Raw genomic sequence first — 72089 nt, 5'->3', positions numbered from 1 at the left:
AAATCCAAGAGGGATTATGAACCTGGCGGCTCTGATACCACTTAAATGTCACGCCCCGAGTCCGAAGCGTCGGTGAAATCCGGCATTGTTTAACAGTTTCTTGAAAACAATTAAGCCTCGTATGGAAATGCCAAAAACCAGTCTTTTTCATAAATTAAACATTGTCTTTACATTGACAATAGAAATAAAAATACATCAGAGTAGCAATTGCGAAAACTAAACAAAAGAGAAATAAAGTCTTGATTTCTTGTATACTGCTCGTCAACTACCATCCCCAGAAGGCTTCTTGTTCCTCCTCATTCAGCTGTTCTTCATTTTTATCTGAAATTTGTAAGGGGTGAGTGTTTTGGGAAATACTCAGCAAGTGGGGGTCGATCGATTCCAAAGATACATATAGAACTTAGCTTTCTTAAAACGTTCTTTTAACAGACTTTCAAAACTTAATATTCTTAACTTATCAGGACAGAGACAAATCGAATAAATGACAGAATTCATCAGATGATTCAGAACAATTCAGAAACCGATTAACTCAATTCAGAACAGAACATATCAGAACAGACAGAACAGTGTTACTCATCTCATTTCCATGGTCAAATTGTCCCCAATATGTTAGTCCTCTAAGGGGCCAGAACAGAACATGGTTTTATACCCACCAATGGGGACCAGAACAGAACATGGTTTTATACCCACCAATGGGGGCCAGACAAAATAAAAATTCTCGTCCCATTTCAAATCAATTCGTAACAGTGCAAACAGAATACAGAAGTAACAGACAGAACTTTTCAGATATTCAGATTTCAGAGTTTTCATTCTGGCACAGCAGAATCAAGAAATTCGAAGCACAGACGAGAACACATAATCGATCGAAGTTTTAAAATAAAACATGCTGATTTTTCGAAAATAAGGACACACCAACATGTATGTCATGTTATTGATATCAAGGTTTAAAAATACAAACGAAGTACATAACAAAAGCCCACTTACACTTGATTTTTATACAAAGTTCTTTCTTGAAATTTCGGCAGCACTACGGCACAACTCCAACAAATACTGTCTTCAGTTGGGCAGCACTTTGACACGGGTAGCAACTCTGGACTGCACGAAATCTTTCCTTCCTTTTCTTCCTTTACTTCGGCCGTGCCTTGTGAGGGTGAGGGGAAACCGAAATTTTTGGAGAGTGAGGGCAAAGGGAAAAAAACCGAAATTTCTCAAGGCTTTTTGGTACACTTTTCTATCATCCTTGAGTTGGTATTTATAGAAGAAAAAAGACCTTCCACCTAGCTCCTCTTGGCCGAAATCTTGCCCTCCAAGAATGGGTTAAATGTGATCATGATGTAGGTACAAAGTTTCATGCATGAAAATCCAAAATCCCATGCATTCTTCAAGTTCTAGATTAGTCATGAATGTGGCTCAAAATCTCATGCACTCCTTAAATGTGACCTTGATTTTCTAAAGAGTCATTTCCTGCATCATCAATATGTCCTCACCCTTAGCTTCTCCCGCAGCTCCTTCATGGGTTAACGCAAAGGTTATTTCTTGCATACTTAATTTGTCCAAGCCTTTAGCTCATCTTTTAGCTCCCTTTTTGGTCTTGTTAGGAAAAACTTGGTTGAGCTGCTTTGAGCTGAAAGATCGAGTCCTTGAGCTGAGGTTTTACTCCTCTTGTGACAATACTTCGATGGATGTAGTTACTTGCAGCTCGGCTTCCGGTTGAGCTCATTCCCGAGCTTTGAAGTTACTTCCACGAGTTACTAGTTGAAAATCTAAATTCATATTTAAGTTTTATAATTAGAATGAAAGTATTTTGATCTTAGATTAAGCTAAGTTTTAAGCTCGTATATTTCTTACCTTATTTACTTGGGATCGTAAAATCTCGGATTCTCACACCTTTCATTTCTTCCGCACTATATGTTTATGAGTCATGGATGAACAATGTTTGCTTTATACATTTTCACCATTTACTACGTTGATGTTTTAGCAGGATTTTGAAGGTTACGCTTTAATTCTTTTAAAAAACAATCTAGGGTTTTGAGGATGTTAAATTGTTTTTAACTGCAGTATTTTACCTAATAGTCGTTTACATTTTTATAATGCACGATTGACAGTTGTTTTTGCATGCATGCATTTAAATATATTTTCTAACATGGTTAAAAAAAATAAATTTCTGGTAGTATTTTAGTTGCACGAGACGTTTCAACTGGTAAGATGTCCTTTATTCTTCGGGGAATCCGCATCTTTACGTTTTTCCTCCTTGCTAATAAAGCACTTGAATGTTCCCCACATGTATTTACCGTAGTGGAGACGGTTGCATTGCTTGCACGGTTGCCTCTACTCAGGCTTTGTGACACCTGAATTCTGCTGTGGCTTCTGCTGCCCCGGCTTCATGGATTGACCTTGGGGCCTCTGTTGCCCCGGAGCCTTGGGAGGTCCTGAAAAGTGCTTCTTATTGGCTGAGAACTCTGCTAAGTCTGTTGTCTCTTGCGCTACAACTCAAAGTGGATGTCTCTCAATGATTGCGTAGCCTGATAGTCTTAAGCAGTAGCAGCCTCGTAATACGTCGGCCTCATCAACATCACGTCCCTATGAATAGTGGGTCTTAGGCCATCAATATCAATTTATCAGCAGCATCTCTAGCAATAAGGGGCACGAAGTGGAAACCCCTATTAAACTTTTTGATGAACTCAGCAACAAATGTGTCCCCCTGTGGAGACTCATAAACTCTCTAGTCAGACGTCCCCTGACGTCTGAAGTGAAATACTTGCCATAGAACATATCCTTGAACTGATTCCAATTGAGGGTGGCTAGATTAAACCCACTCTGCTCCTTCCCACCATAGAGACGCATCGTCTCGCAGCATATACACTACGAAAAAAGGCAAAAGACAGCGGTTAAAAACCGTTGTCGTAGGTCAAATAAAACCGTTGTTAAAGCCCCTGTGGTTAAAGGGTGTGCTCAAAAACAACGGTGAAAACTGTTATCATAGACGTCAAAGAAGACGGTGAAAAACCGTTGTTGTAGGTTTTGTAAAACCGTTGTTAAAGGCCATGTGGTTAAATGGTGCGCTCAAAGACAACGGTGAAAGTCCGTTGTTGTAGACGTCTAAAGACGACGGTGAAAAACCGTTGTCGTAGCATTGAAAAATCGTTGTTAAACTAAATTTTGCGACGGTTTATTATAGCGACGGATTTTACAAAACCGTCGCTATTAGCGACTGTTTTTAATATGATATCCGTCGTAAACCAGCGACAGTTATAATTAACCGTCGCTAATTAGCGACGGCGTTTATATGCTTTCCGTCGCTAATTATCGATGGTTTTTCATATGATTTCCGTCGCTATATTTTTCCGTAAAATAAAAAAAATTACTGTTATAATTTAATAAACCTAAAAAAAAACCTTCCAATCTTACTAAATTAATTATATTTATATGCAAGGATGCAGTTATTTATAGGCAATAACCACATCGTTGCTCTCATCAAGTTACGAAGATACTGTCTGTTTTGTTGAGACTATGAATCTTGATGGGGAGAAAAATTTAAAACTCAAACAAGCATTAGAAGTTACCTCCTCTTTAAACGAGGATCATGAATTCAGCAATTTCCGGGCAGTCGTTAAATGTGAGGATCCGAATGCTAACTTGTACAGTTTTGTTGGAAGTATGGAATTCGAGAACCTACATTTTCCTCTTTCTCCTCAACAATTGCTTCTCAGAGGCTCAAAATTAAGGAACACTGGTCATGTATATGGAGCTGTTATTTTCACCAGACACGACACAAAGGTTATTCAGAACTCAACTGGCCCTCCTTCTAAGAGAAGCCGAATTCAGAAGAAAATGGACCATATTGTCTACTGTGGGAAGAAATGACTAAGGATGCGGTTATTTATAGGCAATTTACAATTAGCGACGGTTTTTGTATAAACCGTCGCTAAAAGCAACGGATATAATAAAACTGTTGCTATGAGCGAAAGTTCAGCTAAAGCCGTCGCTAATTAGATAAATAACCGTCGCAAATTTAAAATTAGCGACAGTTATTTCGTTGCTAATTTAAAATTGCGACAGTTTTATTGAAACTGTCGCAAAATGAAGCGACGAGTTTTTTTTAAAACTGAACAAATTTAACGATTCGACGGTTTTATGGACCGTCGCTAATTTAAATTTGCAATAGTTATTTCGAAAACCGTCGCTACAAATTGCGACGGTTTTTTTAAAACTGCCGCGACTGTATTTCTTAAACTGTCGCTAAATGTACCGACGGTTTAAGAAAAACCGTCGCTAATTTTTACCGATTTTTTTTAAAAAAAATTCGAAACTACGACAACATTTTTTCAAAAAACCGTTGTCGTTAACCAAATGAAACACTAAAAAACGACAACGTTTTAAAAAACCGTTGTTGTAGCCCAAAAAAACCCTAGAAAAGACAAAAAAATGCTTATAGACAACGGTTGTTAAAACCGTAGTTGTAGCCCAAAAAAAAAAGCTATTAGAAAATGTTCATAGACAACGGTTTTTAAAAACCGTTGTCTTAGACACATCAAAGAACATTTTTTTAAAAAATCGTTGTCTATCAGCGGGTTTTTTAGGCTATAACAACGGTTTTGGATAAAACCGTTGTTAAAAGTTAAAAACACAACGGTTTTAATAAAAACCATTGTCGTATGAGTGTTGTTGATTTGTATTTTTCTTATAGTGATAGGTTACACATTGGACCCTATCAGCGTCCCTCATGTTCAGATATCGAAAGTGTAGCTCGAGTGACCTAATCCAACCCTTAGCAACAAACAGATTGGTGGTGTTAGAAAACTCCTTTGGATTCAACCTCCTAAACTGCTCATGAACGTCTTGTTGCGGTCTTGGAGCCTATTGTGCTCGCTCCATCAACTGTGTTATGCCCTTAAGGACTCTGGTAGCAGTATCTCCAGGTGGTGGAGGTGGAAACCTGTTACCCTCATTATTACCCTCCTGTCTATCATCACTGGGTGCTCGTCTGGGAGGCATAATTTTTTAACACATTCAAATTCTAAACGTAACCAACATGCAATTCAATCTAGCTTTTAAACCATTTAACTTCAAGACATATAAAATGTGCTTAAACACATAAATCATGTAAATGTGCGGGTAATAATATTAAAACATTTAACTTACAGACTTGAGGCTTGACGACTGAACTTCTGAATCTTCCGGTGGCACGACCCTATACAAGAAACCTTACTCTGATACCAATTGAAACGACCCTAAACATCTACTGAAATTTTTTTTTAATCTAGCAATCGGCCGAAGCCTATACGTACGCTAATACATATTAAAATTTCGAAGCATGCCTATAAAAATAAATCCAGCTAGCGAGTAAATCACTACAATTAAAATTATAAAGAAAAAAACCACCCTACGAGTCTACTCTAAGGAAAAAAAAGCATCGAGCAAAACGCTACAATCTGGCAAACCATAGACCCATAAAAATCATAAACTGTTTAAAATGATGTTTAAACATAATCCTCATTTGCGGAAATAGAGCAAGATCCACGGGTTCTCGCGCTCCACCAGCTTTGCCAGATCAATCATTTGCTCCTTCTATCTCCTCAAACTCATCCTCACCTTCATCAATCACACCTAGTAAGTGTAAACACTCAACACACCTTAACGACGATAACAAAATATTCATATACGTAACATGCAAAAGTGAAAAGTACTGTAATTAACATAACTTTCATGATCTTTCATAAACATAAAAATTTTCATTTCCTTTCATCAAATAGATATACTTTTTCCCCTTAGATTAATTCATATCATCAATTGTGACTTTCGTATTAGGTGTTTGTCAATTGATCAATCTTACATATTACCATGGTACCATGAGGCGGGGACATCAGCAACACTCTTACCCGTTAACTGAGTCTTGGCTTTATATGTCATCATATCATTTCATAATCGTATTCGTATTAGTCACAATCAAATCACTTGCTTCAAACATTTTATCATATCCATCACTTATAAAAATCCATGCATAAAACATTTTCTAGAAACCAAGCATACTACGTGATGGATCGGTTTGGGCACCTGCAAGGGTGCTTTAAACACAATATTCTCAATGAGCTGCAATAGCTCGTGTTCTAAGAATGTATACACCGATTAATTAGATCGAATTTGGTTTCAAATGAAACAGAAAACACTCGAAGTAATCCTTCGTTAAGAAAAACTGAAAGATTTTAAAAACTAATGACTTTTCTAAACTCATCGACTGAAATACAGGGAATCAGTTTTGGCTTCTATCAGTTCAGCTATGGACATAACTGAACTGATATCAGCTGAACTGATCAATTCAGTTTAAAACACATTTAAGCAGTTAATACACAAGATATGTTTATGGATGTTCGGAGACTTCAACTGCTCTTATGTCACCCCTTCTACCACCTCGAGTAGGATCCACTAGAAGACTTCGATTTATTCAACACTTTGTACAAACCTACCCAGCTTAGGACTTACCCACTGCCTAACTAAACTCCTAGTCTAGACTGAAGGCATCACCTTCCAGCCAACACTTGTTTAATGTCTGTGTTTCGAAGACTACATTCAAAAGTTTTACGTCTTTGTGCAAGACGGTATTTGAGTGGTGGTGTGTGTGTGAGTGTGAGAACTTATCTTTGAAAACAACCCGTAAGGTGTTCTCACACACCGAGGGAAATAAGCTTCTACACTAGGATGATATAACTTTAAATGTTCCCTCAACTAGGCTAATTGTTTCTTTGTAAGCTGATATGCAATAAGAATGCCCTTTCTTTTCTCTCTTGTTTTTCCACTGCTTGTTGTTGATGGTCTTGATCTGTATTTATAGCAACAATGCGACCATACATCAAGACTCATCACATGTGGTCATTGCAGTTTGAATGCATTCCTTGAAATTTGTGTCTCGACTTTTCCGACAGCTATTCTGGAACATTTTGTCTTTAAGCTTTGCTGCAACGTCCATTATTGTTCTATTGATAGTACAACTGCTTTTCCTTAATGCACGTAGCTGGATTCCACCTTTGATAAGTTTGTCGTGTTCTGCAAACTGATTGATTCCAAACTGGTGCTCTGACTGATCATTTGAACTGGTCTTCAGTTGGGATGGTGAAATCAGTTGACTCGTTAGTTTAACTGATTTCACTCTTTCTTTTGAACTGGTCAGCTGGGCTCTTCGTCAGTTGAACTCTTCATGACTGGCCGGGCTTCTGAAGATCTTCTGCTGAACAACCTATTAGCTGGACAATCAGTGGAACTGTCTTACGATATATCAGTTGAACTGATTCAGTTTCGCGCAATCAGTTGACTTTTCAGTTATGTCTTTGATAGCTTCAGTTTAGGCCTCAGTAACTGATCATTTCGAGGCCTCGTCAGTTTCAGCTTCCTGCGCACTTAAAGAAATAATTAGTAACAAAATATCAAGTTTTGTTAACATCAAAATCAAGATTGCGAATATTAAATGTTCCAACACAACATATTCATTATACATAAAAATCCATATTCATTCAAAATAAACATTTTTAAACATAAACTTCAAGTTATAAGGACACTATCAAGACTACTAACATAATTCAGGTGTAAAATGACAATTTTTCTCTTGAAACCTTAACTTGACCATTTTACCTCTAGACCTTAGAACTTTGACCCGAGTCCATCCAAGCTTTTCGAAATACCTTAAAACACATTCTTAATAATTTCTTAGGCATAAACCCAAGCCCATTTTCTAAGTTTCATAATTCGTTTTAAAACTCAGGACGGAGCTCCGGTTTTAACCCGTATCATCCCGAAACTTAACCAAACCTTCCCAAACTTTAACCATGGCTTAATGGTACCTAACCAGACCTTAAACAACCTAAATCAGACGAATTAAGAACCCTTGAACCTCGAATCACCTTGCTGAAATATTCTGCACAAAGCAACCGAACCCTAGTTGCACCCTTCGGCTCTATCCATCGACCCTAATCCAAACCAGCCTAGACAAGAACTGAACCAGACCCACCTAGGAAAATACCGAACCCTTTTGATCAACCTAGCCCTCGCTAGCCAGCCCCTCTGTAAGGCCCGAGAATTTGATTAACGTAATCTGAAATGATTTGGTGATAATTGAGATGATTATAGACGGAAAGGATTAGACCGAAAACACGGAAGAAAACACGGAGTATGTGCGAGGGCAGAACACCTCGCGCATATGCGCGACATTGGCAGAAGACCTCGTGCATATACGCGAGAAGTGGTCGCGCATATGCGCGAGTTGTGCGGAAGCTGAATGTGATTTCCAGAGAACCTCGTGCATATGCGCGGAAGATGGGCGCGCATATGCGCGAGCTGCCGACAAGAGAAGTGCTGAGCCGAACTTCCGGCGTGAAACGTCCTGTCCTTTTTATTGCTTTAAAAGTACTAGAAATTTTTTTTTAAAAAACTCACTTAGCATTGGCCGAACCATAAAATATTTTTGACATCATTTTAAAAATAAACATCCAACTGCTATTTAAAAATCCAAAAGAAAATATTTTAAATCATAAAATTGTCAAACATTTTACCAAACCTAAAAAGCAATAATTTGAAAAGAATAGCCCATACTAAACCTCTCAAAAATCTCTCAAATGCATAAATAAATAAACTTAAAAACCTTTAACTTAAATCATAAAGCATAATGCGAAAAATGTAGCGCTGGTCCTCGGGTTGTGTGCGCCTTCAGCCCAGTCAAATCACTCATCAAGTCCTCCCTCAATACCACCTGCATCCATCACACCTAGTGAGTCTAAAGACTCAACATACCATAATCTTTATAACGAGTAATACGTAAAACAGTCAACATATAACGGTGAAAAATACTTGTACTTAAAATATCGTTTTCATGAAAATGCATAAACATAAATATTTTTGTAAACATTTTCATGATGCATAAAACTTTAAATAAAAATATCTTTATAATGATGCATCAACTTTAAACATAAACATTTTCATGACATGCATAAATAATCCTTAATCTTTTCCCTTTTTCCTCAACATGACATAAAACCTTTAACATGATCATAAACATTTTCCTTTTCATTTTCCTTTGTTGAATTCAGATCGTTAATTGTGACTTTCCTGACATGACATGACATGACGATGGATCCATCTACATAAAACCACAGTACTGGGCGGCAGGGGACACCAGCAACACTCTCACCGGTCAACTGGGCCCTGGCCTAACATGATCGAATAGAAATACGATCGTCGGGGCTCCCTCTGGGGCCTTCTCCCATAAATGGGCTCCCTCTGGGGCCTTCTCCCCTCACGATATTCCCATTCTTACCTCAAACCTCATAACCTCATATTCGTAATAATGGAAACACGATCGTCGGGCTCCCACTGGGACCATAACCCTCACGACGTCGCCACCATTAACGAATTAGTCACAATCACTTCACTTCCTTCAACATTTATATTCTCACCACTTTATAGAAATCATGCATAACATAACATTTTGTTTTTGAAACCAAGCATGCAACATGTCTTTTAAATGCCTTCCATAAATCATAAAAATCTCTTAGACATTTAAAAATCATAATTTAATCATGAACATTTCATAAACATTTAAAATGACATTTTACCCTCAAAACATGTAAAATAACATTTTTACATATTAAATCATAAACATATAGAATTCCTTAAACATTTAAAATATCATTTGACATAAAAAAAATTCCATAAACATCCATAACTATAGAAAATAATCATATTAGAACATAAAACAGCATTCAGGGCACTGCCATGACGTTTACTAATTTCTAGGTGTAAAATTACCGTTTTACCCCTGGACGTATAATTTCCCGTTTTTGACTTTTTCTTAACTTCTTTGACTCTAACATGTCCCAAATAATTATTTAAGCCTACATGAATTTTCTCATATTTTTACTTAGCTTAAATCGAGGACTTTTGATTTAATTTTTAAATAAGACGTATTAACACGTTTTAACCCCGAATTAAACCAAATCTTAATATAAAATTTTCAAATTAAAAACTTAGACTTATAATAATTATTTAAGCTTAAACCTAATTTTTCATAATTTTATAAAGCTTAAAACTAGGCGTTTCAATTAATACGTTAATTAGTGTTTTGTGCGACGATTAAATTTCGAATAATTCCAACTCGTTATTTTGATCCCAAATTTTTAACATAATCTTTTTATGATTTATTCTACCCTTCCAAGTCATGAGCCACCCTCGTGGACCCTTGGATTCATTTTTAGTTCTTTAATTTCGAAATATGACACCTAAGGGAACCACCCGAGCCATCTCTCAAAATACTCGAGCCACGCCCGAGCCACTTGGAACCAAAACCTAGCCAACCCACCTAGGGACCCTACCGTGCAAGCCCAGCCCAAAAACATGAACCTAACCCACTCAAAAAGCCTACTGAACTTGAACCAATTCTGCACTCCCCTTGAACTCACGCTAGAAGACTCCTAGTCCTCCTAGGTCACCTCCAGCCGAGCCACCCCCGAGCCCAGCCGACCCTGACTACCCCTGGACAACGTCCAGACCAAGCCCAGGCCCCTGGACCAGCGCACAAGCCAACTGAAGGAGGAAACAGCCTGTGCGTGGCTCTATGATGCAACCCTCACGGTTTCCTTGTTTTGGTCGAGCCAGCAGCGAACAAGCCGCACCAGCCCCTAGCCCGACCCCTGCCCATGACCCTTGGACCCTGATGAACCACCTAGCTTGCCCGCAGACCGAGCTGCAACTCTCTCTTCTCTCCCGAACCAATTCTACACGTGAATATGGGAGGAGTCCCACTTCGGGTGGACTCCTTCCCCAAGCCTAGAACTTGAACCCTAGCCACCCTAGGACCCAACCCAGCCCTAGACCGAGACCACCCATGACCCTGACACAACCCTGATCGAGCCCCCAAACCCCATGCAAACAATCGAGTCCCTTGAACCACACATGCACATGAACTTTTTAAAAAAAACTCACGGCTCCTACTTAACTTCCTTGCCCACGGTTCCAGCATATTTCTTTTTTCTTTGCAGCATTTTCCATGTTTTCTAAGGCCCTAGACTTGTGTAAAACTTTCCACTTAACATCCTATTTCATGGCAGCCCCTTTGACAACAATAAAACATGATTTTGGAATCAAAATTCATGGATTTCATACATGTAGGTGAAATATTCCGAAAATAATCAAAATAATTTCATGTTTTTTATGCACACGATATTTAAAACGATACTACGATGTGATAGATGAGAAAAGGAGATGTATGGCGTGCCTTTGCGTTTTAAACGCACGATTTTTCATTGACGATTGAGGAACGACGACGAGGAAACGACGGCTTGAATTTTTCTAGCAATTATCGATGCTTTCTTTGTTGTTTTCCCAAACTTTTTCTTGAATTTGAGGTGTGTGCCGTGACTTGAAGGGCTAGAAAAGAGTTTGAAGATTTGTGGGGTGTGGGGCGTGGGATTTTATGGGTTTAGGGTGGGGTTTATAACATTAAATACTTAATTAAGTTGCTAATAAGGCTTAAGCCCACTAAGTAGGTAATTTAGGCCCATTAGTGCTTAATTAAATTATTAAAAATAATTTTGATTAATAAACTTTGTGAATTTATTAGCCGGGTTGCCAAAACATTCGTATTTTTGTTGAAAAAACAACACCGATAAAAATTACGTCCCGGCGTATAAATCCATCTCAAAACCCCTTATTTTAAAAAAATAAGAAAAAGCATCACCTATATTTTAAATAATTTTAAAACAATTATTCCATAAAAATATTTTCTATTTTTTTAGCCATCGGTCTCTGTTCCTCGATCGCAACTCGAATATCCTTTAAAAATACATTTTAATGCAACCATGTAGAAAAATATAATTTAAACATATCAATATGCACCACATAATTAATTTAATGCAATTAAAACAATTAATTAAAATACAAGAGAATTTAATAAATCGTATGCATGTGGTTCGCGTGGACCTTTAAATTTTTCGGGGCGTTACAATCTTCCTCCCTTAAATTGAATTTCGTCCTCGAAATTCGTTTATCCTTAATAACTCCAAAGTTTAGACTTAATTCTAGAATCCCAAAAATTCACGCTTCTGTTGCGCTACTCTGATAAAACTTAAGTTATAAAATGTCCTTACGTCTCCCTGATCCCAATTAATTTTACCTTCTAAATCCTTATTTTCAAATAGCAACTTAAAAAACCCAAATGACTTAGTGCTATTACTATTATAACCTCGAATTTCAATTTTTCTTACAATTTCCAATATCAAAAGATGGATGACCACTTATCGTATATTACCTTCCTTATTTTATACCCAAAATATTCATCGACTTATCAAATTTCAATCTTAAAATCCCAAACGCATCCACTAACACTTAGATTTTCAAGCCTAATATTGTTTCATTCTTAAAAACCCATGATCAACATTCCTTATAATACTATAACCAAGGTATCCCAAAGTTTCAAATATTCTTAAAAGTCTAAATCCTCAAAATTCTTATCATTTAAACCATTTAATTATCGCTTATTGCTACACTAGTCCCCAAATTCCTTAATATTTGCAAAATAAATACTTAATTTCCTCAAAAATTATCTTAATTGGTCCTTATTTTCGAAAATCTTACGATTAACCCATGAGTTCTTGGTATTCTTAACTCCCTTCTACGGGTTTTTTATAACATAAATTTTGATAATTTAAACTTAATCACCCAAAAATCAATTCCTATAAACAATATTACCTTTCATCAAAACTTAAAATCCCAATTTATACATTTCTATACTTCCAAATATCATTGCAGTCTTTGAATTATTATTCCTTACGTCTAATTCCCAAAAATTAATTCAACTAATAACCACGAATCATAAGTATTTTCTTAGAAAATCTACGTGTCCCAAAATCATTCAAAATATTCAGGATTAACTTATACCTCAAAAAGTAGAACGTCAATACTAAAACCCAAAAATCAACATAGTCCAATTCCACCACGAAGCCAACATGCGTTAAAATAAAATAATTTTTCATTTCATATCGTATCACATATAAAAAAAATTCCAAAGCATATAAATCATATATCATCATGAAGCTATTAAACATGTGACGTGAACATATAATTCATGTAGTCATGCCGGTGACAACATATAAATCATATAAAGCATGTAAAAACTTACAACTTTGAGGCTTGACGATTGATCTTTCTGGCGCTGATGGTGGCACAACCCTTTACAGGACCTTTGCTCTGATACCAACTGAAACGTCCTGTCCTTTTTATTGCTTTAAAAGTACTAGAATTTTTTTTTAAACCTCACTTAACATCGGTCGAAACATAAAATATTTTTGACATCATTATAAAAATAAACATCCAACTGCTATTTAAAAATCCAAAAGAAAATATTTTAAAGCATAAAATTGTCAAACATTTTACCAAACCTAAAAAGCAATAATTTGAAAAGAATAGCCCATACTAAACCTCTCAAAAATCTCTCAAATGCATAAATAAATAACTTAAAAACCTTTAACTTAAATCATAAAGCATAATGCGAAAAATGTAGCGCTGGTCCTCGGGTTGTGTGCGCCTTCAGCCCAGTCAAATCACTCATTAAGTCCTCCCTCAATACGACCTGCATCCATCACACCTAGTGAGTCTAAAAACTCAACACACCATAATCTTTGTAACGAGTAATACGTAATACAGTCAACATATAACGGTGAAAAATACTTGTACTTAAAATATCGTTTTCATGAAAATGCATAAACATAAACATTTTTGTAAACATTTTCATTATGCATAAAACTTTAAATAAAAATATCTTTATAATGATGCATCAACTTTAAACATAAACATTTTCATGACATGCATAAATAAACCTTAATCTTTTCCCTTTTTCCTCAACATGACATAAAACTTTTAACATGATCATAAACATTTTCCTTTTCCTTTTCCTTTGTTGAATTCAGATCGTTAATTGTGACTTTCCTGACATGACATGACATGACGATGGATCCATCTACATAAAACCACAGTACTGGGCGGCGGGGGACACCAGCAACACTCTCACCAGTCAATTGGGCCTTGGCCTAACATGATCGAATAGAAATACGATCGTCGGGGCTCCCTCTGGGGCCTTCTCCCCTCACGATATTCTCATTCTTACCTCAAACCTAATAACCTCATATTCGTAATAATGGAAACACGATCGTCGGGCTCCCACTGGAACCATAACCCTCACGACGTCGCCACCATTAACGAATTAGTCACAATCACTTCACTTCCTTCAATATTTATATTCTCACCACTTTATAAAAATCATGCATAACATAACATTTTGTTTTTGAAACCAAGCATGCAACATGTCTTTTAAATGTCTTCCATAAATCATAAAAATCTCTTAGATATTTAAAAATCATAATTTAATCATGAACATTTCATAAATATTTAAAATGACATTTTACCCTCAGAACATGTAAAATAACATTTTTACATATTAAATCATTAACATATAGAATTCCTTAAACATTTAAAATATCATTTTAACATAAAAAAAATTCCATAAACATCCATAACTATAGAAAATAATCATATTAGCACATAAAACAGCATTCAGGGCACTGCCATGACGTTTACTAATTTCTAGGTGTAAAATTACCGTTTTACCCCTGGACGTATAATTTCCCGTTTTTGACTTTTTCTTAACTTTTTTGACTCTAACATGTCCCAAATAATTATTTAAGCCTACATGAATTTTCTCATATTTTTACTTAGCTTAAATCGAGGACTTTTGATTTAATTTTTAAATAAGACGTATTAACACGTTTTAATCCCGAATTAAACCAAATCTTAATATAAAATTCTCAAATTAAAAACTTAGACTTATAATAATTATTTAAGCTTAAACCTAATTTTTCATAATTTTATAAAGCATAAAACTAAGCGTTTCAATTAATACGTTAATTAGTGTTTCGTGCGACGATTAAATTTCGAATAATTCCAAAACTCGTTATTTTGATCCCAAATTTTTAACATAACCTTTTTATGATTTATTCTACCCTTCCAAGTCATGAGCCACCCTCGTGGACCCTTGGATTCATTTTTAGTTCTTTAATTTCGAAATATGACACCTAAGGGAACCACCCGAGCCATCTCCCAAAATACTCGAGCCACGCCCGAGCCACTTGGAACCAAAACCTAGCCAACCCACCTAGGGACCCTACCGTGCAAGCCCAGCCCAAAAACATGAACCTAACCCACTCAAAAAGCCTACTGAACTTGAACCAATTCTGCACTCCCCTTGAACTCACGCTAGAAGACTCCTAGTCCTCCTAGGTCACCTCCAGCCGAGCCACCCCCGAGCCCAGCCGACCCTGACTACCCCTGGACAACGTACAGACCAAGCCCAGGCCCCTGGACCAGCGCACAAGCCAGCTGAAGGAGGAAACAACCTGTGCGTGGCTCTATGATGCAACCCTCACGGTTTCCTTGTTTTGGTCGAGCCAGCAGCGAACAAGCCGCACCAGCCCCTAGCCCGACCCCTGCCCATGACCCTTGGACCCTGATGAACCACCTAGCTTGCCCCCAGACCTAGCTGCAACTCTCTCTTCTCTCCCGAACCAATTCTACACGTGAATATGGGAGGAGTCCCACTTCGGGTGGACTCCTTCCCCAAGCCTAGAACTTGAACCCTAGCCACCCTAGGACCCAACCCAGCCCTAGACCGAGACCACCCATGACCCTGACCCAGCCCTGATCGAGCCCCCAAACCCCATGCAAACAATCGAGTCCCTTGAACCACACATGCACATGAACTTTTTTAAAAAAACTCACGGCTCCTACTTAACTTCCTTGCCCACGGTTCCAGCATATTTCTTTTTTCTTTGCAGCATTTTCCATGTTTTCTAAGGCCCTAGCTTGTGTAAAACTTTCCACTTAACATCCTATTTCATGGCAGCCCCTTTGACAACAATAAAACATGATTTTGGAATCAAAATTCATGGATTTCATACATGTAGGTGAAATATTCCGAAAATAATCAAAAGAATTTCATGTTTTTTATGCACACGATATTTAAAACGATACTACGATGTGATAGATGAGAAAAGAAGATGTATGACGTGCCTTTGCGTTTTAAACGCACGATTTTTCATTGACGATTGAGGAACGACGACGAGGAAACGACGGCTTGAATTTTCCTAGCAATTATCGATGCTTTCTTTGTTGTTTTCCCAAACTTTTTCTTGAATTGGAGGTGTGTGCCGTGACTTGAAGGGATAGAAAAGAGTTTGAAGATTTGTGGGGTGTGGGGCGTGGGGCGTGGGATTTTATGGGTTTAGGGTGGGGTTTATAACATTAAATACTTAATTAAGTTGCTAATAAGGCTTAAGCCCACTAAGTAGGTAATTTAGGCCCATTAGTGCTTAATTAAATTATTAAAAATAATTTTGATTAATAAACTTTGTGAATTTATTAGCCGGGTTGCCAAAACATTCGTATTTTTGTTGAAAAAACAACACCGATAAAAATTACGTCCCGGCGTATAAATCCATCTCAAAACCCCTTATTTTAAAAAAATAAGAAAAAGCATCACCCATATTTTAAATAATTTTAAAACAATTATTCCATAAAAATATTTTCTATTTTTTTGGCCATCGGTCTCTGTTCCTCGATCGCAACTCGAATATCCTTTAAAAATATATTTTAATGCAACCATGTAGAAAAATATAATTTAAACATATCAATATGCACCACATAATTAATTTAATGCAATTAAAACAATTAATTAAAATACAAGAGAATTTAATAAATCGTATGCATGTGGTTCGCGTGGACCTTTAAATTTTTCGGGGCGTTACAATCTTCCTCCCTTAAATTGAATTTCGTCCTCGAAATTCGTTTATCCTTAATAACTCCAAAGTTTAGACTTAATTCTAGAATCCCAAAAATTCACGCTTCTGTTGCGCTACTCTGATAAAACTTAAGTTATAAAATGTCCTTACGTCTCCTTGATCCCAATTAATTTTACCTTCTAAATCCTTATTTTCAAATAGCAACTTAAAAAACCCAAATGACTTAGTGCTATTACTATTATAACCTCGAATTTCAATTTTTCTTACAATTCCCAATATCAAAAGATGGATGACCACTTATCGTATATTACCTTCCTTATTTTATACCCAAAGTATTCATCGACTTATCAAATTTCAATCTTAAAATCCCAAACGCATCCACTAACACTTAGATTTTCAAGCCTAATATTGTTTCATTCTTAAAAACCCATGATCAACATTCCTTATAATACTATAACCAAGGTATCCCAAAGTTTCAAATATTCTTAAAAGTCTAAATCCTCAAAATTCTTATCATTTAAACCATTTAATTATCGCTTATTGCTACACTAGTCCCCAAATTCCTTAATATTTGCAAAATAAATTCTTAATTTCCTCAAAAATTATCTTAATTGGTCCTTATTTTCGAAAATCTTACGATTAACCCATGAGTTCTTGGTATTCTTAACTCCCTTCTACGGGTTTTTTATAACATAAATTTTGATAATTTAAACTTAATCACCCAAAAATCAATTCCTATAAACAATATTACCTTTCATCAAAACTTAAAATCCCAATTTATACATTTCTATACTTCCAAATATCATTGCAGTCTTTGAATTATTATTCCTTACGTCTAATTCCCAAAAATTAATTCAACTAATAACCACGAATCATAAGTATTTTCTTAGAAAATCTACGTGTCCCAAAATCATTCAAAATATTCAGGATTAACTTATACCTCAAAAAGTAGAACGTCAATACTAAAACCCAGAAATCAACATAGTCCAATTCCACCACGAAGCCAACATGCGTTAAAATAAAATAATTTTTCATTTCATATCGTATCACATATAAAAAAAATTCCAAAGCATATAAATCATATATCATCATGAAGCTATTAAACATGTGACGTGAACATATAATTCATGTAGTCATGCTGGTGACAACATATAAATCATATAAAGCATGTAAAAACTTACAACTTTGAGGCTTGACGACTGATCTTTCTGGCGCTGATGGTGGCACAACCCTTTACAGGACCTTTGCTCTGATACCAACTGAAACGTCATGTCCTTTTTATTGCTTTAAAAGTACTAGAATTTTTTTTTTAAACCTCACTTAACATCGGTCGAAACATAAAATATTTTTGACATCATTATAAAAATAAACATCCAACTGCTATTTAAAAATCCAAAAGAAAATATTTTAAAGCATAAAATTGTCAAACATTTTACCAAACCTAAAAAGCAATAATTTGAAAAGAATAGCCCATACTAAACCTCTCAAAAATCTCTCAAATGCATAAATAAATAAACTTAAAAACCTTTAACTTAAATCATAAAGCATAATGCGAAAAATGTAGCGCTGGTCCTCGGGTTGTGTGCGCCTTCAACCCAGTCAAATCACTCATCAAGTCCTCCCTCAATACCACCTGCATCCATCACACCTAGTGAGTCTAAAGACTCAACACACCATAATCTTTATAACGAGTAATACGTAATACAGTCAACATATAACGGTGAAAAATACTTGTACTTAAAATATCGTTTTCATGAAAATGCATAAACATAAACATTTTTGTAAACATTTTCATTATGCATAAAACTTTAAATAAAAATATCTTTATAATGATGCATCAACTTTAAACATAAACATTTTCATGACATGCATAAATAAACCTTAATCTTTTCCCTTTTTCCTCAACATGACATAAAACTTTTAACATGATCATAAACATTTTCCTTTTCCTTTTCCTTTGTTGAATTCAGATCGTTAATTGTGACTTTCCTGACATGACATGACATGACGATGGATCCATCTACATAAAACCACAGTACTGGGCGGCGGGGGACACCAGCAACACTCTCACCGGTCAACTAGGCCCTGGCCTAACATGATCGAATAGAAATACGATCGTCGGGGCTCCCTCTGGGGCCTTCTCCCCTCACGATATTCTCATTCTTACCTCAAACCTAATAACCTCATATTCGTAATAATGGAAACACGATCGTCGGGCTCCCACTGGGACCATAACCCTCAAGACGTCGCCACCATTAACGAATTAGTCACAATCACTTCACTTCCTTCAATATTTATATTATCACCACTTTATAGAAATCATGCATAACATAACATTTTGTTTTTGAAACCAAGCATGCAACATGTCTTTTAAATGTCTTACATAAATCATAAAAATCTCTTAGATATTTAAAAATCATAATTTAATCATGAACATTTCATAAACACTTAAAATGACATTTTACCCTCAAAACATGTAAAATAACATTTTTACATATTAAATCATAAACATATAGAATTCCTTAAACATTTAAAATATCATTTTAACATAAAAAAAATTCCATAAACATCCATAACTATAGAAAATAATCATATTAGCACATAAAACAGCATTCAGGGCACTGCCATGACGTTTACTAATTTCTAGGTGTAAAATTACCGTTTTACCCCTGGACGTATAATTTCCCATTTTTGACTTTTTCTTAACTTCTTTGACTCTAACATGTCCCAAATAATTATTTAAGCCTACATGAATTTTCTCATATTTTTACTTAGCTTAAATCGAGGACTTTTGATTTAATTTTTAAATAAGACGTATTAACACGTTTTAATCCCGAATTAAACCAAATCTTAATATAAAATTCTCAAATTAAAAACTTAGACTTATAATAATTATTTAAGCTTAAACCTAATTTTTCATAATTTTATAAAGCATAAAACTAGGCGTTTCAATTAATACGTTAATTAGTGTTTCGTGCGACGATTAAATTTCGAATAATTCCAAAACTCGTTATTTTGATCCCAAATTTTTAACATAACCTTTTTATGATTTATTCTACCCTTCCAAGTCATGAGCCACCCTCGTGGACCCATGGATTCATTTTTAGTTCTTTAATTTCGAAATATGACACCTAAGGGAACCACCCGAGCCATCTCCCAAAATACTCGAGCCACGCCCGAGCCACCTCGAACCAAAACCTAGCAAACCCACCTAGGGACCCTACCGTGCAAGCCCAGCCCAAAAACATGAACCTAACCCACTCAAAAAGCCTACTGAACTTGAACCAATTCTGCACTCCCCTTGAACTCACGCTAGAAGACTCCTAGTCCTCCTAGGTCACCTCCAGCCGAGCCACCCCCGAGCCCAGCCGACCCTGACTACCCCTGGACAACGTCCAGACCAAGCCCAGGCCCCTGGACCAGCGCACAAGCCAGCTGAAGGAGGAAATAGCCTGTGCGTGGCTCTATGATGCAACCCTCACGGTTTCCTTGTTTTGGTCGAGCCAGCAGCGAACAAGCCGCACCAGCCCCTAGCCCGACCCCTGCCCATGACCCTTGGACCCTGATGAACCACCTAGCTTGCCCCCAGACCGAGCTGCAACTCTCTCTTCTCTCCCGAACCAATTCTACACGTGAATATGGGAGGAGTCCCACTTCGGGTGGACTCCTTCCCCAAGCCTAGAACTTGAACCCTAGCCACCCTAGGACCCAACCCAGCCCTAGACCGAGACCACCCATGACCCTGACCCAGCCCTGATCGAGCCCCCAAACCCCATGCAAACAATCGAGTCCCTTGAACCACACATGCACATGAACTTTTTAAAAAAAACTCACGGCTCCTACTTAACTTCCTTGCCCACGGTTCCAGCATATTTCTTTTTTCTTTGCAGCATTTTCCATGTTTTCTAAGGCCCTAGACTTGTGTAAAACTTTCCACTTAACATCCTATTTCATGGCAGCCCCTTTGACAACAATAAAACATGATTTTGGAATCAAAATTCATGGATTTCATACATGTAGGTGAAATATTCCGAAAATAATCAAAAGAATTTCATGTTTTTCATGCACACGATATTTAAAACTATACTAAGATGTGATAGACTAGAAAAGGAGATGTATGGCGTGCCTTTGCGTTTTAAACGCACGATTTTTCATTGACGATTGAGGAACGACGACGAGAAAACGACGGCTTGAATTTTCCTAGCAATTATCGATGCTTTCTTTGTTGTTTTCCCAAACTTTTTCTTGAATTGGAGGTGTGTGCCGTGACTTGAAGGGATAGAAAAGAGTTTGAAGATTTGTGGGGTGTGGGGCGTGGGATTTTATGGGTTTAGGGTGGGGTTTTTAACTTTAAATACTTAATTAAGTTGCTAATAAGGCTTAAGCCCACTAAGTAGGTAATTTAGGCCCATTAGTTCTTAATTAAATTATTAAAAATAATTTTGATTAATAAACTTTGTGAATTTATTAGCCGGGTTGCCAAAACGTTCGTATTTTTGTTGAAAAAACAACCCCGATAAAAATTACGTCCCGGCGTATAAATCCATCTCAAAACCCCTTATTTTAAAAAAATAAGAAAAAGCATCACCCATATTTTAAATAATTTTAAAACAATTATTCCATAAAAATATTTTCTATTTTTTTAGCCATCGGTCTCTGTTCCTCGATCGCAACTCGAATATCCTTTAAAAATACATTTTAATGCCACCATGTAGAAAAATATAATTTAAACATATCAATATGCACCACATAATTAATTTAATGCAATTAAAACAATTAATTAAAATACAAGAGAATTTAATAAATCGTATGCATATGGTTCGCGTGGACCTTTAAATTTTTCGGGGCGTTACACGGCGCATATGTGCGGATCATGGGCGCGCATATGCGCGCGGCATGCAGAACGAAAATGAACCACTGTCGTCAGTTTGTGAGTTGCTATATAAATGTACAAACCTCCTCAAACATTTAGCAAAACCAACCGAAAGAAATCACCTATGGAATCCTCAATTTCTTCAAGAGTTTGATTTGTGATTTTAAGAGATACAGCAATCCGATTTCTAATCAGAACACAATTTTGAGATCCTCTGGACACAGGCTTCACAAGGACGTAAGTTTTGTTACGTTTTGATATGATTTGAAATTATGATATTGGGGGAATTATGATTTGACTGATATTATGTGTTCTGGGTATACTGATCAGTATATAATTGAAGTCAGATCAAAGAACAGACTTGTTATATAATTGTTATGATTTTCTGAAGCGATATGATTGAGAATGTGCAGATTTGATATTATGACCTGTTATTATTGAAGATTATGATTCGTATTGATATCGATTATGAGTTGTGATATTATATCTGTGATTTTGAGATTGACGGTGTTATCAAGTGAAAGGGGATCGGTTACGGTGACCGAAAGCGCAACGAAAGTTTAAAATTTTTAATTTTCATCAAGAAATTTCGGCCACCTAGTGAAAGTGTGTAGTAAATACAATAAAACACCAAATAATGTCATACATATTGTGTTAAGAAATGTACCTATCAATCACAAGGATTGCTATTTTGGCTCCAACCAAGTTGTATACAACTTGGCTCTTGAATGGTAGAAACTATCTTCAAGCTTTCCAAGTTCTTGAATCTTTCCTTCAAATTAGGCCCACCACCAACTAGGTAGATCCCATTTTATTTTGCACTAGAAAAATAAAAGGATTTTTCAAAGAGAAGAATATTTCATCCTCAACCATTGAAGAAGAAAATGGAGAAAAACTTGGAGAGAAAGTTTTGAGGGAAATTTCGGCCATGCTTGTGGGGAGGGAAGAGTGAATGAGTTGTATTGGTTTATGAAAAAGTAGAGACCAACTTTTGCATGCCAAGCCTTGGTAACCCAAAAAGTAGTCTCCAACTCTTCACCTCCCATGCATGCATATATTATATGGTTTTTAACAAATTAAAAACCCATGGACTTAATTTAATTATCTCAAACATTTTTGAGATTAATTAAAAAATTACTTGAATTTACTCAAGTCCACTAGTTAAATAATTTATTTAAATTGAGCTCTACAAGACTCAATATGATTTAATTAATTCAACACTTGAATTAATTTAATTATTTGGACTCTACTAGGTCCACTAGTGTTTAATTAATTCAACACTTGAATTAATTTAATTTAGTCCATAATAATGTTTATGAAAATCACAATTTTCAAATACATTATTCACTTGGCCAACTTTTAATTTAGGAACACTTCCATAAATTATAATTTACATTTCTCTCATAGAAGTCATACTTTTATTTTTCTTTACGCTTATAAACTCATTTATAAGCCATTCAACACATTGAACTAATTTCTCCTTTATAGAAGTCATACTTCTAATTTTCCTTACGCTTATAAACTCCTTTATAAGCCGTTCAACACATTGAACTATTTTTACTTCTCAACGGGATCTAGAAAGCTAGTACTTGTGTGGCCCTCAATGGTTCATTGATACAACTAGCCATGGGTTCACATCTCCATGTGATTCGGACTAAACATGTCCTTATATGAGCATACCCCAATTGCTCCATTCTTACTTATCAACACCTTGATAACAAGAACGTCAGAACTCAAGTCTGATAGTACCCAACCAATCATGTTAAACGCCTAGCAGCATCGCTTACATGGTTCCCTAGGTATCAAATGATAGTGCCTGCAAGAACCATTCAATTATGGTTAGCGTACAGTATGGTCCCTTCAACTCATATATCCCGACCGATTCGACAACCATTGGTTTATCGAGAGTTGTCAATGAATCGATACTATGTGTCATGTCGTAGTTGCATCGATGGTGTAATCTATGAAACCCCTTTCATAATTACCACCATACTCTGATCGGAGATTTCAACCTACATACACATGAGAACACATAGGATATCCATACCCGAAGGTAAGCGGTGAATCTCCGACTACAATGCATCGACTCCTATATGTTTCGACAGAACACCCAACCTTGCCACCTGATGACCCCATGAGAGTCGGTAAACAAGTCAAAGTGTAATTCTAGCACATAGAGTCTCAATGTTGTCCCGGGTCATAAGGACAAATGGTGTACAACCATAAACCAGGACTTTTCCACTCGATAAGTGAGAACCACTTGGAAAGTCCTTTATGGAGGGTTGTTCAGTGCACTCTACCAGGAGCACCTATCTGCATGCTCGGACATCACAATGTCCCCTACCAATGAAACATGGTACTCACATCGCAGATACTAGTCTCGAACTCTAGCGGCCTATATCCTTCTTAGCGGCGGCTGAATCGACTAGGAACTGTTTAGAATATACAGTATTCCAAATATGAGTTTCATGATACTCATCATATGAGCATCTCATATTCTTTCTACTATTTGTATATATATTCAAGGGCTTTATCTATGCAACTAGCATGGATATACAGATAAAGATGTGTCAAAACAATAATTTCAAATAATATTAAAATAAAGATTATTTATACATAGAGTTTCATTGTGAACACTCGGCCAACACTTGGCTCGACGGGCACCTACTCTAACAATCTCCCACTTGCACTAGAGCCAACTACCCATATGCTTCAAACCCATTGATTCGCGATGTATCTCGAATAATGGTCCAGGTAAAGGCTTAGTTAGTGGATCAACAACATTATCTGCGGAGCCGACTATGTCAAAAGACACTTCTCAACTTTCCACAATCTCTCCGAGGATGTGGTACTTTCTCAATACATGTTTGGACTTCTGATGAGACCTTGGCTCCTTTGCTTGAGCTAAAGCTCCGTGTTGTCACACAACACCGGGAGAGGAGCAACTCCATTAGGAATGACGTCCAACTCTTAGACGAAATTCCTTATCCAAACCGCCTCCCTTGCTGCATCTGATGCAGCAATGTATTCGGCCTCTGTGCTGGAATCCGCAGTATTGTCTTGCTTGGAACTCTTCCAAGAGACAGCAGCACCATTGAGCATGAATACAAACCCAGAGGTTGACTTCGAGTCATCGATATCGCTTTGGAAGCTAGAGTCGGTATAGCCTTCCAATTTCAGTTCTCCACCCCAGACCAAGAACAATTTATTGGTCCTTCTCAACTACATGAGGATGTCTTTCACAGCTTTCCAGTGTGGAAGACCAGGGTTCGATTGATATCTACTCACTACACTTAGTGCGAAAGCCACGTCAGGACGTGTAGATATCATCTCATACATGATGCTACCAATCGCATATGCATAAGGAATGCTTGTCATCGGCACTATCTCTGCATCAGTCTTGGGAGACATAGACTTGGATAGGGACACGCCATGACACATTGGTAGATGTCCTCTCTTGGACTCATCAATCGAGAACCGATTCACGATGGTATCAATGTATGTGGACTGGGTGAGACCAAGCAATCTTCTTGATCTATCTCTATAGATCTGTATTCCCAATACAAAAGATGCTTCACCCAAGTCCTGTATTGAGAACTTATTTGCTAACCATATTTTAGTTGATTGCAACATTCCTACATCATTCCCAATGATTAGAATGTCATCAACATAAAACACCAGGAATGTCACAACACTCCCACTGACCTTCTTATACACACAGGGTTCCTCAGGATTCTTAGCAAAACCAAACTCTTTGATTGTACTGTCGAATCTGAGGTTCCAACTCCTAGATGCCTGCTTTAGACCATAAATAGATCTTTGAAGTTTGCTGTAGAACCCGTAAGTCAGTAGACGTATAAGCCGTGCATAATTCTAGATTTTTAAATTTAATTGACTTCATTGCATGATTATTTTAAATGCATTTATTTGAAGTTAATTATTTTATTATTTCAGTTCAGTAGTTTGATTTTTAGCATTTCAGTTATTTCAGTGAGGCCGAACCGGAGTTGGAGTTTTGAGATAGAATTTAAGATTCGAGAAATATTTCCAGAAGTTAATTTAGCTAGCAACCAAGTTCATTTAAGTTAGAAAGGGAGGTTTGAGGATTTAATTTAATTATTTGAGGTGATTAAGAAATGAACTCATTTAAGTTATTAAATTAAGGGGTTAGCTCACTAAAATTATTTAAAGGATTAGTAAGGCTTTCAAGGATTATTAGTTGACTAGACAACCAACATTTCCCCTTTATTTTATTATGCATTTTTCGGCCACCCTTAGTTGCTAGAAGATTCATTTTCCAACTCATCAACTTTGACCAATTCTTTGCATGTAATTAGTAGGATAATTCAAGGATTTTTGGGAGCACAATTTAATTAATTAATGGACATATCCTAGACTAGAAAACAAGCTAATATTCGGCCACCTCATCCCCAAGTAGACTTGATATCAAACAACAATTCAAATTTCAAAGGAGAGTGGACTTAGTCTTGATTCATTCCTTATATCTTGCACCCTTTCTCCTCACCTTCCTAACCATTTTTCCCCCTCTCTTTTCTTTCGAAATATGAGTGAAATTTTAAGCTGAGAACCGTGGGAATCCAGTAGGAAAATAGGGAGAGAAATCGAGAGCAAGAAAGGTAGACAAGAAGCGCTCCACCTCCTCCGTGCCGCGTCGTCGTCGTTTCGTTCGTTTTCTTTCGAAACGAAACCAGGCATGTCTAGATCTCTTTCAAACCTCAATCAAGTCATATTATTAATTATTTTTCAGTACATGATCAGATTTTATCATTTCAAAAACCGAAATTTTCAGCAAAACAAGAAAGAAAATTCTGCACAGATTTTTATCGACTTCCATGCTTCACGATTGGTATGTTTTGTTTCGATTTCAGGGATGGATCGTTCCAGGGGCTCGAGGCTTCATATAGACATGTACTAGGACATGTTAGGGCCATGATAGATCGTGAGTTTCAGTTCCATACATGCTGGAACGAGCACATGACAGCAACCTCCCCATTAGTGCAGAATGTTGTTCGAAAAATTCAGTTTCTTGTCATGGAGGAAGGATCTGATCTTGGCTGCCCCAAGGGCCTATAGCTATGGTTGGATCACTTCCCTAGCATGTCTAAGACGTGACTAAGTTGCCCTTTTAGTGGCTTGGTCCATGGTTCATCGGTTTTTAATAAAAACGTCAAAACGGACCCTATACCCCTTCGGCTTCTTCATTTTTTCAGCTTTTGGTTCGTTCTTTTGTTTCTTGGTATGGATCTTGGTTGGCCTATGGCCCTTAGCCACGGTTCATATCATGCTCCTAGATGTCTAGATCGTGCCATGTACCGCGTCGTCGTCGTTTCGTTCTTTTTCTTTCGAAACGAAACCAGGCATGTCTAGATCTCTTTCAAACCTCAATCAAGTCATATTATTAATTATTTTTCAGTACATGATCAGATTTTATCATTTCAAAAACCGAAATTTTCCGCAAAACAAGAAAGAAAATTCTGCACAGATTTTTATCGACTTCCATGCTTCACGATTGGTATGTTTTGTTTCGATTTCAGGGATGGATCGTTCCAGGGGCTCGAGGCTTCATATAGACATGTACTAGGACATGTTAGGGCCATGATAGATCGTGAGTTTCAGTTCCATACATGCTGGAACGAGCACATGACAGCAACCTCCCCATTAGTGCAGAATGTTGTTCGAAAAATTCAGTTTCTTGTCATGGAGGAAGGATCTGATCTTGGCTGCCCCAAGGGCCTATAGCCATGGTTGGATCACTTCCCTAGCATGTCTAAGACGTGACTAAGTTGCCCTTTTGGTGGCTTGGTCCATGGTTCATCGGTTTTTAATAAAAACGTCAAAACGGACCCTATACCCCTTCGGCTTCTTCATTTGTTCAGCTTTTGGTTCGTTCTTTTGTTTCTTGGTATGGATCTTGGTTGGCCTATGGCCCTTAGCCACGGTTCATATCATGCTCCTAGATGTCTAGATCGTGCCATGGTCAATCAAATGGCCACTGGAATGACGCAAGACATCGATCGTAGCATAAACACTACACACGCATTCAAGATGCTCTCGGTTGGACCCTTCGGTTGAGTTTTGGCGTGATGCGGATTGTGGCTGGCCTAGGGCCCTTAGCCATGGTTCAAATCATTCCTTGGGATGTTGGTAAGAGTCTCTGGTCGGTGGTTCACGCCCCTAATGGCCTATAGTCTCGAAACCAACGCAAGTCTTGTAGTTGCGCAGCTGCTGGAAATTACAGCAAGTTGCTGTGTCGGTTCAGAGGCTCGTTCGAGTTCTTGGTTGGCTTTTAGCCCGTGGCCTTGGACTGGACTGTGCCTCATTGAGTTAGGAAGGTCATGTTTTTGACCGTTCGTCATTTGGATCATTTTTGAGGTCGTACGAGAATTTACGGTTCAATGTGCCAAATTGACTCTCGAAAGAGCGTTTCGTGTTTTGGCCTCCATTCCACCTAGATTTCGACCCTATCATTTTAGGAACATTATTTTATGATTTTTCAGCGTATTTTAATCATGACTATACGTCAGTTCAGTGTCGGTTCAGGTTGGCTCGGAGTCATGATTAAATGCGAAGTCATTAGGCGTCATAGTCGCATCTTTTGGAACGTAAATTGCATAGTTGGTCAAGTTTAAGCTATTGCATAATTTTCATGGCACAGTTAGGTTGCAGCGAGCCTGGGAACGATCCAATCCAATCCAGTTGGTAAAATTACGGGACATTTTTATTATGCCAGTTAATTATTTTACGTGCATTAAATAGAAAATGATTATTTTTTTGATTTATGCGATATGGCTTGTGGTTCATTCACTATGTGGGAGTGTTATTTTATACGGTCGCCAGTGACCGATCAGTTCAGTATAGTACCACCCGGTCGCCAGTGACCGGCCAGCTCAGTTCAGTTTCAGCCTCCCCGACAGCCAGTTACCGATCAGTTCAGCTTAGTGCAGTGGCCACAGGCGTAAAACATAATCTCAACAGAAAATTTTACCAGATATTTCAGTACAGGCTCCAAGGAGCAAATATTTTTACAGTGATTTCCAGTTCAATTATGCACGTATTATAATTGCTCAGTACATATTATTTTCAGTATGCCTCAGGACAGGATATGTTAACTCATGCATATTTTAATTTAGATTTTTACTCGTTACCTGTGATATATGCATGCTGAGTCTTTAGGCTCACTAGACTTGATTGTTGTAGGTACTGATGAGGCCAGGGCCGAGGGCGGGGACCAGTGAGCCAGCTTAGGTCGGCAGTAGTGGCACCCGAGGACCTCAGAGCAGCAGTTGTTATTTTTTTCCGCAAACAATTTTATCAGTCGTTGGATATTTTTAAATCGTTGTTGTTGGCAAAACTTTAATTTTCTTCCGCTGCAATATTTTGAAATATTGAACTTGATTCACCAGTGATTTTATGAATGAGGCCATTTAAGTTCTTTTAAAAAGAAAATTTTTAATTTTCCGCAAATTTTCAAGAAAGGAGTTTTAGGCCCTTCACAGTTGGTATCAGAGCGGTGGTTCTGTATAGGGTTTCACTACTACTGACCGCGAGAAGCTCACGAAGCCACGCCTTTGGTCTGTAAGTTTTTCAGTTCAGCATTTTGTTCAGCATTTTAGTTAAAGCATGAATTAGTTTGTCAGCATGCTTCCAGATTTTCAGTATTTCAGAGTTCATTTAAAATAAATTATGGAATTATGCATGTTAGTTACGTATGGGTTATGTTGGAACAGTATGCCCCCTAGACGCATTTTAGAGCGCAACAGAGAGGAGGAGCCTCGCCGAGAAGACAGGGAGGAGCGTAGACCAGAGGGAGACCTACCACCTCCTCCACCGCCCCCACCGGACATGAGTGCCCAGATGTTAGCTGGGATGGCACAGTTCTTCGCACAGTTTGCGGGGGGCAATGCCGCAGCCGCAGCCAGGCCGACAGGGCCCGAGGCTGTGTATGAGCGATTCATGAAGATGCGCCCGAAGGAATTCTCTGGGGCATCTGACCCCATGGTTGCCGAGGGATGGATCAAATCCCTCGAGGTTATCTTCGATTTTATGGAGCTGGGGGACGCAGACCGAGTCCGATGTGCCACCTACCTGTTCACTGGAGACGCCCGCTTATGGTGGGAAGGAGCTTCGGTAGCCCTGACATTGGCTACACTTTCTTGGACCCGCTTTACGGAGGTTTTCTACTCCAAGTATTTTGCTGAGGAGGTTCGCACCAGGCTGACCACCGAGTTCATGAGTCTGAGAAAGGGGGATATGTCGGTTACGGAGTTTATCCGTAAGTTCGAGAGGGGCTGTCACTTTGTGCCCCTGATAGCGAATGATGCCAGAGCCAAGTTGATGCACTTCCTGGTGGGCTTACGGCCGATCTTGCGCCGGGATGTTAGGGTATCTGACCCTGCTACTTATGAGGTTGCCGTCTCCAAGGCCTTAGCCGCAGAGCAGGATCTGCGGGATATCGAAAGGGATCGCCAGGGCAAGCGCCCAGTCCAAGCACCGCACCGCCCTCCTCCTCATCAGCATCAGCAGCACAATAAGAGGCCTTTTCATGGACCGCCCAGGAACCGAGGCCAGCAGCAGCAGCAGCAGCAGCGGGGACGCACAGCCCCGAGGACTCAGGAGCACCCAGTCTGTCCCAGGTGCTCACGTCGCCATCCTGGAGCATGTATGGCTGGCTCAGGAAAGTGTTTTAAGTGTGGCAGTCCAGACCACATATTGCTGCAGTGCCCTCAGAGGAATCTGCCTACCCAAGGCAGAGTTTTTGCTCTCCATGCCGCGGAAACCAACCCGGAGACTATGTTGTTGACAGGTACCTTTAAACTTTAAGCTATTATTTGAATTTCCGTGTTTTGGGAATCGGGATTTAGATTTTGAACTTAGAACTGTTATAGGATTGCATGCTCTACTCAGATTTATTTCGGGGAAATTAAGCTAGAGGAACCTTGACCTTTGCATGTCTATAAGTTTAGATCTTGTAGTGGGATTCAACTTAGAGTTCCGATCTTTCAGGGATAATTTTTATATCTGGTTCCGCTACCAAGGCCTTGATAGATTCAGGGGCCACTCACTCGTTTATTTCGGAGGTCTTTGCAAACTTTCTCAAGATCCAGACCATTGGGCTAGATACAGCCTTTTCTGTAGTATTGCCGTCAGGCGAGGAGATGGCAGCTACCAATGTCATCCGAGATATAGACCTTGAGTTGCACGGTAATCTTGTTTATGTGGATCTGATTGTGCTACCGATGCCGGAATTTGACATCATCCTAGGGATGGACTGGCTATTGAGGAACAGAGTGTTGATAGACTTCCAGCGGAGATCTGTTCTTGTCCGACCGCCTGGAATGGAGCAGTTCTTATTTGAGCCGGACAGGTACTTTCCTTTACCGCGCATTATTCCTTATGTTCAGGCTAGGAAGCTCATGCATAGAGGGTGTCGGGCATTTCTAGCAACCTTTTTATCTGTCCCCGAGGAACCCAGCCAGTCAGCCTCAGATGTTCCGGTTGTCAGAGATTTCTTAGACGTTTTTCCCGAAGACGTCTCTGGTATGCCACCAGAGAGAGAGGTGGAGTTTTCCATTGAGCTTATGCCAGGTACGGCTCCGATATCCAAAGCGCCGTACCGACTAGCACCGACAGAGATGGCAGAGCTTAAGAAGCAGATCCAGGAACTTCTCGACAAGGAGTTCATTCGCCCGAGCTTTTCTCCATGGGGCGCGCCAGTCTTATTTGTGAAAAAGAAGGATGGCTCGATGAGGCTTTGCATTGACTACAGGGAGTTGAACAGGGTTACAGTGAAGAATAAATACCCACTGCCGAGGATTGAGGATCTGTTTGACCAGTTGCAGGGAGCTTCGATTTTCTCCAAGATAGATCTGCGTTCCGGTTATCACCAGTTGAGGGTGAGAGATGCTGATGTCTCGAAGACAGCTTTCAGGACTCGTTATGGCCACTACGAGTTCCTAGTGATGCCGTTCGGTCTGACGAATGCGCCAGCGATCTTCATGGATCTCATGAATCGCGTATTTCAGCCGTACCTCGACCAGTTTGTGATAGTGTTCATAGATGACATTCTCGTCTACTCCAAGAATCGGGAGGAGCACAGCAGGCATTTGACCACAGTGTTGCAGACATTGCAGAAGCACAAACTATTCGCAAAGTTCAGTAAGTGCGAATTCTGGTTAGAGAAGGTGGCGTTCTTGGGCCACATTGTTTCTAGCAGTGGCATTGAGGTAGACCCGGCGAAAGTTGCAGCAGTCAGAGATTGGGTTGTGCCTCAGAATGCATCCGAGATCCGCAGTTTCCTTGGGCTAGCAGGATATTACAGAAAATTCATCCAAGGATTTTCCTCTATCGCCGTTCCACTCACAGCACTGACAAAGAAAAATGTGAAGTTTGTGTGGAGCGAGGAGTGTCAGAAGAGCTTCGATACTTTGAAGCAAGATCTTATTTCAGCACCAGTTTTGGCCATGCCATCAGGGCCCGGCGAGTTTGTACTTTATACCGATGCTTCGAAGCTTGGTTTAGGTGCAGTTTTGATGCAGCATGGGAGAGTGATAGCGTATGCTTCTCGACAGCTGAAAATCCACGAGAAGAATTACCCTACCCATGATCTGGAGTTAGCGGCCGTAGTTTTTGCTTTGAAGATTTGGAGGCACTATCTGTATGGAGAGAAGTGCCAGATCTTTACCGACCATAAGAGCCTCAAGTATTTCTTTACGCAGAAGGAGCTGAACATGCGTCAGAGGCGTTGGTTGGAGCTTGTGAAAGACTACGATTGTGACATTAGCTACCACCCGGGTAAAGCTAATATAGTTGCGGATGCTTTGAGCAGGAAAGTCGCAGTGATGGCTCATTTGACGATGCAGAAACCTCTTCAGATTGAGATGCAGAGGTTTGATCTTGAGACTTATCCTCGAGGTAGAGTTCCTCGTTTATCTACCTTGACTATCCAGTCCTCTCTTATTGACCGTATTCGCAGCGGTCAGGCAGCAGATGAGCAGTTGGCACAGTGGAAGAAGAGAGATGAAGCCAAGGGCAGTGTTTTGTATTCAGTCAGCGACGGTATTGTGAGATACCGAGATAGGATATGGGTTCCTAGCAGTGATTCTATCCGAGCAGACATCTTATCAGAGGCCCATACGTCCCCGTACTCCATTCACCCTGGGAGTACGAAGATGTACAAAGATCTGCAGCTATTGTATTGGTGGCCAGGAATGAAGAAGGACATCAGGCGTTTTGTATCCGAGTGCCTGACTTGCCAGTTAGTGAAGGCCGAGCATCAGAGACCAGCAGGTTTGCTCAAGCCTCTTCCTATTCCCGAGTGGAAGTGGGAGAACATTACCATGGACTTTGTGACCGGATTGCCGAGGTCAGCCAGAGGATCGAATGCTATCTGGGTGATTGTAGATCGTCTTACCAAATCAGCGCACTTCTTGCCTATTAAGACGACTTTCACCATGGTTCAGTATGCAGAGCTGTATATCCGAGAGATAGTCCGACTCCATGGTATTCCAGTTTCTATCGTATCCGACAGAGATCCCAGATTCACTTCCTCGTTTTGGAAGAGCTTGCATTCGACTTTGGGTACGAAGTTGCTGTTTAGCACAGCTTTCCATCCGCAGACGGATGGGCAGTCAGAGCGAGTTATTCAGATTTTGGAGGATCTTCTTCGCGCTTGCGTCATTGATTTCTCTGGGAGTTGGGAGTCGAACTTACAATTCGTAGAGTTCACCTATAACAACAGTTTCCAGTCGTCAATAGGTATGGCTCCGTATGAAGCGCTGTATGGCCGCAAGTGGAGATCTCCTGTTCATTGGGATGAAGTAGGAGAAAGAGCAGAGTTGGGTCCAGAGATTGTTCAGCAGGCAGCAGATGTAGTAGTCAAGATCCGTGATAGGATGAGGACTGCTCAGAGCCGACAGAAGAGTTATGCCGATCAGCGGAGGAGAGACTTAGAGTTTGGAGTGGGCGAGCATGTCTTCGTGAAAGTGGCACCTATGAAGGGTGTCATGAGATTTGGCAAGAAAGGGAAGCTCAGTCCGAGATTCATTGGACCGTTTGAGATCCTTGACAGAGTTGGGACGCTTGCTTATCGTGTGGCTCTTCCGCCAAATCTGGCCGGAGTACACAATGTCTTTCACGTCTCCATGCTGAGGAAGTATATGGCAAATCCTTCGCATGTGCTGAATTTTGAGCCGTTGCAGCTTACTCCGAACTTATCTTATGAGGAGAGACCCGTGCAGATCCTAGACAGACAGGAGAAGAAACTTCGGAACAAGTTGGTTAAGCGAGTCAAAGTCAAATGGCTCAACCATTCAGAGGAGGAAGCTACGTGGGAGTCTGAGCCGGAGATGAGAAGTCGATACCCTGAGTTATTCGATGAGTTCTAATTTCGAGGACGAAATTTATTTAAGGGGGGAAGGATTGTAGAACCCGTAAGTCAGTAGACGTATAAGCCGTGCATAATTCTAGATTTTTAAATTTAATTGACTTCATTGCATGATTATTTTAAATGCATTTATTTGAAGTTAATTATTTTTTTATTTCAGTTCAGTAGTTTGATTTTTAGCATTTCAGTTATTTCAGTGAGGCTAGACCGGAGTTGGAGTTTTGAGATAGAATTTAAGATTCGAGAAATATTTCCAGAAGTTAATTTAGCTAGCAACCAAGTTCATTTAAGTTAGAAAGGGAGGTTTGAGGATTTAATTTAATTATTTGAGGTGATTAAGAAATGAACTCATTTAAGTTATTAAATTAAGGGGTTAGCTCACTAAAATTATTTAAAGGATTAGTAAGGCTTTCAAGGATTATTAGTTGACTAGACAACCAACATTTCCCCTTTATTTTATTATGCATTTTTCGGCCACCCTTAGTTGCTAGAAGATTCATTTTCCAACTCATCAACTTTGACCAATTCTTTGCATGTAATTAGTAGAATAATTCTAGGATTTTTGGGAGCACAATTTAATTAATTAATGGACATATCCTAGACTAGAAAACAAGCTAATATTCGGCCACCTCATCCCCAAGTAGACTTGATATCAAACAACAATTCAAATTTCAAAGGAGAGTGGACTTAGTCTTGATTCATTCCTTATATCTTGCACCCTTTCTCCTCACCTTCCTAACCATTTTTTGCCCTCTCTTTTCTTTCGAAATCTGAGTGAAATTTTAAGCTGGAACCGTGGGAATCCAGTAGGAAAATAAGGGAGAGAAATCGAGAGCAAGAAAGGTAGACAAGAAGCGCTCCACCTCCTCCATGCCGCGTCGTCGTCGTTTCGTTCGTTTTCTTTCGAAACGAAACCAGGCATGTCTAGATCTCTTTCAAACCTCAATCAAGTCATATTATTAATTATTTTTCAGTACATGATCAGATTTTATCATTTCAAAAACCGAAATTTTCAGCAAAACAAGAAAGAAAATTCTGCACAGATTTTTATCGACTTCCATGCTTCACGATTGGTATGTTTTGTTTCGATTTCAGGGATGGATCGTTCCAGGGGCTCGAGGCTTCATATAGACATGTACTAGGACATGTTAGGGCCATGATAGATCGTGAGTTTCAGTTCCATACATGTTGGAACGAGCACATGACAGCAACCTCCCCATTAGTGCAGAATGTTGTTCGAAAAATTCAGTTTCTTGTCATGGAGGAAGGATCTGATCTTGGCTGCCCCAAGGGCCTATAGCCATGGTTGGATCACTTCCCTAGCATGTATAAGACGTGACTAAGTTGCCCTTTTGGTGGCTTGGTCCATGGTTCATCGGTTCATAATAAAAACGTCAAAACGGCCCCTATACCCCTTCGGCTTCTTCATTTGTTCAGCTTTTGGTTCGTTCTTTTGTTGCTTGGTATGGATCTTGGTTGGCCTATGGCCCTTAGCCACGGTTCATATCATGCTCCTAGATGTCTAGATCGTGCCATGGTCAATCAAATGGCCACTGGAATGACGCAAGACATCGATCATAGCATAAACACTACACACGCATTCAAGATGCTCTCGGTTGGACCCTTCGGTTGAGTTTTGGCGTGATGCGGATTGTGTCTGGCCTAGGGCCCTTAGCCATGGTTCAAATCATTCCTTGGGATGTTGGTAAGAGTCTCTGGTCGGTGGTTCACGCCCCTAATGGCCTATAGTCTCGAAACCAACGCAAGTCTTGTAGTTGCGCAGCTGCTGGAAATTACAGCAAGTTGCTGTGTCGGTTCAGAGGCTCGTTCGAGTTCTTGGTTAGATTTTAGCCCATGTCCTTGGACTGGACAGTGCCTCATTGAGTTATGAAGGTCATGTTTTTGACCGTTCGTCATTTGGATCATTTTTGAGGTCGTACGAGAATTTACGGTGCAATGTGCCAAATTGACTCTCGAAAGAGCGTTTCGTGTTTTGGCCTCCATTCCACCTAGATTTCGACCCTATCATTTTAGGAACATTATTTTATGATTTTTCAGCGTATTTTAATCATGACTATACGTCGGTTCAGTGTCGGTTCAGGTTGGCTCGGAGTCATGATTAAATGCGAAGTCATTAGGCGTCATAGTCGCATCTTTTGGAACGTAAATTGCATAGTTGGTCAAGTTTAAGCTATTGCATAATTTTCATGGCACAGTTAGGTTGCAGCGAGCCTGGGAACGATCCAATCCAATCCAGTTGGTAAAATTACGGGACATTTTCATTATGCCAGTTAATTATTTTACGTGCATTAAATAGAAAATGATTATTTTTGAGATTTATGCGATATGGCTTGTGGTTCATTCACTATGTGGGAGTGTTATTTTATACGGTCGCCAGTGACCGATCAGTTCAGTATGGTACCACCCGGTCGCCAGTGACCGGCCAGCTCAGTTCAGTTTCAGCCTCCCCGGTAGCCAGTTACCGATCAGTTCAGCTTAGTGCAGTGGCCACAGGCGTAAAACATAATCTCAACAGAAAATTTTACCAGATATTTCAGTACAGGCTCCAAGGAGCAAATATTTTTACAGTGATTTCCAGTTCAATTATGCACGTATTATAATTGCTCAGTACATATTATTTTCAGTATGCCTCAGGACAGGATATGTTAACTCATGCATATTTTAATTTAGATTTTTACTCGTTACCTGTGATATATGCATGCTGAGTCTTTAGGCTCACTAGACTTGATTGTTGTAGGTACTGATGAGGCCAGGGCCGAGGGCGGGGACCAGTGAGCCAGCTTAGGTTGGCAGTAGTGGCACCCGAGGACCTCAGAGCAGCAGTTGTTATTTTTTTCCGCAAACAATTTTATCAGTCGTTGGATATTTTTAAATCGTTGTTGTTGGCAAAACTTTAATTTTCTTCCGCTGCAATATTTTGAAATATTGAACTTGATTCACCAGTGATTTTATGAATGAGGCCATTTAAGTTCTTTTAAAAAGAAAATTTTTAATTTTCCGCAAATTTTCAAGAAAGGAGTTTTAGGCCCTTCACATTTGCATACCATATGCTCACTTCCGATAGATGTAAATCCTTCGGGTTGAGACATGTAAATCTCTTCCTTAATATCCCCATTAAGAAAGGCTGTCTTGACATCCATCTGCCATACCTCATAGTCATACCATGCAGCTATGGCTAGCAAAATCCTTATGGACTTGAACATTGCAACTGGAGAAAAGGTTTCCTCAAAGTCAACTCCTTGTCTTCGAGTATATCCTTTTGCCACCAATCGCGCCTTGAAGGTCAATACCTTCCCATCCGCCCCAAGTTTCCTCTTGTAAATCCATTTACACCCTATGGGAACAATTCCCTCAGGTGGATCCACGAGATTCCACACTTGGTTCGAATGCATGGAATTCATCTCAGATTCCATCGCTTCAAGCCATTTGGATGAATCGGCATCAGATAATGCTTCTTTGAAGGTCCTTGGATCACATCCCTGGATAGGCTCATCATGGCCCTCTTCAAGAAGCAGACCATACCTCATAGGTGGTCTCGAGACTCTCTCGGATCTTCTAGGAGCTTGTATCTCCTCTCTTGGCTCCTCGGGTGTGGGTTCTACAACTGTGGGTGTCTCTCGAACCTCTTCGAGTTCTATCATCTCGCCTTTTCTATCTAATAGAAATTCCCTTTCCAAAAAGGTTGCATTCCTAGAAACAAACACCTTTGTTTCTTGGGGATGATAGAAATAAAATCCAACAGAATTCCTTGCATATCCCACAAAGTAACATAAAATGGATCAACTATCCAATTTATCTCCCACTACCTGCTTCACATAAGCAGGGCTCCCATATTCTAAGATAAGAATATTTGGGAGGCTTACCCATCCATATCTCATATGGTGTCTACCTTTGAATGGACATTTAATGGAATATCTTTCAATTTTAAGTTATAGAGATCGTTTTTCAAGTTCACCAGTACCAATCAAACATTCATTCATGTAAATGTTGCAAACAACTTTGCAAAATAAACAAGAATATCCATTTTTATCAGCATAGAAATGGAAACAATGTTTTTCACCAAATTCGGTACAAACAAAACATCTCTTAAAATTAACTTAAAATCATTGTTCATAAGCAAGTAAACACCTCCAATAGCTTTGGCAGCAGCTCTTGCCCCATTGCCCATCCTTAAGAAGGTCACACCTTCCCTAAGCTTTCTACTTCTTCCCATCGCCTGCAAATCATTACAGAGATGTGAGCCACATCCGGTATCCAATACCCAAGAAGTAGAGTTAATTGAAATGTTTACTTCGATATAGAACATACCATTTCCAGAACTCTTCTGGGCCAGATATTCCTTGCAATTTCGCCTCCAATGTCCAGGCTTCTTGCAGTGATGACAAACATCACTAGTCTTGTCAGCCTTAACTGGTGTGGCTGCCACAACGGGATTCGGAGTCTGCCTCAACAAGGGCACGTTCTTCTTGGGACGTTGGAAAGAACGCTTCTTTCCCTTCCCATGTGGATCAATCTTCGTACTAGATGAAGAACCCACATAAAGAACCAACTTCTCTTTCTTGATGGTTGATTCAAACATAACAAGCATATTCACCAACTCCTCAAGGTCGGCTCTATCTTGTTCATGTTAAAGTTCACCACAAAAGGATCAAATGAGCTAGGCAATGATAACAGCAACACGTCGGTGGTCAACTCCGAAGGCAAGATCAGATCCATGCCAACGAGCTTGTCCACGAGCCCAATCAACTTTAGGCCAAGCTCATGGACCGAGGCCTCATCTCGCATGCGCAAAGTGATCAGCTCCTTGACGGTAGCATGCCTAAGAGGCCGTGTTTGCTCACCAAAGAGCTCCTTGAGATGCAAATGAATGTCAGCAGCACTCTTTGCATCCTCAAAACGCCTCTGTAGCTCATCACTCATAGAAGTCAGCATATAACACCTGGCTATCAAGTCATGGTCACACCATTCCTTGTAAGCCTGCAATCCCTCAGGAGTGCAGTCAGTCGGAGCCTCAACAGGGGGCGACTCAGTCAGTGTATATGCTACCCTTTCCGAATTCAAGACGATTTTTAGGTTTCTTAGCCAAGTGAGGTAATTAGGTCCAGTTAATATGTGTTTGTCGAGTATTACGGATATCGGATTGCGAATCGAAGACATTGTCAATTTGTACTGAAAAGTAAAAACAGATAAATGTTGATGACTATTTTAAAATATTTAGTAAGATATGAAGTTTGGACTTTTACTTCATAAATATTTTCTCCCACTGTTTTGACATTTCCACTACCCTCTAGTGAAAACGGGAAACTCTTTTCCTCAGTAGGTACGTAAGGTCCAATTAGCGAATTATGATCCCGAATAATATCAGCCAATCACAATTCCTAAAAGATAGTTTCCAATTGCATCACAATGCAACCCTTACGTAAACTTTTGTCTCATGTTTCATTAGGACCCAATAATATGACGTCGTTCATCTTCACGTGTCAAGCCTTACCCATCGATGTTGAACCTTAATGGACGGTCGCCATGAGTTCCCCCAATAATATGAGCCGAAATCATGGGAGTTCCACGTAATTCACATCACCATGTCAATGGATGTCACAGCTTTCCGGCACCCAAAGCTCCCCAATAATATGAGCCGAGCCCCGAGTACGGGTAGCATTCATCATGCACCCATTGTCGATGGAAGACAAGGAACTTATAAACAAATTTATAATTCCCCTTTTCGGGCTTGATATTAATTTTGAATCTTATTCAAAATGAGGGTTTTTAATTTTGAAAGGTCTCATCATTAATTTTATTTAAAAGCTCGCCATGTTTGATCGTATGTTTGTCGGATTCATGCAACTTTGTTATTATCATAATAATAACACACATACTCATTATTTATAACATATCATGCATATATTATAAATAGTAAACAAAAAAAGGATGATCAATCGCCCCAATACTAACGGACCGTGTGAGCTAAACACGGGCCTAGGTCCAATCCTAGGGAAATGCACGGGATGCAAATGCAACTATTACATAAGCTTCCAATATTTACATGTCTTCGATCTTCATAATCATCATGGCCACCATCTTCCAATCTTGATCACCCACTATACTAATATTTACAAATAAATATGCATGGCAAATAGGGATACATCTCATGGGGTGGGAACGGGCCATAAACCAAGTCCACTTTATAAATTGATAATGATTACAATCATTCAACACAAAATATCCTAGCATACACCTAGCAAATTGGGCTTGGGCTTTTGATCATCCTTCATGCACAATATAACATATCATACACATCAATTAATTATCATAATAATTAATTGATCCAATATTATATATCTTGATCCAATCACTAACCGCCACGATTATAAACTAAATTAACAAAGTATACAAACACTTTTTTCTACTTTCAAATTAATTTATTTATAACCGAATTTCTTGTAAATCACCATTTACTATAAATATTTAAAGTCCAACTTAAAATATTTATTTCATGAGAAAATATTTGCAACTTTTGTAATTTTAAACTTAAGGGCCCAAAAACTTATTTTTCACCAAAAACATTTTGGCCCATTTAAAATTTGTAAATATGTTAACCATCTAATGGCCCAACAACATCAAGGCCCTTGACACTTTGATTATCCAAAACACTTTTGGAAACCCTAGTCGTCATCGCCGTCGCCGGAGCTCCGTCTCCGGATTCCGGCCAACTTACCAAAATTTTTTTTTTTATTAAAAAACATGGGGCTGTTCGGGCCCGAAATGGGCAGCCCCTCAGGCAACCCAAGCTGCCCGAAATGGGCAGCAACTTGCTGCCCAAAATTCCCACGAAACCGGCCTTGATTCGATGCAAAATTTTGTTCTCATGCGGTTAGAAATCGATCTCAACATAATATCTTGTAATTGCTACACAAAATCGTAACCATAGCTCGGATACCACTTAAAAGGGGATCGGTTACGGTGACCGAAAGCGCAACAGAAGTTTAAAATTTTTAATTTTCATCAAGAAATTTCGGCCACCTAGTGAAAGTGTGTAGCAAATACAATAAAACACCAAATAATATCATACATAGTGTGTTAAGAAATGTACCTATCAATCAGAAAGATTGATGTTTTGGCTCCAACCAAGTTGTATACAACTTGGCTCTTGAATGGTAGAAACTATCTTCAAGCTTTCCAAGTTCTTGAATCTTTCCTTCAAATTAGGCCCACCACCAACTAGGTAGATCCCCTTTTATTTTGCACTAGAAAAATAAAAGGATTTTTCAAAGAGAAGAATATTTCATCCTCAACCATTGAAGAAGAAAATGGAGAAAAACTTGGAGAGAAAGTTTTGAGGGAAATTTCGGCCATGCTTGTGGGGAGGGAAGAGTGAATGAGTTGTCTTGATTTATGAAAAAGTAGAGACCAACTTTTGCATGCCAAGCCTTGGTAACCCAAAAAGTAGTCTCCAACTCTTCACCTCCCATGCATGCATATATTATATGGTTTTTAACAAATTAAAAACCCATGGACTTAATTTAATTATCTCAAACATTTTTGAGATTAATTAAAAAATTACTTGAATTTACTCATAGTTAAATAATTTATTTAAATTGAGCTCTACAAGACTCAATATGATTTAATTAATTCAACACTTGAATTAATTTAATTATTTGGACTCTACTAGGTCCACTAGTGTTTAATTAATTCAACACTTGAATTAATTTAATTTAGTCCATAATAATGTTTATGAAAATCACAATTTTCAAATACATTATTCACTTGGCCAACTTTTAATTTAGGAACACTTCCATAAATTAAATTTACATTTCTCTCATAGAAGTCATACTTTTATTTTTCTTTACGCTTATAAACTCATTTATAAGCCGTTCAACACATTGAACTAATTTCTCCTTTATAGAAGTCATACTTCTAATTTTCCCTACGCTTATAAACTCCTTTGTAAGCCGTTCAACACATTGAACTATTTTTACTTCTCAACGGGATCTAGAAAGCTAGTACTTGTGTGACCCTCAATGGTTCATTGATACAACTAGCCATGGGTTCACATCTCCATGTGATTCGGACTAAACATGTCCTTATATGAGCATACCCCAATTGCTCCATTCTTACTTATCAACACCTTGATAACAAGAATGTCAGAACTCAAGTCTGATAGTACCCAACCAATCATGTTAAACGCCTAGCAGCATCGCTTACATGATTCCCTAGGTATCAAATGATAGTGCCTGCAAGAACCATTCAATTATGGTTAGCGTACAGTACGGTCCCTTCAACTCATATATCCCGACCGATTCGACAACCATTGGTTTATCGAGAGTTGTCAATGAATCGATACTATGTGTCACGTCGTAGTTGCATCGATGGTGTAATCTATGAAACCCCTTTCATAATTACCACAATACTCTGATCAGAGATTTCAACCTACATACACATGAGAACACATAGGATATCCATACCCGAAGGTAAGCGGTGAATCCCCGACTACAATGCATCGACTCCTATATGTTTCGACAGAACACCCAACCTTGCCACCTGATGACCCCATGAGAGTCGGTAAACAAGTCAAAGTGTAATTCTAGCACAAAGAGTCTCAATGTTGTCCCGGGTCATAAGGACAAATGGTGTACAACCATAAACCAGGACTTTTCCACTCGATAAGTGAGAACCACTTGGAAAGTCCTTTATGGAGGGTTGTTCAGTGCACTCTACCAGGAGCACCTATCTGCATGCTCGGACATCACAATGTCCCCTACCAATGAAACATGGTACTCACATCGCAGATACTAGTCTCGAACTCTAGCGGCCTATATCCTTCTTAGCGGCGGCTGAATCGACTAGGAACTGTTTAGAATATACAGTATTCCAAATATGAGTTTCATGATACTCATCATATGAGCATCTCATATTCTTTCTACTATTTGTATATATATTCAAGGGCTTTATCTATGCAACTAGCATGGGTATACAGATAAAGATGTGCCAAAACAATAATTTCAAATAATATTAAAATAAAGATTATTTATACATAGAGTTTCATTGTGAACACTCGGCCAACACTTGGCTCGACGGGCACCTACTCTAACATCAAGAATGTATTGTTATGCCGTCGAAACATCAATAGATTGATTTTGATCAGATTCAGTATTGATAGAGATCGTATCATGGTATCGTTGATATGGATCAGATTATGTTTTATTTGAGTATTGATCAGAACATGTCTTGAATTGAGTTATACATTGATAAAGTGTATTCGATATTGTTATTGCCAGATTGATTTGACAGGCAGTGAGTTAGAGACTTCGACAGAGTCAGATCGACAGAACGAAACGAAAGGTATAAATTGATGTTGATATAGGATTGAACAACTCGAGTCCGATTCGACTTGAGTTTCCCAAAATCACATACTTCATCTTATTGCATTGATAATTGCAACTGATGTGATTGATATTTTTGGTCTATTGTTTTATGTATTGAGTCATAGGCTGATGCGCCTAGTCTTAGATGATTGATTTCGTGACAGAGGTACCAGATAGTGATGGAATCGTCACTGGGCCATTGCACATTGTCCCAAAGGTTTGGCAGGATATGCCAGGGCTGATGTGCCTAGATGGTTGGCCGATATGCCAGGGCGGATGTGCCTAGTCTGTGGCTGATTTGCCAAGACGCCGGATGTTTGGTCATATCGAAGTGGATAGAATTGGAGTTTCTTCTATTACTGATATTCGATATGGAAAGAGCCAAAGTCCGTTAATAAGAACGTACAACCACCCCGATCGGGAGTGTAGGTGGGTGTTTGTTCTTATTCCGATCGAGATCCCTAGATTAGGATGAGTCGAGTCAGAGTCTAAGAGTCACGGAGTGTGATTCAAAGTTTGTATTGATTCATGTTTCTTATGTTGATACATGTTATGAATATCTGTTTCATACTGTTATACCTGTTTATATGAAATGCATGTATACATGATTTATACTTGGAATGTTATTCTCACCAGAGTTATCTAGCTGTTGTCTTGTTTGTATGTGTGCTTGACAGCAGGTGGGACAGGATCAGGATCAGGAAGAGGATGAGAGATTATATTTAGCGTGGAGATCCGGCCCAGAAGCAGAATAGGATTCAGTACTTGATGTATAGTCGTTGAAGCTAGTTGAGATAGAGACATGTAGTACATGATTTGTACTTTAATTTTGACATGTATATCAGATAGATTACTGTTACGTTTCCGCATTTATAATTTAAAAAAAGAAAAAAAATTTAGTCCCACTTTTCTTAATTGTTATATTTGACATTAATAATGATTAAGACATGAATTAGCGTCCGGGTCCCCACAGCAGGTGATATCAGAGCGATAGATCCTTTAGATTGAGATAGAAGCTAGTGAGTGGGGTAGATTGAGTTTTCTTTCCTTGCTTTTACATGCTAGCAATCTATTATGATTTACTGCTTTGTAATACATGTTACTTGATTTATCTGATTTGATTTGGTAATATGTATTATTTAAAGTGAATCAGAACCTATTCTTGATCAGTAGTAAGAAGATCAGAGGAGGACCGAAACAGGTTTGTTGTATCTGGTTACTAACCCTTTTGATAATCAGATTTATCTCCTCAAAGAATCCCAAAACATGGATAGTATCTTGATTTATCAGATGAATGTGTCAGAAACTCCGATGGAAATAATGTTGAAGAGGTTTCAATCATTGACACCACCGATTCTGAGGGGTATTGAGACGACTGTTGATTGTGAGAGCTGGATAGATGATATAGAGATATTGTTTGATTCACTTGAGTACTCGAATGAATGTAGAGTTAAACTGATTGGACATCAGTTACAGGAGGTCGCAAAGAGCTGGTGGATTGCAACCAAAGAAGCCTTAGGACAGCGTGGTACGGTGATTACATGGGAAATCTTCAAAGTGGAATTTTATCGAATGTTTTTCCCAGTTTCGTACCGAGAAGATAAGAGTGCAGAATTTGAAAATTTGAAACAGGGTCAACTAAACATTGAAGAATATGTTGCTCAATTTTCTACCTTGCTACGTTCTGCTCCTCACGTGACTGAGAATGATGAAGCTGTGACTGATCAGTTTGTTAGGGGATTGAATCCTAAGATATTGACATTGGCAAACACAGGCCGACCCTATAAGTTTGCTGATGCTCTGGGTAGAGCCAAGAGAGCCAAAGCCAGTCTGATGAGACAGAAAGGAGCTTCGTTTGTGCCTCCCGCATTGAGAACAAAGCAACCACCTCTCGGACTTGAGACTGGTAGTAGCAGTGGTGGAAAGAAAGACTATTTGAAAGCCCGAAGGAAACAGTTCAAGAAGTTAGGAATCGGTTCGTCTAGTTCCAGTGGTTCTAGTAAGAGTTACACCGGGGTCTATTGTAGTACTTGCGGAGGGAGACATCCCACTGAGCAATGCCAAGGAGTAACTGGTAGTTGTCGTATCTGCAAACGATTAGGACATTTTGCGAGAGTATGTCCACAAAGAGGTTCCCGAAGATTCCATGGAGCAGAATCATTTGGATCAGTGACTCAGACTGATAGACCATCATCTGTTGTTTGCTCTTTCCAACCACCCCCTATTCAGACACAACCAGGGTCAGAAGGAAGGCAAAATAGTGGCAGTGACCGAGGAACAGACCCAGGATTCACTTGATGATATAGTGGCAGGTAACTGTTCTTTTATGATTATTCCGTGTATGTATTGAGAGATTCTCGTACACCCTATGTATGAGTTCTGAATGAACAGCATTGATGTATGCTTTTTCTGTTGAGTCAGTGTCTGCTATAGTATTTTATCTTTTTATCGTTCGGGGGAGAGGTTTGATATCAGTGAATTCTGTGAAACACCGTATACTACAGTGAGATGAGAATGAGACTGAATTAGCTTGTATTTTACTTGTGTTGTCTAAGTATGACTGCATTATTGATATTGATATACTGATCAAGTACAGAGTTACCATATACTGATTCCGGAAGATGGTAAGATTCAGATCTGCAATGGCCGAAGAAAGAATATTGTACGGTAAGGATTATAGATTTATAATTCCTTTGATATTCGTATTATCTATGACTCGATTGTGGCTGGCTTCTAACCTATAGCCATGGTTCATACAACACTCCCTCATGTCTAGATCGTGCCATGGTTGATCATATAGCCATTGGAACAAAATAAGACAACAAATTCATTCGAATACTACAGCACAGAATTTCTGGGTGCTCTCGGTTTGAGCTGTGCATTGTCCTAGGTGTTGGCTCGGTTTATGGTTGGCTTTTAGCCCTTAGCCATGGTCCAAGCCATGCCTTAGGATGTTGGTAAGGGTCTCTGGTCGGTGGTTCAAGCCCCAATGGCCAGGAGATTCATAAATTGAGCAAAACAAGCAAGCTGCTACTGCTGCACTTTTGACAGCAACAATGGGTCACGGTTTTGGTGCTTGTTTGAGTTCTTGGTTGGCTTTTAGCCCGTGACCTTGGACTGGAAAGTACCTTAATGAGTTAGGAAAGTCATGTTTTTGGCCGTTCGTGATTTTGTCGAGTTTAGAGGTCGTACGAGAATTTACGGCGAAATGTGCCAAAATGACTCTCGAAAGAGTGTTTTATGTTTTTGGATTCCTTTCACCTATTTTCGTGTTTTACAGTATTATGCATATTTTTCAGTACGTTTGGGGTATTTTTAATCATGGTTAAACGTCGGTTTAATGTTGGTTCGGGTTGGTACGAAGCCATGGTTAAAAATCAAGTTGTTGGTCCGAATCGTCTCGTTTTTGGTTCTATTGTTAAGATTTTGTCAAGTTAAGATTTGTTTCATGTTTCACATATTAGTAGTAAGTCACAGCAAGCCTGAGAACGATTTAACTCATCTGGTAAAAATAAGGTTATAATTATATTACGTGCATAAAAATATAAAATGTTTATTTTTGAGATATATGCGATATGTCTCGTGGCCACTTTATGCTTATGGGTTTTGAAGTCTGTAGGAACAACCGAGAACCTCTCCGCCCGGTGACTTACGACCGGTTTATGATTATGTATGGGTACGGACATCCAGTGCAAGGGCTGTGATTGATCTCTACCGCCCAGTATACTGTGGTTTAGTCTGATCAGGCGCTTACGCTATATTATGGGCCACTTGCTTAGAAACATTATCTCTACCAGAAAATTATGATATGTTATGACGGAGCTCTATTGAGCAAAGCTTTTACGTATGATTTTTAGATATGCACGTAGTTATAATTATTCATGATATGATTTTTACCGTAGGCTTTACGATACTTTATTTTTACGTTGCATGCGAGTTTATGATATATTTACTTGTTATTCACGATATATACATGTTGAGCCTTTAGACTCACTAGACTTGATTGTTGTAGGTATTGATGAGGTCGGGACCGCAGACGGAGACCAGTGAGCGATATTGGGACAGCGGTAGTAAACCCGAGGACCTCATGATTTAGTTTATGCACTTTTTATTATTCAGACTCAGTTTAATACGTTGGATTATTTTAAATCGATTTTACGTTGGACTATTTTAATTGTTGGTATAAAACCATATTTGCTTCCGCTGTTATTTTAAAGAAAAAAAAATTATTTACATGTTTATTTTAATTATATGAGACAAGATAATTATTTATTTAGAAAATTTTTAATAATTCCGAAAATTTATGAATACGAAATACGGGCCTCTACACTAATGATGTAAAATCACAACCACAAACTTTTCCTCTCAATGAATGATAACCATTTGAAAAGTCCGATGGAGGGTTGTTCTGTACAATCATCGTATAATTAAATATCTGTATGATTGGACAACTCTACGGGCTTACCATGAAACTCGGTATAAGACATCACCAATGCTAGTTTCAAGCACAAGCGGCCTTTATCCTTGTTTTAGGCTGCTGAATCGACTAGGAATGAATTTAGAATATACAGTGTTTACAATGAGTTTCAAGATCGACGTACGATTCATTTGTATTAAAGTATAATCAAGGTCTTTATCTATGTCAATTTTATGGGTATATCGATAAATTAAAACGAGACCATGAAACTTAAATTACATTAAAATAAAGACTTTTAATTACAACTGAGTTAATAAATTCCTTAGCCAACCGTTCGCTCACTGGGCATCTACTAGTAACACTTCTGATCATGTTCAGCCTCCAAAGCTCTAGAACCGCAACTGCATAAGTAGTATGGCCAGCAATACACACATCACAGTGCAAAATAGGCTGTAAACATCAATGAAGTGCCTCAGTTTCTCCCTGGCGTCATTAGCTATCAGGGGCACAAAGTGACACCCCTGCTCAAACTTTATAACGAACTCCGCCACACTGCAGTCTCCCTGCCTCAATATCATAAATTTCTAGTCAATCGGGAGCGTACATCATCAGTGAACTACATGGAATAGAACACCTCCTTAAAACCTTACCAAGTAAGGGTCTGCAGGTTCACCGTCAATAATAGTCCATCAAACCTTAATCGAGCATTATTCTTCAGCAAATAAATGGCACACCTAACTCTATCAGCATCCTGCAAGTCCATAAAGGTAAAGATTACCTCTATGGACTTAATTCATCCTTCAACCACCATAGGATAAGTGGTACCCCCAAAATTCTTAGGGTCCATCTTACGAAATCGCTCATATACTGCCTCAGGCCTCATCCTCCTATCCACCTAAGCATTGTTCCTGGAAACCTGTGCAAAAAACTAGTTCATGCCCGCAAGCATCTGAGTCTGAAGGTTTGGTGGTGGATGTGGAGGGGAAGCTCTCTGCTCATCACGAGCCTCATGGCCATTACGGTAAATCACGCGTCTAGGAGGTATACTGTACCACAATTTAACCCAACATGTAACCAACATGAATAACCGAACCACTCATATAACATGCTAAAAATGATTTGAAAAACTTAAATATGCAGTTGAAGAAACTCGTACTTAACAATTAATAAATTTAAAACCATAAAAATTAAAGACTTGAGGCGTGACTTCCTGTGCGAACCAATATGCATAACCGAACCACTCATATAACATTCTAAAAATGATTTGAAAAACTAAAATATGCAATTAAAGAAACTCGTACTTAACAATTAATAAATTTAAAACCATAAAAATTAAAGACTTGAGGCGTGACTTCCTGTGCTTCTCGCAACAGGAAGTAGGCACAGGCCTATATCAGAAAACCTTGCGCTATGATACCAACTGTGAAGACCCGTTACTTAAAACAATATTACTTTAATATTTGTGTAAAATTTAAAAATTTTCTTATTAATGAATTTATTATAATCATAACTCATAAAATAAAATAACATACTAAAAATTAAGTTAATATTAAAATTCCATCATTTGAATGCCACAACCATAAAAATCCCAAGTTAAACGACCACAATAATTTGAAAGAGTCTAACATAATATAAAATATTTCAACGCTTGACATCATCACTAACGCATAAAATCAGAGTTAATATTTTTAAAACATGCACAATAAAAATCTTGTCAATTAAAGGTCCTCGTGTTTGCATTTTAAAACGTGCATAATATATATGTATCACGCGACTTTGCTCCATAAATATATTCATAAAAATCACATTTTCGTGCTTGCCATAGTAATCATAATCTTAAATCACTTTTCGTAGATTTATGTTCAATGCAAGTGGCTCATAACATAAACGTTTAATCAAACTAACCACAGTACAAGGTCGGTAGAGATCACCACAGCCCTTGGACTGGATGTCCATTTCCTAACATAACATTATTCCTCCGAAGAGTGAGAGGTCCATGTACACGTTCTCCGGCTTCCAAGACCACAACATAATTTGGTCACAAGACAAATCACATACCTCAAAAATAATTATTTTGAACGTCATACATACTTATAAACATCGTTAACCTCGTTAGATCGTCCCCCGACATTGTAGTACATAAAAACTAGTATACGTAAACCACATGCAAGATTGAAATAATTTAATTATTTAATTAATAATCTCCGTAATGAATCATATGTGTTAAATTATTTTAAATATATATATATATATATTATATTTGTTTTATTATGAAAATTTAATATGTTTTCATGAGTTATATTTTTCAGACGAATGTTTGATAACGAACCAGAAAAGGAGACCGGACACGATTAAGATGCTAAAATTTTAAGTTATATATTTAAATTTATTTAAGCTGAGAAATTACGTATTTTCAAATATTTTTAAATTTTAGCATATAAGGGGCTAAAATAATTTATCGAATGAAATAAAGACATTAAGCCTTTTATTTAGCAAAATTCGGAAATAAGAAATTCAAATACTTCCACTTGAAATACAATATTTTTTAATTATTTTATGTCATTATTAATTTAATTAGGTAGTATTTAATTATGGGTAAAATTTTAAATTAGTAGGACTCTTAATTTCAAAAATTGGAAGTCTTAAATGGTAATTTTAAATTGAGATTTAATTAAAATAAACCCTAGTCATCATTTTATTTAAATACTAGTATGAGTTCTACTGTAATGTACCGTACTTTAAAACTCGTAAAATTTGCAAAAAATAATTTTTTTTAAATGATAATAATATTTCAAAATGCAATATAAATAAAATACTTGACGAAATATAAACGAGTACAAACTAGTTTCAAGTCATAAATGTCACAAATCAAACGATCTTGTAAAAAGTGCTTGTTTAACAACATGAAGTAATTTCATTAAAATAAGAATAAATGAATTTAACATGCATAAAATTCTTCAAAACTTAAGCGGTCCTCGGGTTAGGCCTCGGCACAGTCCAAGCCAACTCAATGGTCCCCACCTCTCGTCTCCTCGCACTCGTCCTCACCTGCATCGATCAAATCTAGTGAGTCTAAAGACTCAACATGTATAAACTGAGAATATCAAGTAATATATAATAAAACCACATGCATTTTAAAATAGTACATACATACTTAAACTCTGAACATACTTACATAAACCTAGACGTGTCATCATTTCATAAAATTTTTCATAACAAATTCTTGCACCATACATACTTAAACATGCATAATCATCATCATTTTGTGTAGAGAAATATTTCAAAGCAATTGACCCATAACATAATGCCTATGATCAGAATAAACCACAGTACTGCGCTGGCAGAGATCATCACAGCCTTTCGACCGAACGTCCACTCTCACATACAAAAGATCCTCGGTCATGATTTACCGAGTCGATTGGTCCCTGGTCATGCTTTACCGCTTCCCAATCCTGATCAAAACCCGGTCATGCTTTACCAAGGTGGAGAGGTCCCTGAACACGTTCTACGGCTTTCAAACCCATAACATAATTGGTCACAAGACAATTCTCATACCTCAAAAACATAAAACATTTTCTTTTTGCATGTCGAACATACTTACATAGTGTTGAGGACTTCGTTGGATCTCGCTTGGGCTACTGCTGCACATACTAACACATTAATTATAAACATAAATGCCATAACCTAACCGTACCAATCGTACTCACAACTGAAGTAATTTAAATAAATAATGACTTTCTAGACTACTCGGGACTTGACCATGTTTACTCATCATACCAAAACCATGACATCGAACCCCGAAACAATCTTGATATGAAGTATGAACATTTCCCAAGCAATGGAAGACACGGACCCCGCTTAAACCATAGTTCAACGATTCCTATTCAAGCTTCATATCAGCTGATCTAACCCTCCCCAATCTTGGTCATAACGATGTATTAATCTAAAGCTCCTCAAAATCCCAGACCAGCGTCTAGATGCCTGAAGTGTAACGCTGCAGCGCTGGTTAAGCGCCTAGGCGCTACATCCCAGCACCGCAGCGCTACTAGGTGCGAAGCACTGGCGCTGCAACACTCTAGATACAGTGCTGCGGTGCTAAGCCTGCACGACCTAAACCCAAAAGTCTGCATAATTCGCTTCCTTACGACTTCTATTGTAATTAAACCCTTATCGACCCAAAACGAAACACCGTTTAGCGTTTGATCACAACACACAACATACCTAAACGTAGCCGTGACCACCCGACTGTTCCCAATGGAGCCTGCAACAAATAAACCTCAAGAAAACATGAAGAAAACAATTTGATAGCAACACATTTTGAGCAGTCACACAAGAACGATCCAAACTCACTAGTCTCTTGTCCAAAAATTACGAATTTACTGTCAAATCGAAGATATAAAAAATTTCTATGTTTTATGTGTTTAATATTTTTCCAGAAAACCGACCGAAAAGTTGCAGGATTCGAAATGACAGCTGATTCGAGTTTTGAGATCCAAAAGTTGTTCCAAATTCGTTCCAAGCATCATTGCTCAAACTTTGCATAACTTACATGGATTTTTAATACAAAATGCATCAAAATATTTACTATGACAAGATAGATGCAGAAATATGAACGATTATACATGCCCTGATGATTTATACTCACGATACGACTAATATCGATGCGAGGAGATTTGAGAACCGATCCTGGACGAATTGTGGCACGTTTCTTGCCAGAAAAAGAACGTGAATGTAATGCCCGAGATTTTATTACCGTAATCTGAAGCTAATCTGAAATGAGTTAGTGATTAATTGATGTAATTATAGACGGAACAGATTAGACCGAGAAAGACGAGAAAAGACGCAAAATTATGTGCAAGGGTGTGCCATTCGCGCACATGCGCGACGTGATGCGCGAGCCATGCGCGGATTTGGCAGAAGACCCCGCGCATATGCGCGCCGTGAGCGCGCGCATATGCGCGAGGTGTCCAGTAGCCAAGGGGCTAGAACAGAACATTGCGCGCACATGCGCGACGTGAGCCGCGCACATGCGCGAGATAGGCAGAGAGTTGGGCGCACATGCGCGGGGTGAAGTCGCGCATATGCGCGAGCTACGGTAGAGATTACACGCGCTAAGACTTAAGGTCTCGCGCATATGCGCCGAGTAGTGTCGCGCATATGCGCGAGACGTGCAGTGCAAAGAGTTGTGCCACGTTTCTTGAGCATGCATGGGATATATATATAGGTACAATTCGATTATTCCTTCAGAAATTGGAAGAAAGAAGCACCGAGAAGCTCCGTAAAATCCTTACGCTTTTTAATATTTTAGAATTCAATTGTTCAAGAACTGTCTGTCTGATTTTGAATCTGAATACAGTACCGAGTTCCTAGCGACGACAGCTACAACAGGACGTAAGTTTTATTGAATTCTGATATCGTTGGAAATTATGATATTGGGGTAAATTATGATTTGACTGATATATTGTGTCCTGGATGTACTGCTCAGTATATAATTGAAGTCAGATCGAAGAACATACTTTTTATGTAATTGTGATTATTTTCTGAAATGATATGACTGAGATTGTACAGATTTTAGATTATGATCTGTTATTGCTGGGAGTATGAGTTGTATCGATATCAATTATGTCTCGTGATATTATATCTGTGATATTGAAATTGACGGGGATATCGAGACTGTATTGTTATGTCGTCGAAACATCAGTAGATTGATATTGATCAGATTTTGTATTGATTGAGATTGTATCGTACTTTGTTGACATTGATCAGATTATGTCTGTATTTGAGTATTGATCAGAACAGATCTTAAATTGAGTTGTACATTGATATTGTGCATATTTGATATTGTCATTGCCAGATTGGGTATGGACCGATTGGAATGCGAGACTTCGTCTTCGTCAGACCGAGAAGACAAAGGTATAAATCAATGTGAATCGGGAGATCGACTTAAGTCAGATTGGACTTGAGTTTTCCTAAATCATATACTTGTATGTTATTGCTTTTCATACAATTGTATTATTTGAATGAATATGCTTGATTACTGATTTCTAGAAAAGCATGGTATAGCAGATAGCTATTGAGTGAGAGTCACTGACAGAAGGGCCAGATTAGGACAGAGTTGTTAATGGCCCATTGCACATTGTCAGAGTTGGCAGACTCGCCTAATCTTTGGCAGAACCACCGAGTCACTGGACTTTTGGATATATATTGATAGACTGAGGAGAAAACCAACTCCTATTGCAGATCTTCAATATAGACAACCAAAGTCTGGGACTAAGAACGTACCACCATCTAGCGGGGGTATAGTAGATGGGAGAACGTTGCGTTCTTATTTAGATTGGGATCCCTAGATTTGAAATGCATCGAGTCTGAGTCTGAGAGTCACATAGTGTGATTCCTTATTTGATATTGAATTATGTTCCAGATTGCGGTACATATTTAAAGTATAATTGATAGTTAATATCGATTCATGTTTCTGATTTAGATACATGTTATGTATATCTGATTCATGCTTTTATATTGTTTATATGATTGCATGTATACTTGATTTATACTGGGAATGGAATTCTCATCGGAGTTATCCGCCTGTTGTCTTGTTTGTATGTGCGCATGACAACAGGTGGGACAGGATCAGGGTCAAGAAGAGAACGAGGCAGGACTAGTTAGCGTGGAGATCCGGGCATAGAATTAAATTAGGTTTCAGCACTGATATGTAGTTGAACCTAGTTGAATTATCGTAGACAATACAAGACTTGTATGTTTATGCTTAATATGTAATTCAGATTGATTTACATTACGTTTCCGCATTATATTTAAAAAAAAAAATTTAGACCCTGTGTATTATAATCGATTGAATAATTCCTAAGAATCATTAAAAATTGGAATTAGCGTCCGGGTCCCCACAACAGGTGGTATCAGAGAATTAGGTCCTAGAACAGTAGGTTTCTTAGACTGAGATAGAGGAGAATGAGCGGGGTAGATTGAGTTTTCTTTCCTTGCTTGTGATTGCTAGCATGTGTTACTGCTTTATATAATACATGTTTACTTGAATATTTGATTTGATTGTAACGTGTATTATTAAGAATGAATCAGAACTGATTCTTGATCAGCAGTAAGATGATCAGAGGAGGACTGAAACAGTTTTGTTGTATTTGGTTACTAATGCTTTTGGTAATCAGATATACCTCCTCGAAGAATTCCAGAAAGAGGTAGTACTGCGGTGGATCAGATAAATGAGTTGGAAATTCCGATGGAAATACAGTTGAAACAGTTTCAGTCATTTCAACCGCCGATTCTGAAGGGTACTGAGACGTTTGATGATTGTGAGAATTGGTTAGATGATATAGAGATACTGTTTGATTCACTTGATTACCTAGATGAACGGAGAGTTAAACTGGTGCCCAACCAGTTACGGGACATCGCAAGGAGCTGGTGGCTGGTAACCAAAGAAGTATTAGAACTGCGTGGTATGGTGATCACGTGGAAGATGTTCAGAGCTGAATTTTATCAAAGATTTTTCCCAGGATCGTACCGAGAGGACAAAAGAGCAGAGTTTGAAAATTTGGAACATGGCCAACTGAATATTGAAGAATATGTTGCTAAATTCTCTACCTTACTGAGTTTTGTTCCTCACGTAGCTGGGAATGATGAAGCTGTAGCGGATCAGTTCATCAACGGATTGAATCCTGAGATATTTGCCTTGGTGAAGGTAGAGCGACCCCATCATTTTGTTGATGCTTTGAATAAAGCAAAGAGAGCTGAGGCAAGTTTGATTTGACAACGAGGAAGGTTCGATGTGATTCGACCCCAGATACAGCAATCCCCTCTCAGATTTGATAGTGGCAGTACGAGTGTGAAGCAAGATCTGCTGAAAGCTCGAAAGAAACAGTTTAAGAAATTGGGGAGTGGACCGAGCGGTTCCTCTAGCTCCAGTGGTTGTAGCCCGAGTTATACTGGAATTTATTGCAGAACCTGTGGAGGGAGACATCCCACAGAGCAATGCCAAGGAGTATTTGGTAGTTGCCGTATCTGCAGAGAGCAGGGACACTTTGCTAGAGTTTGTCCACAAAGAGGTTCCCGAAGATTTCAGAGAGCAGAATCATCTGGTGGGAGTGACCGAGGAACAGACGCAGGAGGGATATAGTGACAGGTAACTGTTCTTTTATGATTATTTTACGTACGTATTAAGAGATATTAATACATCTTATACATGATTTTGTATGAATTGCATTGAGATACGCTTTAGCTGTTGGGTCTGTATTTACTGTAGTATTTATCTTTTTATCTTTTGGGGGAAAAGGTTGATATCAGTGAATTCTGTGGAATATCGTATACTGCAGTAAGATGAGAATGAAATAGAGATAGAATGTGTTGTACTTGTGTTGTCTGATTTTGACCGCATTATTGATATTAATATGCGGACCAAGTACAGAACTATTGTAGACTCCTTTCGAGAGATGGTAAGATTCAGACCAGATATGGCTGATGAGTGGAAATTCTACGGTGAGGGTTCTAGATCCAGAATTCCTTTGATATCCGTATTGTCTGTGACTCGATGGTTACATAAAGAATCAGATGGAATCTTATGTATCCAGTAGATGTACTGAAATCGAGCCTTGCATTGGTAGATTTGCCAATGATATATGAAATGCTGAAGTCTTTTCAGATGAGATTCCGAATTTGCCTTATGCCGGGGAGATGGATTATAGCCTTGACTCGATAGCAAGTACTGTTTCAATTCTAGAACTCCATACAGATTGACACTGATTGAACTGAAAGAATTGGAAAAAAAAAACCAGTAGAAGAATGCTGATCGAGAGTTACATCGGATTGAGTGTTTCTCTTTGAAATACTTCAGTTCTGTATATTGGTTGATGAACCTTATATCTAGAAGTATTCTGATGATTTTATGCTCGTTGTATCTATGATATCGTGATATATTCGCAGCGTATGACTGATTGAATCGAACAACTGAAAATTGTATTGAATTATCGGAAAACTGAAATTGTTGTATACAGAAATTGTTCAGATCTGAATCTTGATTGAAACAGATTGTAACTGTGATATGTGATATCCTAAGACATTATATCGATTGATCTTAACACAGCTGAGGCCGTGATTATTAACTGAGAACGATATCGGTGTCAGAAATGTCAGAAATCCATATTTGCACGAGTTTAGCAAGCTATTTATATGATTGTTATATTAAAGCTATTTGAGCCTCAGACATTATATCTGAAGATGATATAGCAGTTGATCTGGGCAACGTGAAAATGTGATCGGTTAGTCCGAATCGACAGTATTGTCAGACATTGCAGTTTTATGAGTTTACTAGATCAGTATCGATGAGTGATATTCCGAATCTGATCCGATATTGCTGTTATTCTGAATCAGTGTTTGTTACAGATTGTTGTATACCATTGAGATTATATACAGTTCAAACCGAATTAGAGCTGATTTCGAGAATTAAAGCAGTTCAGAAATTGGAGCTGAATGTTCAGAACTTGATTTTGATAATCAGAGCAGAGCATCGATCAGAGTAATCGGTATGTGACGGTATACTGTATAAGAATACTCATCTTGTTGTGCCGAATATTTCAGATTTACACAACAGAATTCGATATCGATAGTCAGAACAGGGTGTCGATCAGAATACCAGGTAAGTAATTGTAAAGGCCCGAAAATTCTTACTTTGAAAATTTGCGGAAAATTAAAAATTTTTCTTTTAAAATAAATGGAGTGCCTCATCCATAAAATCAACTGATGAATCAAGTTTAATGTTTAAAAAAAATATAGCAGCGGAAGAAAATAAAGTTTGCCAAAAATAACAATTCAAAGAATGTCCAACAACTGGTAAAAATGTTTGAGTATAAAATGACATGTGCTGAAACTGAGGTCCTCGGGTGCCACTACTGCCGACCCAAGCTGGCTCACTAGTCCCCGCCCTCGGCCCTGGCCTCATCAGTACCTACAACAATCAAGTCTAGTGAGCCTAAAGACTCAGCATGCAAATATCGTATGTAACGAGAAAATGTAATTTGCATGGATAAAATATCATGTCATGAGGCATACTTAAAATAACTTGTACTGAGCAATTATAATACGTGCATAACTGAACTGAAAGTCATAGTAAATAGAATGTTTGCTCCTTGGAGCCCTGTACTGAAATAACTGATAAAAATTTTCTGTTGAGATTATGGTCTACGCCTGTGGCCCCTGCACTGAACTGAACTGATCGGTAACTGGCTACCGGGGAGTATCAAACTGAACTGAGCTGATCGGTTACTGGCAACCGGGTGGTACCAAACTGAACTGATCGGTCACTGGCGACCGTATAAAATAATGCTCCCATAATAGTGAATTGACCACAAACAATATCGCATAAATCTCAAAAATAAGTATTTTCTATTTTCATGCACGTAATATAATTAAATGGCATAACTGAAAAATCCTGTAATTTTACCAACTGGATTGGATCGTTCCCAGGCTCGCTGCAACCTAAATATGACATGAAAAATATGCATTAGCTTAAACTTGGCCAACTATGCGCTTTAAGTTCAAAATGCGACTATAACGCCTAATGACTTCGTATTTAATCATGACTCCGAACCAACCCGAACCGACACTGAACCGACGTATAGTCATGATTAAAATACGCATAAAATTATGAACTAATGCTCCTAAAATGATGAGGGTCGAAACCTCGGTGAAATGGAGGCCAAAACAAGAAACGCTCTTTCGAGAGTCAATTTGGCATATCGCACCGTAAATTCTCGTACGACGTAAAAAATGATCCGAATCACGAACGGTCAAAAACATGACCTTCCTAACTCGATGGGTCACTGTCCAGGCCAAGTCCATAGGCTAAAAGCCGGCCGACAACTCGAACGAGCCTCCGAACCGGCACAACAACTTGCTGTAAATTTCCAGCAGCTGTACCATCGCGTATCTTGTGTTGTTTTCGAGACTACCGGCCATTGGGGCATGAACCACCGACCAGAGACTCTTACCAACATCCCAAGGAATGATTTGAACCATGGCTAAGGGCCCTAGGCCGGCCACAATCCTCACCATTCCAGCAACCAACCAAAAGCTCTTACCGAGGGCCCTCATGCGTGCGTGTGTGGTGTTGTGCTTCGCTTGCTGTCTCGACTCGTTCCAGTGGCCCTTAATTGACCATGGCATGATCTAGACATCTAGGGGCATGGTATGAACCGTGGCTAAGGGCCATAGGCCAACCAAGATCCATATCAACCCAACCAAAGCCGAACTCATATGCTGTCAAAACCGAAGGGGGCTGAGAGGGGAGGGGGCTGTTCTTGTTTTTAAATTGAAAACCGATGAGCCATGGACCAAGCCACCAAAAGGGCGACTTAGTCTCGTCTTAGACATGCTAGGGGAGTGATCCAACCATGGCTATAGGCCCCTAGGGAAGCCATGATCAGATCCTTACCCTTGGACAACAAAACTGAATTTTTTGAAGCTCAATATGACACTCATGGGGGATGTGCTGTCATTGACAAATTCTATTGTGTATGGGGCTGGAACCAACGTTCTATCATGACCCTAACATGTCCTAGTACATGTTCATATGCAGCTTCGAGCCCTTGGAACGAGCCATCCCTAAAATCGAAACAAAACATACTAATCGTGAAGCATGGTAGAACCGAAAATCTGTGCAGAATTATTCCTTGTTCTTGTTGCTTAAAATTTCGGTTTTTGCTCATTAAAACATGATCATGTACTGAAAAATAATTGATAATAGGACTTGATTGAGGTTTGAAAGAATCTAGACATGCCTGATGTAATGCCCTAGATTGTATGTGGATAAAATGAAAAGATGAAGTGTTGCTTGAAGAAGGGACCGCACCCGCGCCTAGAGAAGCACCGCACCCGCGGTGCATGGACAGAAAGTTAACCATTTTTACAGTAGGGTCACCGCACCCGCGGTCCAAGAAGGAGTGCACCCGCGGTTGATGGACAGAGAGTTGGAAAGTATTTACAGAAATGACACCGCACCCGCGGTCCAAACGTAACCGCACCCGCGTTGATGACACCGCACCCGCGGCCTTATATGTAGCGCACCCACGGTCGACGTTTATGCAAAGTTGAATGGACCGCTGAAGCCTGAGCGCACCCGCGGTTCCTGAACTACCGCACCCGCGGTCATGCGTGTTACTTGAAAAATATGACACTTGCCCCTCAACATGCAAGATATATATATATTATGTATCTTCATTTCCTCTCCTGGACAGCTGAGAATCGAGAGGGAGAAGGGATCTAGGAAAAGGAAAGTTCTTTCACTTTTGAAGTTAGTTTGTACAAGAATTTTACATCCAAACGTTAATCCGATTTCGGTTCTGAACTCCTCTCATCAAAGGCTTTAAGGGGATGTAAGTTTCATTCATTTCCTGCATGATTTGAAATATTGATGTTGGGGAAATTGTGAATTACACTAGATTATGTGTTCCTGTGAAGTTAGTGACTATATATTCGTAAACGGGTCGATTATCGGATATCATATGCAATTGTTATGATTTTCCAGCATATTTAGAGTTAAATATGCATATTTTGAGTACTATTATGTGCTTATAATGATGATTATGAGTTGAGACTTATGAATTGGTGATATATGTTGAGAGGTGGATTGACTGGTATCGAGAGATTACGTCGTTATGCCGTCAAATTGTACCGAGATCAAGTATTGAATTGGATATGTGTTGATTGAGATTAGAGATTGATAGAATATGTATCAACATTTCCATTTCAGATTTGATAGTGACAGATTCGTCATCGAGACTTCGACATCGACAGACATTGTGCGACGAAAGGTATAATTCATGTTTTTTTTTGGGGGAAGACACAACTCAAATGAGATTTAGTTTGAGTTTCCCAACAAAATCACATACTAGAATTATTGTTTATCTTTTGATATGATTGTGATTTGTTTATAGATTTATATTCAAATCTCTTGATATGATGATGCCTTGTTTATAGATTTATATTCAAGCCTTTGAGATAGGAGAGTCATTGGCAGACTTGCCAAACTAGATGTTCGGTGGTATCGACGCTTCGAATCAGATTCACTCCGATTGCAGACATTCGATACAGACATGACCGAAGTCTTGGAATAAGACGTACAGTTACCCCGATTGGGAGGGTAGGTGACAGACAGTGACGTCTTATTCACACCGGGATCCCTAGAGTAGAGTCGATTCGAGTCAAGACATGATTTGATTTGAGTTGCATGTTTAGATAGATCGGTTTCATAGACTATGGAGCCATTGTTATTGCTTTCATGCATGATTTATGATTTTGTATCAGCATGTTTTATACTGGGATTTGTTCTCACCGGAGTTTCCGGCTGTTGTTATGTCTGTATGTGTGCATAACAACAGGTGGGGCAGGATCAGGGTCACGACAGAGATGAGAGATGGACATAGCGTGGTGATCACGGGCGTAGCAGATGAACTAGTAGTTGTACTTTTGATATGTACTGTATTTAATTACTGTTTTGTAGAATATGAATAAAACGAGACATGTATATTATGTTTGTTGTAATGAAATGAATATAGAATTATCTTGTGCCTGAGTTATAAACATTTTATTTAATGTTAAAAGCAAAATTTTGACCCGTATTTTTGAATAAAGATCCAAATTAATCCCAAATAGAATTGAGTTAGAGTTCGGGTCCCCACAACAGGTGGTATCAGAGCAGTAGGTTTTGTAGACTGAGATAGCATAGAATGAGCGGGGTAGATCGAGTCTTCTTCCTTGCTTTTGATGTGCTAGCATGATTTAATGCTTTCCTTATTATATGTTGTATTGTATCTGAGTTGATTTACAGCATATACTTGTAAAGACTGAATCAGAACCGATTCTGGATCAGAGGTATATGATCAGAGGAGGGCTGAGACAGATTGTATAGATCGTATCCTAATCTGTTTGATAATCAGATATGCCGCCTAGAAGGATACCGCAACCAGCTGCAAGACAAGTGCCAGAACAGGGTAGTACGTCAGGTACTCAGATGGATGTTATTGCGACACCGATGGAGACTGTTGAAGAGATTTCAATCATTCCATCCACCTACCTTGAAGGGCACAGAAAATGCAGTGGATTGTGAAAGCTGATTGGATGATATAGAGATGTTATTTGAATCACTTGCCTATACAGATGAACGTAGGGTGAAGCTGATTGGGCATCAATTGCAAGAAATGGCCAAGAGTTGGTGGCTAACGGCGAAACGAGCCTTAGAACATCGAGGTATTGATATTACTTGGAAAGTCTTTAAAGATGAATTTTATCAACGTTTCTTTCCAGTGTCGTATCGAAAAGACAAAGGGGCGGAATTTGCAAACTTGAGACAGGGGCAATGGAACATAGAGGAGTATGTTGCCAAATTCTCGTCCTTGCTTCGATTTGCACCTCATGTAGCAGGGAATGATGAGGCAGTTGCCGATCAGTTCATAAATGGTTTGAATCCGGATATTTTCACTTTAGTGAACACGGGGCGACCCAACACTTTTTCTGAGGCACTGAATCGAGCGAAGGGAGCAGAGGCTGGCTTGATTAGGCAGCGAGGAGCTTCCTATAGTGTTCAGGGTCAGAGACCGCCACCGTTCGCCACACAGTTTCCACCTCCTCCTCGATTTGATAGTGGAATCAGTAGTATTGGGAAGAAAGATTCTTTGAAGGCTAAGGGTAAGCAGTTCAAGAGAGCAGGGAGCAGTTCATCGAGCTCCAGTGGGTCATGACAGAGAGGTCCTGGCCAGAGTATAGATGTGACAGGTGTGTATTGCACTACTTGTGGAGGCCGACATGCCACAGAGCAGTTTCAGGGAGTGATGGGCAGATGTAACTTATGTAAGCAACAGGGACATTTTGCCAGAGTCTGTCCCAGAGAGGTGCCCAGAGATTTCAGAGTGCAGGGTCATCAGCATCAGTGACTAATCCTGAGAGGCAAGCTTCGTCTGTTCATTCCTTCCAGCCCACGCCTACATAGTCCCAACTTAGAGCTAGAGGTGGCCAGACAGTGAGCCAACCTCCCAGACAACAAGCTCAGGTATTTGCATTGACGGAAGAGCAAGCCCAAGATGCACCAGACGATGTGATTGCAGGTAACTGTTTTCTTTGCGGTTATCCTGCATATGTATTGATAGATACAGGTGCATCACATACATTCATATCAGAACGTTTTGCATTGACACATGCATTGCCTGTAGAGTCATTGTCTACTGTAGTGTCTATTTCTTCTCCGTTGGGAAGTGGTCTGATATCTGTGACTTCAGTTAGACACTGTGTACTACAGTTTGAAGGGCATGAGATCGATTTAGAATGTGTTGTACTTGGTTTATCTGATTTTCATTGTATTGTCGGGATTGACATGTTGACTAAGTACAGAGACACCGTAGACTGTTTTCACAAGATTGTCAGATTCAAACCTGAAATGACAGAGGAGTGGAAATTCTATGGTAAGGGTTCCAGATCTCGGATTCCCTTAGTATCTGCTCTGACTATGAGTAGATTGTTGCAGCAAGGATCAGAAGGGTTCCTTATTTATTCAATAGACTTACTGAAACCGAGCCCGACATTGGCAGATTTGCCAGTAGTACGGGAGTTTGCAGATGTATTTCCTGACGAGATTCAAGGGTTACCTCCAACCCGAGAGGTAGATTTTATTATTGATCTTATTCCAGGTATCGTTCCTATTTCGAGAGCTCCGTATAGGATGGCGCCTATAGAGTTGAAGGAATTGAAAGCACAACTAGAAGATCTTCTAGCCAAGGGATATATCAGACCCAGTGTATCTCCTTGGGGTGCACCAGTGCTATTTGTGCGCAAGAAAGACGGTTCTATGAGATTGTGTATAGATTACAGGCAGCTGAACAAGGCAACGATAAAGAACAAATATCCTTTGCCTCGTATCGACGACTTATTTGATCAGTTGCAGGGATCATCTATCTATTCCAAGATCGATCTGGGATCTGGATATCACCAGCTGCGAGTACGAGATATTGATATATCAAAGACACCATTCCGAACCAGGTATGGACATTACGAATTTATTGTCATGCCTTTTGGATTAACGAATGCTCCAGCGGTGTTTATGGGACTAATGAACCGTGTCTTTCAGAGGTATTTAGATGAGTTTGTGATTGTTTTTATTGATGATATTTTGGTGTATTCAAAGAATTTGAATGAGCATGCCAATCATTTGAGAATTGTGTTGCAAACATTGAGAAATGAAAGATTATATGCGAAACTCTCAAAGTGTGAGTATTGGCTGAGACAGGTTGTCTTCTTGGGTCATATCATATCTGGAGATGGTATTTCTGTGGATCCGAGTAAAGTTGAAGCTGTGACCAGTTGGCCGAGACCGACTTCTCTGCCAGAGATACGCAGTTTCATGGGTCTAGTAGGGTACTATAGACGATTCATCAAAGATTTATCCAGTATTGCGAAGCCGATTACCCAGTTGACACAGAAAAATGCGCCGTTTGTGTGGTCTGCGGATTGTGAGTCTAGCTTCCTAGAGTTGAAGAAGAGGATGACTAGTACACCTGTCTTGATGATTCCTTCGGGTACTGGTGATTTCGTTGTATATTGTGATGCATCTCACAGAGGGCTGGGATGTGTTCTTATGCAGCGTGGTCATGTGATCGCATATGCCTCTAGACATCTGAAGCCACATGAGATTCGATACCCCATTCATGATCTTGAATTGGCGGCTATCGTATTTGCCTTGAAAATTTGGCGTCATTATCTTTATGGTGAGAAATTTGAGATTTACTCTGACCATAAAAGCCTGAAGTATCTGTTTTCTCAGTCAGAGTTGAACATGAGGCAGCGTAGATGGCTTGATCTACTGAAAGATTTTGATTGCGAGATCAAGTACTATCCAGGGAAGTCAAATGCAGCAGCAGATGCCTTGAGTCGAAGGGTTTGTGCCCTATCCTTATCGATGATAGGTGTTTCGAATTTAGTTGAAGATTGTTGTTTGTCTGGTTTAGCATTTGACACAGATAGTAGACCGCTGAGACTTGCTCCGATTCAAGTTGGGCCAGATTTGATTATGAGGATTAAAGAGACACAAAGAACAGATCAGAATATACAGCAGTCAATTCAGATGGTCAGATCAGGACATCAGTCTGAATATCAGGTACGTGATTTTTTCCTGTATGTGAATAACCGTATTGTAGTGCCAGATGTTTCAGAGTTGAAACAACAGATATTGTCAGCAGCGCACTGTAGTCGGTTCAGCATTCACCCTGGTGGCATAAAGATGTATAACGGTCTAAAGACACAGTTCTGGTGGAAACAGATGAAGTCAGACATTGCCGAATTTGTGTCTAAGTGTTTAAATTGCCAACAGGTGAAGGCCGAAAGAAAGAAACCCGGAGGTTTACTTCAGAGTTTGGCTATTCCAGAATGGAAATGGGATCACATTTCCATGGATTTCGTGACGAAGTTACCTCGATCATCCCGGGGTTGTGATGCGATTTGGGTTGTGATAGACAGATTAACCAAATCAGCGTGTTTTATTCCATACAGAATGACATATCGACACGATCAGATGGCAGAATTGTATGTCAGAGAAGTAGTTAGATTACATGGTGTGCCGAAGTCTATCGTATCAGATCGTGATCCACGATTCACTTCTCACTTTTGGCACAGTTTGCAGCAGGCTTTAGGTACGACATTGTACCTGAGCACTGCTTATCATCCCCAGACAGATCGACAGTCAGAGCGGACTATCCAGACTTTAGAGGATATGTTGAGGGCTGTAGTGCTAGACTTTGGCACTAGTTGGCAAGATTCACTACCGTTAGGTGAATTCTCGTACAACAACAGCTATCAAACGAGCATAGAGATGGCACCATTTGAGGCATTGTATGGCAAGAAGTGCAGATTTCCTTTATATTGGGATGATATATCTGAAGTACCAGAACTTGGGCCTAATATGATTCGGGAAATGACTGAGAAGGTGAAGATCATTCAGAAGCGAATGAAGACGGCACAAGACAGGCAAGTCAAGTATGAGAACGTCAGACGTAGACCACTAGTATTTGAAGAAGGAGACAGAGTATTTTTGAAGATTTCCCCTTTCAGAGGCGTTGTCAGATTTGGCAAACGCGGGAAGTTGTCTCCTAGATACATCGGTCCATACGAGATTCTTGAAAAGATTGGCGATCGAGCATATAGACTAGCTCTTCCTCCTTCTCTATCCGGGATACATGACGTTTTTCATGTATCGATGCTGCGTAGATACATGCCAGATTATTCTCATGTCATTCAGCCTGACGAAACTGAGCTAGATCAGAAGTTGAGTTATGTCGAACAACCGATACAGATTCTTGACCGGAAAGAGAAACAGCTCAGAACGAAAACTATTCCGCTAGTGAAAGTTTAGTGGAGTCGTCATGGCACCGAGGAAGCGACTTGGGAGACAGAAGCAGATATGAGACATAAATATCCCGAGTTATTCTCATGATGTGAGTATTTATTCAGCTTTTGATTTTACTGCTGTTTGTACATACTTTGATTAATTGATTTCATGTTCGAGGACGAACTAATATCAAAGAGGGGGAGAAATGTAATGCCCTAGATTGTATGTGGATAAAATGAAAAGATGAAGTGTTGCTTGAAGAAGGGACCGCACCCGCGCCTAGAGAAGCACCGCACCCGCGGTGCATGGACAGAAAGTTAACCATTTTTACAGTAGGGTCACCGCACCCGCGGTCCAAGAAGGAGTGCACCCGCGGTTGATGGACAGAGAGTTGGAAAGTATTTACAGAAATGACACCGCACCCGCGGTCCAAACGTAACCACACCCGCGTTGATGACACCGCACCCGCGGCCTTATATGTAGCGCACCCGCGGTCGACGTTTATGCAAAGTTGAATGGACCGCTGAAGCCTGAGCGCACCCGCGGTTCCTGAACTACCGCACCCGCGGTCATGCGTGTTACTTGAAAAATTTGACACTTGCCCCTCAACATGCAAGATATATATATATTATGTGTCTTCATTTCCTCTCCTGGACAGCTGAGAATCGAGAGGGAGAAGGGATCTAGGAAAAGGAAAGTTCTTTCACTTTTGAAGTTAGTTTGTACAAGAATTTTACATCCAAACGTTAATCCGATTTCGGTTCTGAACTCTTCTCATCAAAGGCTTTAAGGGGATGTAAGTTTCATTCATTTCCTGCATGATTTGAAATATTGATGTTGGGGAAATTGTGAATTACACTAGATTATGTGTTCCTGTGAAGTTAGTGACTATATATTCGTAAACGGGTCGATTATCGGATATCATATGCAATTGTTATGATTTTCCAGCATATTTAGAGTTAAATATGCATATTTTGAGTACTATTATGTGCTTATAATGATGATTATGAGTTGAGACTTATGAATTGGTGATATATGTTGAGAGGTGGATTGACTGGTATCGAGAGATTACGTCGTTATGCCTTCAAATTGTACCGAGATCAAGTATTGAATTGGATATGTGTTGATTGAGATTAGAGATTGATAGAATATGTATCAACATTTCCATTTCAGATTTGATAGTGACAGATTCGTCATCGAGACTTCGACATCGACAGACATTGTGCGACGAAAGGTATAATTCATGTTTTTTTTTGGGGGAAGACACAACTCAAATGAGATTTAGTTTGAGTTTCCCAACAAAATCACATACTAGAATTATTGTTTATCTTTTGATATGATTGTGATTTGTTTATAGATTTATATTCAAATCTCTTGATATGATGATGCCTTGTTTATAGATTTATATTCAAGCCTTTGAGATAGGAGAGTCATTGGCAGACTTGCCAAACTAGATGTTCGGTGGTATCGACGCTTCGGATCAGATTCACTCCGATTGCAGACATTCGATACAGACATGACCGAAGTCTAGGAATAAGACGTACAGTTACCCCGATTGGGAGGGTAGGTGACAGACAGTGACGTTTTATTCACACCGGGATCCCTAGAGTAGAGTCGATTCGAGTCAAGACATGATTTGATTTGAGTTGCATGTTTAGATAGATCGGTTTCATAGACTATGGAGCCATTGTTATTGCTTTCATGCATGATTTATGATTTCGTATCAGCATGTTTTATACTGGGATTTGTTCTCACCGGAGTTTTCGGCTGTTGTTATGTCTGTATGTGTGCATAACAACAGGTGGGGCAGGATCAGGGTCACGACAGAGATGAGAGATGGACATAGCGTGGTGATCACGGGCGTAGCAGATGAACTAGTAGTTGTACTTTTGATATGTACTGTATTTAATTACTGGTTTGTCGAATATGAATAAAACGAGACATGTATATTATGTTTGTTGTAATGAAATGAATATAGAATTATCTTGTGCCTGAGTTATAAACATTTGATTTAATGTTAAAAGCAAAATTTTGACCGTATTTTTGAATAAAGATCCAAATTAATCCCAAATGGAATTGAGTTAGAGCCCGGGTCCCCACACCTGGTTTCGTTTCGAAAGAAAACGAACGAAACGACGACGACACGGCACGGAGGAGACGGAGTTGCTTTTCTTGTTTTCTTCTACTCGATTTTTTCTCTATTTTGCCTCTTGAATTCTCACGGTTTTCAGCTTAAGGAGTTCACTCAGATTTCGAAAAAGGAGAGGGGGAAAGATGGTTAGGGGAGTGAGGGAAGTGGGTGCAAGATATAAGGCCAAATCATGACCAAGTCCACTCTCATTTAAATTTTTGAATTGTTGTTGCTAATAAAATAAATCTTGGAGGGATCGAGAATGGTGATGGCCGAATTCTTGAGCTTTTTAGACTAGGATAATGTTCAATATTTACTTAATTAAGGTGGACCAAGAATTAAAAAGATCCTTATGCTAACTCAACCAAGAATGGTTCAAAAAGGGGTGATGAGTTGGCAAGGGGTGGTCTAGATGCGAAGGCCGAAAATTCCCAAATAAATGAAGGGGGAAAATGTTAATTATCTAGTAAATTAATAACCCTTAAAAGCCTCACTAATCCTTTAATTAATTTAGTGAATTAATCCCTTAATTAAGTAACTTAAATGAGCTTATTTCTTAATCACCTCAAGTAACTTAAATTAAATCCTCAAACCTCCTTATTAACTTAAATTAACTTACTTGCTAGCTAAAATAAAGTCTTGAAATATTTATCGATCTTAAATTCTATCTCAAAGCTCCAACTCCAGTCCGGCCTCACTGAAATAACTGAAAAATCAAACTACTGCATGAAATAATAAAATAATTAACTTCAAAGAAAAGCATTAAAATAATCATGCAATGAAGTCAATTTAATTTAAAATACTAGAATTATGCATGGCTTATACGTAGACTGATTTACGGGTTCTACAATCCTTCCTCCCTTAAAAGAAATTTCGTCCTCGAAATTAGAACTCACCGAATAACTCGGGGTATCGATCTCTCACCTCCGGCTCAGACTCCCACGTAGCTTCCTCCTCAGAATGGTTGAGCCATTTGACTTTGACTCGCTTAACCAACTTGTTCCGAAGCTTCTTCTCTTGTCTGTCTAGGATCTGCACCGGTCTCTCCTCATAAGACAAGTTCGGAGTAAGCTGCAGCGGCTCGAAATTCAGCACATGCGAAGGATTTGCCATATACTTCCTCAGCATGGAGACGTGGAACACATTGTGTACTCCGGCCAGATTCGGCGGAAGAGCCACACGATAAGCTAGCGTCCCAACTCTGTCGAGGATCTCAAACGGTCCAATGAATCTCGGACTGAGCTTCCCTTTCTTCCCAAATCTCATGACACCCTTCATAGGTGCCACTTTCACAAAGACATGATCGCCCACTGCAAACTTTAAATCTATCCTCCGCTGATCGGCATAACTCTTCTGTCGGCTCTGAGCAGTCCTCATCCTATCACGGATCTTGACTACTACATCTGCTGCCTGCTGAACAATCTCTGGACCCAACTCTGCTCTCTCTCCTACTTCATCCCAATGGACAGGAGATCTGCACTTGCGGCCATACAGTGCTTCATGCGGAGCCATACCAATAGAAGACTGGAAGCTGTTGTTATAGGTGAACTCAACCAATGGCAAGTTCGACTCCCAACTCCCTGAGAAATCAATGACGCAAGCGCGAAGAAGATCCTCCAAAATCTGAATAACTCGCTCAGACTGCCCATCTGTCTGCGGATGGAAAGCTATGCTAAACATCAACTTCGTACCCAAAGTCGAATGCAAACTCTTCCAAAATGAGGAAGTGAATCTGGGATCTCTGTCGGATACGATCGAAACTTGAACACCATGAAGTCGGACTATCTCCCGGTTATACAGCTCTGCATACTGAATCATGGTGAATGTCGTCTTAATAGGCAAGAAGTGCGCTGATTTGGTAAGACGATCTACAATCACCCAAATAGCATTCGATCCCCTGGCTGACTTCGGCAATCCGGTCACAAAATCCATGGTAATGTTCTCCCACTTCCACTCAGGAATAGGAAGAGGCTTGAGCAAACCTGCTGGTCTCTGATGCTCGGCCTTCACTAACTGACAGGTCAGACACTCGGACACAAATCGTCTGATGTCATTCTTCATACCAGGCCACCAATACAATAGTTGCAGATCTTTGTACATCTTCGTACTCCCAAGGTGAATGGAGTACGGGGACATATGGGCCTCTGATAAGATGTCTGCTCGGATAGATTCACTGCTAGGAACCCATATCCTGTCTCGGTATCTCACAATACCGTCGCTGACTGTATACAAGACACTGTCCTTGGCTTCATCTCTCTTCTTCCACTGTGCCAATTGCTCATCTGCTGACTGACCACTGCGAATACGGTCCATAAGGGAAGACTGAATGGTCAAGGTAGATAGACGAGGAACTCTACCTCGAGGATAAGTCTCGAGATCAAACCTCTGTATCTCAAACTGAAGAGGTTTCTGAATCGTCAAATGAGCCATCACTGCGACTTTTCTGCTCAATGCATCCGCAACTACATTAGATTTACCCGGGTGGTAGCTAATGTCACAATCGTAGTCTTTCACAAGCTCCAACCAACGCCTCTGACGCATGTTCAGCTCCTTTTGCGTAAAGAAATACTTGAGGCTCTTGTGGTCGGTAAAGATTTGGCATTTCTCTCCATACAGATAGTGCCTCCAAATCTTCAAGGCAAAAACTACGGCCGCCAATTCTAGATCATGGGTAGGGTAGTTCTTCTCGTGGATTTTCAGCTGTCGAGAAGCATACGCTATCACTCTCCCATGCTGCATCAGAACTGCACCTAAACCGAGCTTCGAAGCATCGGTATAAAGGACAAACTCGCCGGGTCTTGATGGCATGGCCAAAACTGGTGCTGAGATAAGAGCTTGCTTCAAAGTATCGAAGCACTTCTGACACTCCTCGCTCCAAACAAATTTCACATTTTTCTTGGTCAGTGCTGTGAGTGGAACGACAATGGAGGAGAATCCCTGAATGAACTTTCTGTAATATCCTGCTATCCCAAGAAAACTGCGGATCTTGGATGCATTCTGAGGCACAACCCAATCTCTGACTGCTGCAACTTTTGCTGGGTCTACCTCAATACCACTGCTAGAAACGATGTGGCCTAAGAACGCCACCTTCTCTAACCAGAATTCGCATTTACTGAACTTTGCGAATAATTTGCGTTTCTGCAATGTCTGCAACACTGTGGTCAGATGTCTGCTGTGCTCCTCCCGACTCTTGGAGTAGACAAGAATGTCATCTATAAACACCATCACAAACTGGTCAAGATACGGCTGAAATACGCGATTCATGAGATCCATAAAGGTCGCTGGCGCATTCGTCAGACCGAACGGCATCACTAGGAACTCGTAGTGACCATAACGAGTCCTGAAAGCTGTCTTCGAGACATCAGCATCTCTCACCCTCAACTGGTGATAACCAGAACGCAGATCTATCTTGGAGAAAATCGAATCTCCCTGCAACTGGTCAAACAGATCCTCAATCCTTGGCAGTAGGTATTTATTCTTCACTATAACCCTGTTCAACTCTCGATAGTCAATACAAAGCCTCATCGAGCCATCCTTCTTTTTCACAAATAAGACCGGCGCGCACCATGGTGAAAAGCTCGGGCGAATGGACTCCTTGTCGAGAAGTTCCTGAATCTGCTTCTTAAGCTCTGCCATCTCTGTCGGTGCTAGTCGGTACGTCGCTTTGG

Source organism: Primulina tabacum, chromosome 12 (genome assembly GCF_025594145.1).
Source record: "Primulina tabacum isolate GXHZ01 chromosome 12, ASM2559414v2, whole genome shotgun sequence".
NCBI lineage: Eukaryota > Viridiplantae > Streptophyta > Magnoliopsida > Lamiales > Gesneriaceae > Primulina > Primulina tabacum.
This window is presented reverse-complemented; position numbering follows the sequence as displayed.